At 48.9% G+C, this 71,531-nt stretch overlaps 1 protein-coding gene across 4 annotated transcripts; it reads left to right on the top strand.

Annotated features, from left to right (window-relative positions):
• Positions 1-33,006: 33,006 nt before the first annotated feature.
• Positions 33,007-55,598, top strand: LOC120913671 (cold-inducible RNA-binding protein B-like). Of its 4 annotated transcripts, none has more exons than XR_005743560.1 (8): positions 33,007-33,118; positions 33,475-33,582; positions 33,672-33,778; positions 33,883-34,006; positions 36,285-36,381; positions 36,489-36,559; positions 43,961-44,050; positions 55,528-55,598. XR_005743560.1 is itself a non-coding variant. In XM_040323816.1 (7 exons), the coding sequence occupies exons 2-7, from the start codon at positions 33,483-33,485 to the stop codon at positions 43,963-43,965; spliced, it is 504 nt and encodes a 167-aa protein (XP_040179750.1). In that variant the 5' UTR covers positions 33,007-33,118; positions 33,475-33,482; the 3' UTR covers positions 43,966-44,199. The 4 variants fall into 4 exon arrangements, 2 of the variants coding, with proteins under 2 accessions (XP_040179750.1, XP_040179741.1); XR_005743559.1 differs by having other exon boundaries at positions 55,525-55,598; XM_040323816.1 differs by lacking the exon at positions 55,528-55,598 and having other exon boundaries at positions 43,961-44,199.
• The last annotated feature ends 15,933 nt before the right edge of the window (positions 55,599-71,531 follow it).

The following is a 71,531-nucleotide window of genomic DNA, read 5'->3' as shown; positions in this document are numbered from 1 at the left end:
GCGGATAGATCCGGTCGTGTGTACGGGGCCTCAGTCTTTTGGTCTTCTGTAAAAGGTCTTCCCAGTTCGCGCTCCCACTTATTAAAGAAGGGTATCTGAGAATCCTCTATTGGAATATTCAATAACTCACTAATTCTTGATAGGGAGTGCCGTAGAATCCCTCCCCCACTACAATATCTCTCGAACATTGTCAGTCTTCGGCCATATCTTGCTGGTGGTTTTAGAGTGTCTAAGTAATGGTGCAGTTGTAAGGACCTCCAGAAATCCAGTTGATAGGGCAACTCTTCCATTTCCATCTCCTGCCTAGTAATCCATATACCCTCCCTCAAAAAATGCGATGCTTGGAAACGCCCTTGTTCTATTCATTTACTGAAAGGTCCCTTCGTCGAACCTGGTTCGAACTGCGGATTTCCCAAAATTGGGAAAAGCGGTGAGTCCTCCGTTGACAGTACTCCCCTCACAAATAGCTTATGTGCCACCCGCAGGGTGGGGCCTATCAACGGATGCTTCTTAATATCTGTTGGGAGCCCCCGGTAACACCATGCCGCCCGCTGTAACATACTGCCACATTGGTCTTGCTCTAGCCCTGGCCATAACTTTTCTCCAAAGTGTCTACTCCAATCAATAAGTCGGCACAATAAGGCCACTTGGTAATATCTATGGATATCTGGGGCCGCTATTCCTCCGTCCCGTTTAGCTAATGATATTATACGGGCCTTAATTCTTGGGCGTTTGTTTGCCCATATAAACCTATTAATAAGAGACTGTGCTTGCTTAAAGAAAGATTTGGGTATTGCAATCAGGAGGGTCTGGAAGAGGTACAGAAATTTAGGTAATATGCTCATTTTAATGATGCTGGATCTCCCGAGCCACGAATGGAACCCCCTCTGCCATCCATCCAGGAGGGCCCGTGTTTTCAATAACAAGGGTACAAAATTAAGTTTAAAAACTTGTGTTAGGTCCGCCGGGATGGAGGTTCCCAAGTATGTAAGGGCAGTGTCAGACCATTTAAATCTACATTTTGATTTCAATATCCTTAGTTCTCTCCCCAAGATGTCCACTCCCATCGCCTCTGATTTATCATAGTTATTCTTGAAATTTGACAACTCTCCGTACGCACTTAGGGCCTAATCCACAAAGCAGATGCGCCGACTTAACTCGAGATACGCTGCGTAATTGAAATTTACACCGCGCGTATCTTTGCGCCTGATCCTCAAAACGAGATACGCCTTAAAATCAGTTTTTTTCCTTCCTACCTAAAATAATTACACCAGCACTTCTTCGCACGTAAATTACGCTAGACACGCCGCTGTTTTGATAGGCAAAGATGCAAATGAGGGAGATAGGGCGATCCACAAAATTAAGTGTGTGCGCCGTAGTTTACGCCCTGTGCGCACCTGTTAGTTTCCCGGCGGAAAGTTACACTTTATAAAAGCAGCCCTAATTTTACACCTGCCGTGTAAAGGTCTGCTGAAGCAACAGCATTGAGGAAGAGCTGAGCACACATATTTAATGGACTACAATCTGTCTGCCAACATGCCAGGGCCATCCATGATCCTAACTGCACTCGTTACTTTAGAGGAGCAAAGAAGGAGGAGGGCACAGAGGAGGAGGGCACAGGAGAGGGTATACCGCCCACGCCGAGATCTCTTTGGCGTGACTGCTTCTGAGGTCTATGGCAACTTCCGTTTCAACCGTGAAGCCATCCTGGAATTAACCAGAATCCTGCAGGATGATCTCACCACCCCAACACAACGATCCCATGCCCTGCCGCCTCTGATCAAAGTAATGGCAACACTCCATTTCCTTGCCACTGGCTCTTTCCAACGCACATGTGGAGGTCTGGCTGGGATGGCACAGTCCTCCATGAGCAGGTGTGTGCACCAAGTAGTCTCTGCAATACTGAGACGCATGGCCAATCAATTCCAAAAACCCACCCAGGAGGTCCAGCGATTGAAAACCATGACGGACTTTTACCACATTGCCCGATTCCCACGGACCATCGGGGCCATTGATTGTACCCATGTGGCACTACAGCCCCTCCATGAGAGAGCACATGTTCCGTAATAGGAAGCACTGGCATTCCATAAATGTCCAGGTAATAGTGGATGCACAATCCCTCATCTGGCACGTCTGTGCAAAATTCCCTGGATCCTGCCATGACAGCTACATCTTCCGGCAGACCAACATCTCCAGAGATTTGGAGTTGAACGTGGATGGAGACAGCTGGCTGGTTGGTGAGTGACATGGGTGTCAGGTATGTCCCCCCCCATGATGCAGACATCACAAGGGGCACATGCATGACTAACATCCTCCTGTCTTTTCCCTTCCAGGTGACTCTGGATATGCACTGGGACCCCATATGATGACCCGATTCCGGAACCCCCAAACCCCAGGAGAGCAAAGATATAATGAGGCTCACATTCGTACCCGTGCAGTTGTGGAACGCACCTTTGGCCTCCTGAAGTCCCGCTTCAGATGCCTGGATAAGTCTGGGGGTACACTGTTGTATTCCCCAGACTTTGTGTGCCAGATCATCGGGGCATGTTGTATTCTGCACAACTTTGCAGTGAGAAGGGGCCTGGAGATTGACATATGTGCTGACCTGACCCCCGACCCAGACAATCCCCCCCTAACCAACTCTACCTGGTCTGCTGAGGGCACAGCAGCCAGGAGACGCCTCGCAGAAGGCATTTTTTCACAGTAAACGCACATTATGTCACAATGAGAATGTTTTTTTTTCACAGTAAACGCACATTAATTATGTCACAATGAGAATGCAGGAATGCACACCACTGTGGTCCCTAGCACAGACACATCACATGCACATCGAATTGGATTAGATCCAAGTACCCCCCCCTTTGGTATTGGGAGCAGTAACGCCACGCCACGGCTCCAATTATGTCACTGTGCATTCATACACCATTCAGGAACCTGGGATCACTTCTCCCTGGTCCTGGGGATCCCTTCTCCACCAAAACTGAGGGTGACACCCTTATTTTATCAGGAATGCCACCCCCCCACATTCACACATCATTCACACAAAACAAATCATAAAAATAAAAAATAAATCATAAAAATAAAAAAACAAAAGTATCCCTGCTAATTTAGTTGCGGCGGCGAGTGCTACGCCTGGGCTGGCCACGGGCAAGGGCATGGCCACGGGCACGGCCAACCGGAGGATCTTCATTGGGGGGGGTGTGAGCAGGGGAGGAAGTATCTTCATGGGGGGGAAGTGTGAGCAGGGGAAGGAGGATCCTCCTGGGGGGGTGAGCAGGGGAAGGAGGAGCCTCCCCTGGTGACTGTCCTCCTGCTGGCCTGCCCTCCAAGGCCACTGCTATCCTTGTAAGACAGAGAGTGAGGGCAGCCGCATTGGCCTGGCCAGACCTGGTATTGTCCTGCACAGCCTGGGTCAGGGCACTCACCTCCTGGGCCACGCCTGTTGTGGCGGTCTGCAGGTCATTCAAGCACGTGATGACCGCCACTGAGTTGGTGGCCACATCACCGAGTGCCTCCTTCATTACACCCAGGCTGTGCTCCATCTGGGTCATTTTTTGTTTTATTTCAGCCAGAGTGCGGGTCTGCCGGGCATTGTCCCTCAGCAGACTGACCGGCAGACGCTCGGCCACCCCCCTGGTCTCCTGGGTCGCCATCCTGCCTGCCATTGAGTCTTGCGGCCCTGGAGGAGGGGAGAGAGTGACCCTTGTGAGTTGAGGCCTGTTGGGGAGGAGTGGGAGGGGCTACCCCTGATGGTGGCCTGACTGGTGCCAGCCTCAGGGGTAGCCTCAGGGGTAGCCTCAAGGGTCATAAAATCCGAGGCCTAAAGGATTTCCCGGCCAAGCTGCAGATCTTCTTCCTCCACCCCCTCATCCTCCTCCCCCTCATCCTCCTCATGAGGGGATGTTTGGCCACTCCCCTCCCCTGGGGAATCCTGCCCTTCTTGGGACTCATCAGCAGCCTCTTGTCCAGGGGATGGTGCAGCAGCCTGGCCTGATGGGCCAGCAACCTCCTGGCCTGATGGGCCTGCAACCTCCTGGCCATCTGTGGAGGACACAAAACAATCACAGGTTTGAAAATCCACACACTTGGCACATCTTCCCTTCCCCCACCCACACATGCTAATCACCAGAAAGAAAAACCAATAACTTACCTGTCCTCACAGGAACATCTGATTGATAGCCAGGCAGGCCCAACACCTGCTGTGGGTGGAAACACTGGGCCACTGCCCATTCCTCCTCAGTCAGCCTGACGGGGCAGGGTCCCCCTCCTCCAGTGCCCGTGGTATGGGCATTGATCCTTGCCATCTTGTTCCGGACCACGCTCTTAAGATCAGTTATCTTCTTTTGTATGCCAGCGGGGGTCCTGGTCTCCCCCCCCCGCCGCATTGATCTGATCCGTGATCTTTTTAATTATCTCCTTCTTCCTGGCCGGGGGGGTGTTCCGGCTCTCAGGGCCATGCAGATAACGCCCATATCGGACGATGCCCCGAGCAAGAATTTGCTTCTCTCCCAGGGTAAAATTGAGCTTCCTGCGCTTGGGGGCCATCACAGACACCACCCAGCAACAAGAAAAAACTCAACGGACAAACAAACAAAAATACACACCCAACAAACAAACAAAAATACACACCCAACAAACAAACAAAAAAAAACACTGAAAAAACAAACAAAAATCGAAACACACAAGCAGACAGCTATTATAAAATCAAAAACAAACACGCAAAAAAAACAAGAAAATACAATCACAAAAAAACAATCAGAAACTACACTTAGCAAAAACAAACACCAACTATACTCTCCAACTCGCAAGGGAAGTGTGTTTGACTAGGGCTTTTTATACACAGGGTGATCCTCAAACTAAGTACGCTTGGCCCTTTACCTATCTCACTGATTGCGCCGAGCCAAGTTCTGCACATGCCCAGTGGGGTCCAGATTCAGGCCGGCGCCTCATTTGCATGGGGTCACGGCTCATTACAATAAAGCACGCCCACTTCCTTCCCACTTGCAATAAGCCCGCCTTACGCCTCGGAATTTAAGTTACGCTGGCGCAAATTTGGGCGCAAATGCGCTGTGGATACGGCACTTACGACACCAACTTAGGGCGCCGTAACTTAAATGACATAAGTTTTGAAGAACTAAATTTGCGCCGCTGTTTGTGGATCTGGCCCCATGTTTTTATTTTGTGGGAGGGAGATCAAACTCCAGGCAGATGGTGTCAAGGGCGGGATTCGAACCAGCGACCCTTTTGCTGCTAGGTCAAAGTGCTATACACTACACCACTGTGCTGAACGAACATGATTGCAGCTGAAAGCATGAGATCTTTTTTTTTTTTCCAATACCATGCTTTCCAGCCTTATTGACCCCGCCTCTCTCCATAAAGAGGACCTGTCACACACTAGTCCTATTACAAGGGATGTTTACATTCCTTGTAATAGGAAGAAAAGTGATCCAAAATAAAAAAAGTGACAAAAAAGTGCAAAAAGAAAAATATTAGGTAAAAAAAAAAAAAAAAAACGCCCCTGTCCCTAGTAGCTCGCACTCAGAAGCAAATATGCATGTAAGTCCCGCCCACATATGTAAACACCATTCAAACCACACATGTGAGGTATTGACGCGTGCGTTAGAGCGAGAGAACTAATTCTAGCCCTAGACCTCCTCTGTAACTCGCAACTGGTAACCTGTAAAAAAAAAATCAAGCATCGCCTATGGATATGTCCCGAAGTTTGGCGCCATTCCATGAGTGTGTGCAATATTAAAGCGTGACAAGTTAGGTATCTATTTACTCGGTGTAACATCATCTTTCACATTATCCCTAAAAATTGGGCTAACTTTACTGTTTTGTTATTTTTTAATTCATGAAACCGTTTTTTTTTTGGGCCAAAAAAATAAGGCGTTAGAAAAATTATTGCGCAAATATCGTTGGAAATCAAAAAAAATATATATATATAATGTTTGGGGGTCCTGAGTAATTTCCCAAGAAATAAATATAATTTTTACATGAAGGAGAGAAGTGCCAGAATAGGCGCGGTATGGAAGTGGTTAAAGTGAAATAATAAAAGTGAAATATTCCTTTAAATGTCATACAGGGGGGGAGGGGGGGTACACGCATGTTTCCCGTGCTTAGAACTGTCCCTGTACAAGATGTCATTTCTGAAGTGAAAAAAAAAGTAATTTAAAAGTACTCATGGCTATAAAGAATACAGTCATTGCTCATTAAAACTAAAAAAAAAATGTGTGGGGGTTCCCCCAAACTAAATTACCAGGCCCTTCAGGTCTGGAATGGATATTAAGGGGAACCCCGCCTTAAAAAAAATGGCGTGGGGTCCCCCCAAATATCCATACCAGGCCCTTCAGGTCTGGTGTGGATTTTAAGGGGAACTCCACCCCAAATAAAAAAAAAATGGCGTGGAGTCCCCCTAAAAATCCACACCAGACCCTTATCCGAGCACGTTAACCTGGCCGGCCGCAGAAAAGAGGGGGGACAGAGTGTGCCCCCCCCCCCCTCTCCTGAACCGTACCAGGCCACATGCCCTCAACATGGGGACAAGGGCCTCATCCCCACAACCCTTGCCCGGTGGTTGTGGGGGTCTGCGGGCGGGGAGCTTATCAGAATCTGGAAGACCCCTTTAACAAAGGGGACCCCCAGATCCCAGCCCCCCCTATGTGAAATGGTAATGGGGTACATTGTACCCCTACCATTTCACAAAAAAAAGTGTTAAAAATGACAGTAGCTGGTTTTTGACAAATCTTTTAATAAAATCTTCTTTCCGCGGTTCCTTCTTCTTCTTTCATTCGGGTTTCTTCCTCTGCTTCTTTCTTGGGTCTTCTCGTCCACATCTTGCCCGACGTCTTCTCCTATCTTCTTCTCCGTCCGTCGGCCTTCTCGTCCACATCTTCTTGATCTTCTGGGCGCTGCGCTTGAAATTGAAGACCCCGCCGTGTTCCGCTCCTGAGACACCGCCCCCTCTGACGCCACAGGTAAACTCATATGAAAGTCCGCGTGTGGTATATGTGCGTCAGAGGGGGGCGGGGTCACATGAGCGTCACACGGCGGGAACTTCAATTGGAAGCTCGTCTGCATAGTGCCGTGGCTTCTTCTTCTCCGGACGGCGTGCTTGAAATTGAATTCCCCGGCCGTGTGAGGCTCTGTGACCCCGCCCCCCTCTGACGCACATGACTTTCTAATAAGTTTAGTTGTGGCGTCAGAGGGGGGCGGGTCCCAGGAGCGGCACACGGCGGCTAATTCAATTTCAAGCGCTGCGTCCGGGGAAGAAAAAGATGTGGACGAGAAGGCTGACGGACGGAGAAGAAGATAGGAGAAGACGTCGGGCAACATGTGGACGAGAAGACCGAAGAAAGAAGCAGAGGAAGAAACCCGAATGAAAGAAGAAAAGAAGAACCGTGGAAAGAAGATTTTATTAAAAGATTTGTCAAAAACCGGCTACTGTCATTTTTAACACTTTTGACACTTTTCTTTTGGTGAAATGGTAGAGGTACAATGTACCCCATTACCATTTCACATAGGGGGGGCGGGATCTGGGGGTCCTCTTTGTTAAAGGGGTCTTCCAGATTCTGATAAGCCCCCCGCCCGCAGACCCCCACAACCACCGGGCAAGGGTTGTGGGGATGAGGCCCTTGTCCCCATCAACATGGGGACATCCTCCCCATGTTGAGGGCATGTGGCCTGGTACGGTTCAGGAGAGGGGGGGGGGGCACACTCTGTCCCCCCCTCTTTTCTGCGGCCGGACAGTTTAACTTGCTCGGATAAGGGTCTGGTGTGGATTTTTAGGGGGACTCCACGCCATTTTTTTTTTAATTTGGGGTGGAGTTCCCCTTAAAATCCACACCAGACCTGAAGGGCCTGGTATGGATATTTGCGGGGAACCCACGTCATTTTTTTTTTTTTTTTACGGCGGGGTTCCCCTTAATATGCATTTCAGACCTGAAGGGCCTGGTAATTTAATTTGGGGGAACCGCCACACATTTTTTTTTTCCCTTTATGAATGAATCCCTTTAGAATTGCCAGAGCCGACAATTCATTATTGCCGCATGTGAATTTTAAATGACTTTTTTCCTTCTGAATGTCATTTTGTGCAGGGACAGTTCTAAGTGCGGGAAAAATGCGCTATTTCACATGCTGACTTTACACCCCCCCAGGTACGAAATTTAAAGGAATATTTAACTTTTATTGTTTCACTTTAAGCATTATTAAATTCACTGCTCCCGAAAAACCGGCCGTTTTAAAAAATAAAAAAAGTGTTGATACATGTCCCCTGGGGCAGGACTGAGGTCCCCAAACGCTTTTTAGGACAAAACTTGCATATTAGCCTTTAATATGAACACTTTTGATTTCTCCCATAGACTTCTATAGGGAGATCGGCGGCGGCTTTACATATTACTTGCAATTCGTCGCTGCTACGCTGGTTCATGCGCCTAATTAAGGCTTCACCCGGCGCACTAATTAAGGCATGAACCAGCGCAGCGCACAGAAAATAGTAAATCAGCCCCTCAGTGTAGTTGTGCAGATCAAGCCTTATTAAAGGAAATTCTAGCCTCTCACCACAAATAAGGCTAAATAAAGCCTATAATGATGTCAGTGTAGCCCAGCAGGTTCAGCTGTGGATGTGTATCTCCAAGTCAGCTCAGCTCACTCCAGTCATCCGACCACAAATTTCCCAGAACGCTCTCAAACTGGCACTCAACAGAAGCACAATAGAATCCCCATAGTGTAGTAGGCAATATGCGTTTTAATAAAAAATAATATAGCACTCACATTTAAATTCGCTGTAATCAGCATGCAGATGATGACAGTAATAGTAGCAGCAGTTCTCCGCTCTAGGCCGCGAGCGGAGATGACGTCACCGACGGCACTCCTCCTCCTGACGCGTTGCGTGGCAGATCGACGCCACTTAATCATACCTTGCATGGGCTGCGCCACCTAGAGAGCAGCTTTATCTTTACGCCGGCGTATGTCTTACGTAAACGGCGTAACTAATTGCGACGGGCATACGTACGTTCGTGAATTGGCGTATCTTGCTCATTTACATATTCGACGTGGAAATCAACGGAAGCGCCGCCTAGCGACCAGCGTAAATATGCACCCAAGATACGACAGCGTAGGAGACTTACGCCGCTTGTATCTTGGCCGAATTAATGCGTAACTGATTCTATGAATCAGGCGCATAGATACGACGGCGGACATTCGGACTTACGACGGTGTATCTGGAGATACGCCGTTGTAAGTCTTTGAGAATCTGGGCCCAAGTACGTTTAGGTGCAAACTATACAGCACAAGTGCAGTAAACACCAAGGCCCAAATTCTCAAAGGGCTTACGACGGCGCAACGCCATTTGCGCCATCATAAGTCCTAATCTGGGCCGTCGTATCTATGCGACTGATTCTTAGAATCAGTTACACATAGATATCCCTTAGATCTGACAGGCGTAAGGCTCTTACGCTGTCAGATCTTAAATGCAATTTTTTTTTCCCGCCGCTAGGTGTCGCCTCGTCGTTTTCCCCGTCGTCTATGCAAATTAGCTATTTACGCGAGATTCCCGATATTCCCGAGCGGACGACGCAGCGAATTTACGACGTTTCCTTTAAGCGTAAACTTGCCCCTGCTATATGAGGGGCAAGTTTACGAAGGTCCGTCGTGTGCCATGTTAAGTATGGCGTCGGGTCAGCGTCGGCTATTTCTGTCGTTTACGTCGTTTTCCTAAGTCGTCCGCGAATACGACTTTACGTCAATGACGCTAACGTCGGCGTCATTGACGTTTTCCGTCGTGAGCTGGAGCATGCGCACTGGGCTATTTTTCCGCCCGGCGCATGCGCAGTTCGATCGGCGCGGGGGCGCGCTTAATTTAAATACAAGCCGCCCCCTTTGAATTACGCGGCCTTACGCCGGGCCATTTACACTACGCCGCCGCAAATTACGGAGCAAGTGCTTGGAGAATACGGCACTTGCTCCAGTAATTTGCGGCGGCGTAGTGTAAATGGCTTACGCTACGCCGCCATGGAATCTACAAGAATCTGGCCCAAGTGCGTTTAGGTGCAAACTATACAGCACAAGTGCAGTAAACACCGTTAGGTAGATTCAGGTACGGCCGTGCAATGTTAAGACGGCGTAGCCTAGCGTGTTTACACTACGCCGCCTTAAGTAAGAGAGGCAAGTACATGATTCTCAAAGCACTTACCTCCTTACTTAGGGCGGCGTAGTGTAATCGCGGCGGCCGTAAGGGCGCCTAATTCAAATTGGTTGGAGGGGGGCGTGTTGTATGGTAATGATTACATATATTAAGAGCCTTAAATCCTATGAACTATGAATTCAGTGTTTAGAATTTTCTTTAACCAATTACTCTTTAATCATATATCATTAAACATATATATATATATCCTGCTCACTGATTGGTTGCTAGAGGTTACTACACAATATTACCACTCAATGATTGGTTGCTAGAGGTTACTGCACATCATTACCGCTCACTCATTGGTTGCTAGAGGATACTGCAGATTATTACCGCTTACTGATTGGTTGCTAGAGGTTCGTGCACATTATTACTGCTCACTGAATGGTTGCTATAGGTTATTGCTTATCACTTACTGATTGGTTGCTAGAGGTCACTGCACATTATTACTGCTCACTGATTGTTTGATAGAGGTTACAGCACATCGATACCTCTCACTGGGTAGCAGGCAGAATTGTGGTGTGTAATGCAACTGTTAGAGTACAGTTGGTTGGATGACAGGATGCGGTTTGGGGTGATGGTGTAAGGGGCAGCGATCACTATAATAATTGGGAGTAAGGTGATAAGATGCCAGAGGTGGGGTACAGGAGGGGTGAGGCTGATAATGACAGGAGACAGGGTGGTAGGATGCCAGAGGTGGGGTAGGGAGGGGTGATAGGGATGTTGCTGACAATGAGTAAGGTGGTAGGATGTCAGCAGAGGGGGTGATGGATGGGTGGGGTTGTAGAAAGCTGGCAGTGGGGTACAGAGGGGACGAAGATAAGTATGACGATGGGGGTAGGGTGGTTGGATGCTAGAGGTGGGGTACAGGAGGAACATGGGAATATTGATGACAGGGGGTGGGGTGGTAGAATGCCAGGCACACAGGGATAATGAGGATGGAGATGATGGTGACAGGGGGTGGGATGCCAGGCACAGGGGGATGATGAGGATGGAGGTGATGGTGACAGGTGATGGGGGTGGTGGGATGGCAGGCACAGGGGGATGATGAGGATGGAGGTGATGGTGACAGGTGGTGGGATGACAGGCACAGGGGGGTGATGAGGATGGAGGTGATGGTGACAGGCGGTGGGATGCCAGGCTCAGGGGGAGGATGAGGATGGAGGTGATGGTAACAGGTGGTGGGATGCCAGTCACAGGGGGATGATGAGGATGGAGGTGATGGTGACAGGTGATGGGGTGGTGGGGTGGCAGGCACAGGGGGATGATGAGGATGGAGGTGATGGTGACAGGTGATGGGGTGGTGGGATGCCAGGCACATGGGGAGGATGAGGATGGAGGTGATGGTGACAGGTGGTGGGATGCCAGGCACAGGGGGAGGAAGAGGATGGAGGTGATGGTGACAGGTGGTGGGGTGGTGGGATGCCAGGCTCAGGGGGAGGATGAGGATGGAGGTGATGGTGACAGGTGGTGGGATGTCAGGCTCAGGGGAAGGATGAGGATGGAGGTGATGGTGACAGGTGGTGGGGTGGTGGGATGCCAGGCACAGGGGGATGATGAGGATGGAGGTGATGGTGACAGGTGGGGGGATGCCAGGCACAGGGGGAGGATGGAGGTGATGGTGACAGGTAATGGGGGTGGTGGGATGGCAGGCACAGGGGGATGATGAGGATGGAGGTGATGGTGACAGGCGGTGGGATGCCAGGCTCAGGGGGAGGATGAGGATGGAGGTGATGGTGACAGGTGGTGGGATGCCAGGCTCAGGGGGAGGATGAGGATGGAGGTGATGGTGACAGGTGATGGGGTGGTGGGATGCCAGGCACATGGGGAGGATGAGGATGGAGGTGATGGTGACAGGTGGTGGGATGCCAGGCACAGGGGGATTATGAGGATGGAGGTGATGGTGACAGGTGGTGGGTTGGAGGGATGCCAGGCACAGGGGAATGATGAGGATGGAGGTGATGGTGACAGGTGGTGGGATGCCAGGCACAGGGGGATGATGAGGATGGAGGTGATGGTGACAGGTGATGGTGACAGGTGGTGGGATGCCAGGCACAGGGGGATGATGAGGATGGAGGTGATGGTGACAGGTGGTGGGATGCCAGGCACAGGGGGATGATGAGGATGGAGGTGATGGTGACAGGTGGTGGGATGCCAGGCACAGGGGGATTATGAGGATGGAGGTGATGGTGACAGGTGGTGGGATGCCAGGCACAGGGGGATGATGAGGATGGAGGTGATGGTGACCGGTGGTGGGATGCCAGGCACAGGGGGATGATGAGGATGGAGTTGATGGTGACAGGCGGTGGGATGCCAGGCACAGGGGGATGATGAGGATGGAGGTGATGGTGACAGCTGGTGGGATGCCAGGCACAGGGGGAGGATGAGGATGGAGGTGATGGTGACAGGTGGTGGGATGCCAGGCACAGGGGGATGATGAGGATGGAGGTGATGGTGACAGGTGGTGGGATGCCAGGCACAGGGGGAGGATGAGGATGGAGGTGATGGTGACAGGTGGTGGGATGCCAGGCACAGGGGGAGGATGAGGATGGAGGTGATGGTGACAGGTGGTGGGATGCCAGGCACAGGGGGAGGATTCACATAGATTAGCGGATCTTTAGATCCGCGTAATCTATGTGATTTACGATCCGCCGGTGCACTTTTGCGAGGCTAGTGCAGTATTCACAAAGCACTTACCTCCAAACGAATTCCGCGGCTAGGGGGAGTGTACAATTTAAATCAGGCGCATTCCCGTGCCGATTTAACTGCGCATGCACCGCCGGCGATATTTTCCCAGTGCGCATGCTCCAAATGACGTCGCTAGGACGTCATTGTTTTCGGCGGCAACGTAAATTCCGGCCATCCGTATTCCCGACCGACTTACGCAAACGACGTAAAAATTTGAAACTCTGCGCGGGCAAGACGGCCATACTTAACATTAGCTACCCCTCATATAGCAGGGGTAACTATTCGCCGGAAAAAGCCGAACGCAAACGACGTAAAAAAAAAGCGACGGACGGGTGTTCGTCTCCTCATTTGCATATTCGTCGCAAGTAAAACACGAAACATCACCTAGCGGACAGCGGAAGATTGCAGCCTAAGATCCGACGGTGTAAGTCACTTACACCAGTCGGATCTAAGGGAGATCTATGCGTAACGGATTCTTATGAATCAGTTGCATAGATCCGACCGTCTTTGTGAATCTGGCCCACTGTAAATTTAACTAAACTGACTAGCCTGCCTGCTCTATCTATCTATCTAGAAAAAAAGACACTTTCTCTCTCTCTCTCTCTAGGACTGATCTTTTCACTAACACCGCCACAACACACTACACAAGGCCGCCCTGCAGGCAGCCTTTTATAGTGTGGGGTGTGTACTAAAGCCCTGAGCCATAATTGGCCAAAGCCACCCTGGCTTTGGCCAATTACGACTCTCTGTACTGACGGCCCTGTGATTGGCCAAGCATGCGGGTCATAGTGCATGCTTGGCCAATCATCATCGCGAAATGCCGCAGTGAATTATGGGCCGTGACGCGTCACTCGAATTTGGCGCGAACGACCCGTTTTGTTCGAATTTCGACGAACAATCGAACAGGCAATGTTCGAGTCGAACATGGGTTCGAGTCGAACGCAAAGCTCATCCCTACAAGCCTCATGGGCTGCAACCGGAACATCATCAATGGCCTCATCAGGCACAAGTGTCATATAGTTTGAAGAATGTCTCTTTAGATAATTGTGCAATATGCAGCAGCAAAGAATGACATGGTTCCATTTATATTCTGCCAGGTTAATTGCAGTAAGAAATAAACGGAATCGTCTGGCCATGATGCCAAAGGCGTTCTCGACCACCCCTCTGGCTCTGGCCAGCCGATAATTAAAAACCATCCTCTCAGGGGTGAGGGTACGTTGGGGAAAAGGCCTCATGGGGTGGGGACCCAAGGCAAACGCCTCATCAGCGACGAAGACGAATGGCAGCCCATCTTCGTTCTCCTCCGCAGGTGGCAATCCTAGGTCCTCTGACTGAAGCCGTTGGGCAAACTCGGTCTGAGCAAACACCCCGCCATCCGACATCCGCCCATTTTTCCCAACATCAAGAAAGAGAAATTCATACTTGGCCGACACCACCGCCATCAGCACTACACTGTGGAACCCCTTATAATTAAAAAAATGGGATCCCGAAAGGGGTGGTGGCACGATGCGAACGTGCTTGCCATCAATGGCTCCTCCACAGTTTGGAAAGTTCCAACGCTGCGCGAAGTCCGCTGCCACAGTCTGCCATTCCTGTGGCGTGGTGGGGAACTGTAGAGAAAATAAAACAAAAAATATTCAAACAAACATTGCAATCAGAATAGCTAAAAACATTCTGGAGAAAAAAAACAGGAGATCATTAATTTTAAGTATTATTTTAAGAGCCAGAAATAATAATGGATCACTAATCAGATTCATCACCACCTCTGATGGCCCAAAAAATGAATGCTTATGGGGAGGGGGGGGGGGGGTCAAGATGAGTTGGGGACCTAAAAAAAAAAACCAAAAAATGCACTCTATCTGAATTCAAAAACATTTTTAAAATGCACACATTTAGGGGGGGGGGGGGGTGTGCAAAGAATTCAATGGAGCCAAAAAAAACTTGGGGATATAGGGAGACACCAAATGGAGCACTACATTGGAGCCAAAAAAAGACTTGGGGAAGTGAATAGGCTAGGTGTGTTTGGGCCCAGAATAGAATGCTGGAGAGGTTGGCTATTGGAAATATGCATGTAGGCCAAAAAAAAAGCATAACAAGCTTACAGCATGCATGGGGGAAAAGGGAACATTCACAGCATATTACAAACAGGTTAATTAGGGACTGATTGAAAAAAAATAAAAAAATAAAGCAAGAAATACATAGTTTGTGAGGTTAAAGGACACAACTTACCTTAATATAGTCCTCCTGCAGAACCTGGATTATGGCAGAACAGGTATCCGGGATTATGACGCCCAGAGCCTGGGGGGGAGATGCCCGCCGAGAACTTCAAGTCCTGCAGACTTCTCCCTGTTGCAAGGTAGCGCAACGTAGCAACTAGCTGCTGCTCAGCAGTGATGGCTTCCCGCATAACGGTGTCCTGCCTGGTGATATATGGCGACACCAAAGCCAAAAGCTGCTGGAATACGGGGTCAGACATCCTCAGAAAACTCCTGAAATCATCAGGGTTATTTTATTGGATCTCCCGCAGCAAAGGCATATGAGAGAACTGGTTCCTGCGGAGAAACCAATTCTTGGCCCACAAACTCCTCCTCACCATGTTCATGGACCGGAGCCAGGATAAATAGGCTGTTGTGGCCAGTTTACTCCAAAGCAAAGGTGTGGTCTCTTTACCGGGAGAGCAACCCATCTAGTAGAGGTGGGGAGGGGAGTGCAGGTAGGCCTAGACAGTTGGTGGTAATAGGGGATTCTATAATCAGAAGGACTGATAGAATAATTTGTCGCCAGGATCGCTTCAACCGAATGGTTTGCTGTCTCCCTGGTGCCAGGGTTCGGCATGTGGTGGACCGGGTGGATAAATTACTGGGAGGGGCTGGGCATGACCCAGCTGTCTTGGTCCACGTTGGAACCAATGACAGTATACATGGAAGGTGGAGGCTCCTTAAGAATCAATTTAAAGAACTAGGCTGCAAGATGAAGGGAAGGACCTCCAAGGTGATATTCTCTGAAATATTGCCTGTGCCATGCGCAACACAGGAAAGGCAGGGGGAGATTAGAGAGCTGAATGCATGGCTAAAGACCTGGTGTAGGAAGGAGGGATTTGGGTTTCTAGAGCACTGGGCTGACTTTTCATTGGGGTGCAGCCTATATGCTAAAGACGGTTTGCACTTGAATGGAAGGGGGTCTGCTGTGCTGGGGGAGAGGTTTATGGGAATGCTGGAGGAGTATTTAAACTAGGATTGAGGGGGGAGGGTGAATTAGAATTACATCGAGCAGACAGGTCAGTTAGTGGTCAGACATTAATGGAGAGTGGAATGGGGATAGATGGGGGGAGGGTTATGGCAGGTGACAAGAAAGTTCCCATGTTGCAAACAGCCATTGGAAATAATAGTGCCATTTGTACTACTATAAATTATATGAAAAACACCAGAGAAAAATGTAACAATACATTTAAGTGTTTGTTCACCAATGCCAGAAGTCTGCCAAGCAAAACAGGTGAGCTGGAAGCTCTGATGCATGAGGAGAGCTATGATGTAATCGGTATTGCTGAAACTTGGCTTCAATCCTCACATGACTGGGCTATTAATATTCCTGGCTATGCTCTCTTTCGGAAAGACAGGGTAAAAAGGAAAGGTGGAGGGGTCTGTCTCTATGTGAGAAGTGACCTCAAAGCAAGCGTGAAAGAGAACCTGGTTGATGGAGCGTGTGATGAGGCTGAAGCATTATGGGTGGAACTGCATACAGATGTGCGTAGTTCAAAATTAATCATTGGAGTTTGTTATAAACCACCCAATGTTAATGAGGAGGTGGAGACTCAGCTCCTTGCACAGATGGAAAGGGCTGCAAGGTCTGGGACGGTGATAATAATGGGGGATTTTAACTACCCAGAAATTGACTGGATTAATGGCACTTCTGGGACAGTTAAAGGACAAAAATTTAAAAACCTATTGCAGGACAATTTTATGGTGCAGTTTATTGAGGCCCCAACTAGGAATGATGCCCTGTTGGACCTGATAATTTCAAACCATGCAGAGCTTATTACTAATGTTCAGATAAAGGAACACCTGGGTAGCTGTGATCATAACATGATTTCATTTAATGTTAACTATAAGCAAGAAATACATACAGGAAATATTAAAACACTAAATTTTAAGAGAGCAAATTTTCCAAGGATGAGGGCTGCTCTCCAGGACTTGGACTGGGAGGGACTATTGGCACATATGAACACAGAACAGAAATGGGAATTCTTCAAAAAGACTGTGTGGAACCTCACTGCAAAGTATGTTCCCATGGGCAATAAGTTTAAAAGGCTAAAAATAAAACCTATGTGGCTCACGGTCAAAGTTAAAAAAGCTATAAACAATAAGAAAGTAGCTTTTAAAAAATATAAAAATGAAGGAACACTAGTGTTGTTTAAATGTTACAAAGAATATAACAGGATATGCAAAAAGGAAATCAAGGATGCAAAAATTCAAAACGAACGACAGATTGCAAAAGATAGTAGGACAAACCCCAAAAAATTATTTAAATATATTAATAGTAAAAAGGTGAAGTCTGAGCATGTAGGCCCCTTACAAAATAATCTAGAGTGGGTGACTGGGGACAAAGAGAAGGCAAATTTATTAAATGTTTTCTTCAGCTCTGTGTATACAATAGAGCATGGGGGAGCTCATGTCCAAAATGGGGGTGGGAGTGACACAGCCCCAAATCCACAATGGCTCAAAAGTGATATGGTCCAGAAATATTTAGACAGAATAAAGGTGGATAAAGCACCTGGACCTGATGGCATCCACCCACGGATCCTAGGTGAGTTGAGCTCTGTCATTTCAAAGCCACTGTATCTAATATTTAGGGACTCATTAAAGACAGGAATAGTACCACTGGATTGGCGCAGGGCCAATGTGGTGCCCATATTTAAAAAGGGAACAAAGTCTTTACCAAGTAACTATAGACCTGTTAGTTTAACTTCTATAGTTGGGAAGATACTGGAACGTTTAATAAAAGACCACATGGATGAGTTCTTGCTGGAAAAAAACTATTTAAGCAGCAGTCAACATGGATTCAGGAAAGACAGAAGTTGTCAGACAAACCTGATTTCCTTTTATGAAGAGGTAAGTAAAACCCTGGACAGAGGCGTGGCTGTGGACGTGATATATTTGGATTTTGCAAAAGCGTTCGATACAGTTCCGCACACACAGCTCATGTGTAAGGTAAGGTCTACAGGATTGGATATATCAGTTTGTAAATGGATAGAAAACTGTCTGAAAGCCAGAATTCAGAGAGTCGTGGTTAATGATTCTTACTCTGAATGGTCCAATGTTATCAGTGGTGTACCCCAAGGTTCAGTGCTGGGACCCTTACTTTTCAATATATTTATAAATGATATTGGGTCTGAGATCAAAAGTAACATTTCTGTCTTTGCAGATGACACCAAGCTATGCAGTGGAATAACGTCCTTACAGGATGTCTCCAATTTACAAGCCGACCTCAATGCTCTGTCTGATTGGGCGACTAAGTGGCAGATGAGGTTTAATGTAGATAAATGTAAAGTTATGCACTTGGGGGCTAAGAATATGCATGCATCATACATACTAGGGGGAGTACAACTGGGGGGGTCTGTAGTGGAGAAAGATCTGGGGGTTTTAGTTGATCATAAGCTCAATAATGGCATGCAATGCCAAGCTGCGGTTTCCAAAGCGAGCAAAGTCCTTTCTTGTATTAAGAGAGGTATGGACTCCAGAGACAGAGATATAATTTTGCCCCTGTACAAATCATTAGTAAGACCTCATCTGGAATATGCAGTTCAGTTTTGGGCACCAGTTCTCAAAAAGGATATAGGAGAACTGGAGAAAGTGCAGAGAAGAGCAACCAAATTGATAAGAGGCATGGAGGAGCTCAGCTATGAGGAAAGATTAGAGGAACTAGATTTATTCACTCTTGAGAAGAGGAGAATAAGGGGGGATATGATCAACATGTACAAATATATAAGAGGTCCATACAGTGAACTTGGTGTTGAGTTATTCACTTTACGGTCATCACTGAGGACAAGGGGGCACTCTTTACGTCTAGAGGAAAAGAGATTTCACCTCCAAATACGGAAAGGTTTTTTCACAGTAAGAGCTGTGAAAATGTGGAACAGACTCCCTCCAGAGGTGGTTCTGGCCAGATCAGTAGATTGCTTTAAGAAAGGTCTGGATTCTTTCCTAAATGTACAGAATATAACTGAGTACTAAGATTTGTAGGTAAAGTTGATCCAGGGTAAATCCGATTGCCTCTCGGGGGATCAGGAAGGAATTTTTTCCCCTGCTGTAGCAAATTGGATCATGCTCCGCTGGGGTTTTTTGCCTTCCTCTGGATCAACTGTGGGTATGAAGTTGGGTGTATAGGATTTTACTGTGTTTTTTTATTTTGTTTTTTGTGGTTGAACTGGATGGACTTGTGTCTTTTTTCAACCTGACTAACTATGTAACTATGTAACTATGTTTACTATATAGTTAAGTGGGGGGACAATTAAGGGGTGGAGTATCTGGGGTCTCAACGGTCTAGGTTATTGGGTCACATCTGGGCTACACTAGTCATGTGTAGATTCTTCCCTCACTAGGTCCGCAATGCAGGATCTGCACAGTTGTTTTGGCCAAGAATCCCTTAAAGGGTTTTTGCATGAGGGGCATTTTCTTTCTGTTGCTCCCTCCGATTTAGTTGTGGCTTTCTGAAACAACAATAAACAAAAAAAAAACCCAGGCCCTTTTTTAGGGTTAAATTAATCACCAATTTAGAGAACACACAGCACCCTTTAGCCGACACCCTATGTGCCACAAAGTCTTACTCCTTGCTGAACTGCTATTAGAGCATTAATACTAAAGCAGACAGCTGCAGGTTTTAATTAGTAACACCAACAAAAAAACACCCAGTGTCATAAAAAAAGGAAAGAGGCACCACTGTACCTTTCCTACCTGGGCCTGGCCGGGAACCTGGGCGCCTGCATCCGCCACTGCTGCTGAGGGTTCAGCTTCCTCCATTATGAACCACCGCAGCTGCCGCCACTGAGTTTTAAATAGCTTATATTCCTTTGCTTAGCTCCTCCTATGATAGGGTGACCAGATTTTTAAAATGAAATCCGGGGACATATTTTTTTTTTTACTAGTAATGGCAACAATCAGCGACTCTCCGCCCGCCTCACAGCCTCTCAAGTCTTACTCTTCAGGCCCCGGCTACTACTGGGTGGGGAGCGGAGGAAGACCACTCCGCCAGGGAAGGCAAGGAGATAGGCAGGTGGCTGGCCAGGATTTGAGCCAAGGCAGAATAACATGCGAGCGAAGCTGAATGGGCATGTGCCCGAAACTGAAGAAATATTCCCTCCACTCTGACCAGCACATGATCATCAGAAAGGGGCACAGATAATGGGAAAATACAACCCCCCTCATGCTAGTAGGCACGGCGGAGCGGGGGGGTGTAATTCAAATTTTGTTATTTTAATTCTGCACTGACTGTCTTTGAAATTGCCCCTGCCCCCTATTAAATCCAATCTGGGGACAAAACCAGGGACAGACTTGGTCCGGGGACAGTGTCCTCAATCAGGGGACTGTCCCCTGAAACTGGGGATGTCTGGTCACCCTATCCTATGAGCGAAAGGAAGTCCCAGCCAGATGACCCGCCTCTTCCTCCTGTGTTCCAGCAGCTGGAACCAATTGCTGCTACGCCCTGCTGGAAGTCTCCACCCACCGGAATTGACGTCACCCACCGTCCGGTATTCGGCGCCGCCATGCAGAGACCTGGCATGGACGCTCAGTGTGAGCACAACCGCGGCCCCCCCGAACACCCCGACCGACCATTACTCCTGTGAGCCGGCGAAGGAAGAGACACCGGAGCGCCCCCCTCACGTACGGGAAGGAGCTGGGTTGGTCTGAGAGACAAACAAACGGATGAAGGTACTGCCAAAACCCTCCTGGAGAGAGCGCAGCCCCTCTGGTTCCCCAGCAGTGCTTCCATGGCCGAGGAAACACTAAAACTGAAGGCATGGTGGAAGCAGCTGCTTTTTAAAGGGGCGTTGTCACGCAGTGTTTCCTGTACATCAAAGGCAGACTGGTGGTGGACGGTAATGATGTGACCGCAGGTACACAGACAGGTCACACTCACTGCCAGTGGCACTGTGATGATAAGGGGCACGCAGGGGATGTTTTCGTTCCTTCCTCCACCGCTGCTGTGCCAGCGCCTCTAACACTGTACGGAGGGACTCTATAGTGGAGCGGCTGCCTGTTGAGTTAGTTGCTGAGAGGGAGTAGGATCACTGGTGGCCAGGCGCCCTGGGTGGTAGTGCCACCGCCTCTCTTCAGTGCGCTCTAGGCGGCTGCCTAGTGGTAGCACCGGCCCTAACTCCAAGGCAAATTTTAACCACTTCCGTACCGTAGGATGTCATATGACGTCCTGGACTTCAGTGGGGAATATTTGAATGATGGGTGCAGCTACAGGCATCATTCAGATATCCTTTTTTACAGGCGGCGATTGTTCGCACCATAAGAACGATCATAGCGGCAGTTCCGCCACTTGATCGTTCTTACAGGTGGCGGGAGGGGACATCCCCCCTCCCACCGCCATTCGGTGCTTCTCCGGGCTCTCCTGTGCCATCGGAGGCCCGGAGAACGAATCGTCCGTCGCCAAATGAGGAGCATAGAGATTTAAAAACATAAGCAGAGCTGCAATCGTGGCTGAAAGCATGAGATCAGTGTTTTTTCCCCCCCGATCTCATGCTTTCCAGCCTGGAGGACAGATGTGGGGTCTTATTGACCCTGCCTCTTACCATAAAGAGGACCTGTCACACACTATTCCTATTACAAGGGATGTTCAGGTTCCTTGTAATAGAAATAAAAGTGATAAAAAAAAAAAAAAGTGCAAAAAGAAAAACAAAATACGTAAAAAAAAAAAAAAAAATATTAAAAAGCCCCTGTCCATAGTAGCTCGCACTCAGAAGCGAACACGCGTGTAAGTCCTGCCCACATATGTAAACACTGTTCAAACCACATAGGTGAGGTATTGACCCGCGCGTTAGAGCGAGAGCAATCATTTTAGCACTAGACCTCCTCTGTAACTCTAAACTGGTAACCTGTAAAAAATAAATTAAGCGTCGCCTATGGAGATTTTTAAGTCCCGAAGTTTGGCGCCATTCCATGAGTGTGTGCAATATTAAAGCGTGACAAGTTAGGTATCTATTTACTCGGTGTAACATCATCTTTCACATTATCCCAAAAAATTGGGCTAACTTTACTGTTTTGTTATTTTTTAATTCATGAAACAGTTTTTTTTTGTCAAAAAAAAAAAGGATCTTTGTACTCACCGTAAAATCCATTTCTCTGAGTTCATAGACGGACACAGCCTTCATTGACCTTAGGGTTATGCTTCTTCCTACCAGGAGATTTAGGCAGAATTCTACAGCACTTAAGGTGTTAAAAACCTTTCCTTCATGCCGCTCCTCCCAGGGGAAGTGGCTCCCCCAGGCATAACCCACACCCTGCTCTAGCAGCCTCAGTTCGTAACAAGCAGTACAAACAAAGGAGGGGTGGGTGCTGTGTCCGTCTATGAACTCAGAGAAATGTATTTTACGGTGAGTACAAAAATCCTTTTTTCTCTTTCGTTCATAGACGGACACAGCCTTCATTGACCTTAGGGACGTCCCCAAGCAGTGTCAAAAAATTTGAGGGGTGGGAAAAATAACACAGCAAAAACAGGTTACACCCCAAACAAAAACCGGAGTTACTCAACGGAGGAACTCCAACCTTAAACTGCCGCCTGTAACACCCTGCGGCCGAAAGAAGGCATCAGAAGATGCACTCACATCCACCTTATAAAACTTTGAAAAAGTGTGGACCGACGACCAGGTCGCAGCCTTACACACCTGTAACACAGAGGCTTGGTGTCGGAAAGCCCAAGAGGCCCCGATCGCCCTGGTCGAATGCGCCGTGACCCGAAAGGGGGGCGCCCGCCCCTTCAGGGCATAGGCCTGAAGCACAATCCGTCGGAACCACCTAGGAACGGTGGCCGACGAGACTGCCAGGCCCTCTTGTAGGGCCAGCCACCGACACGAACAGTGAGCCCGACTTCCGGAACGGAACCGTAACATATAAGTACACTCGTAGGGCCCGAACCACATCCAGAGGATGCAAAGTGGCCTCCTCTTGGCATTTCGGCCGAGGACATAAGGATGGAAGAACAATGTCCACATCCAAGTGAAAAGCCGAAACGACCTTAGGGAGAAAAAACGGCTGCGGCCGCAGCACCACCTCATCCTTACGGATGACCAAGCAGGGAGCCTTGCAAGACAAGGCCGCCAGAACAGACAGACACCCGTCTGATCGAGGTAATTGCTACCAGAAATAAAATCACTTTTTGTGACAATAAACAAAAAACCTCCCGAATGTCCTCAAAGGGAGCATCCCGAAGCACTGAAAGGACTAAATTCAAGTCCCATGGGGGTAATGGAGGGCGCACCGGAGGGGCCACCTGCCAGACCCCCTGACCCAACGTACGCACCCAGGAGTGCGATGCCAAGGGTCGCTGCAAGTAAAAACAGCCAGAGCAGAAATCTGGCTCCTAACCGTACGTAAGGCGAGAGCCTGAACCACTCCCTGCTGCAAAGACAGCAGAATCCTGTACACAACGCATGTACGAGGGTGCCAGTTCATCTCCCCACACACAGAGAAGTAGGCCTTCCATGTATGAGGAAAAAACCTACGTGAGGTAGACTTCCGTGCAGGCAGCACGGTAGAGACCACCGAGCCCAATAGGCCTCGGTCCTTAAGCCCCTGGCTCTCAACAGCCACGCCGCTAAGGCCGGTGGCTGTGAAAACAGGGTGGAAGATCGGACCCTGTAACAGAAAATCAATTCCCAGGGGAAGACGCTAGGGGGCGTCTGCCACCAGACACACCTGGTCCGCGTACCAGAAGCGATGCGGCCAATCTGGGGCAATCAGGACCGATAGAATCCCTACAGCTTCCACTCTGCGCAGCAGGCGAGGAAGAAGCTTCCGAGGAGGGAAGGTGTAAAGTAGGCGACAGTGAACCCAAGGAGCCACCTGACGCGTCCGCCCACGGGTCCTTAAACCTGGCCACGAACCGTGGCACCTACCGATAGAGATGGTACGCTAGAAGGTCCACGTCCGGAGTGCCCCACTTTCGGCACAAACCCCAAAACACCTGCGGGTGGAGAGACCACTCTCCTTGGCCCAGTGCAGTGCGACTTAGGTAGTCGGCTAGCCAATTCCGTATTCCCGGAATGTACCCGGCTGATAGAGCCGGAACGGACCCTTCGGCCCACCGAAAGGATGTGCGCGACCCCCGTCGCTGCAACAGAACTCCGTGTGCCTCCCTGATGATCAACCTACGCAACGGACGTGGTGTTATCGGACAGGATCCTGACCGGTCGGCCCTGTAGATCCAGGGACCACCTGGCAAGGCAAAGCTTGATTGCTCGGAGCTCCAGAACGTTGATCAGTAGGCAGGACTCCACCTGAGTCCAGTGTCCCTGGGCTGACTGGGTGCCCCAAGCGCCCCTCCCCAACCGGAGAGGCTGGCATCCGTCGTGACCACTGTCCAGTGGCCTGCAGAAAAATTACTTTCTGGCCCGAAGCACCGGAAACTCCAGCCACCACACCAGGGGAGACATGATCAGATGACTCAATTGAATCTGGTAATCCAGAGATGACGGAAGCTAGTCCCATCATGACAGCAGTTCCCTCCGTAGTACCCTGGCGTGGAATTGGGCATACGGAACCGCCTCGAAAGAGGCTACCAACTGACCCAGAACCTTCCTGCAGAATCGCAGAGATGACCGCTTCTGGGTCGGCAACTGCTGCACAGCAGATAGCAGAGTCTGAAGTTTTTCCGTTAGGACTAGTCCCAGGTATTGCAGTCCCTGAGACGGATCAACCCTGATTTCAGGACAATCCAGAAACCAGCCGAACACTCGGAGAGCCTGACACGTGATAGACACGGCTCCACCAATGCAGAGCTCGAAGAAGCTCGTAGGAGAATGTCGTCCAGACATCCCATGATAACAAACCCCCGCAGTCACAGCCGGGCCATTATCGGGACGAGCACCTTGGCGAAAACCCGCCGAATGGGAAGGACACCAATTGAAAATGGTCCCCCCCGACCGCAAAGCACAGAATCTCCGGTGGTTTGAGGATATGCAGGTACACGTTCATGACATCCAAGGATGCCAGAAAATCCCCCTGATGGAGTGCCGCTATTACCAAGCGAATCGACACCACCTAAAAGTTTGCACCTTGACAAAACAAACGAGGGACTTGAGGCCCAGGATTGACCGGGCCCCATCCTCCGTGGGGACACAAACAGAATGGAGTAAAAACCCTGTGACCGTTCCAACAAGGGAACTGGCACAATCACTCCCCTGACCAGAAGATCCTGGACAGCCCCTGACAGAGTCAACCGGCGAACCGGAGGAGGCCAGAAGCCGGAGGGAAAAAACCTGTTTGGCAGACAAGAGAGAAACTCAATCTTGTACCCCAAGGAAAACACTTTGCAAAGCGAAGCCAGTCTCCCACCCGAGACACAGGCGGGAGCAGACCTTCAGGCGGAAGCAGGTATGTCCGCAGACTTGTTAGGCATGTGGTATCAGGTGCGCTGCTACCCCGCAGCGGGGATTCAAGCAGAGCCGGCCTCACCGCCGAACCCACCACCGTGAATAGGGAGCGGGCCATGGCCTCCACTCTCCTATCAGCGGGATCCTGAAATGCAGGAGCCCCTTCCACAGGCAACGCGGTGGCCTTACGCAGTCTGGACACAGGGGGGTCCACTGGCGGAGGAGAGACCTACTTTTTTTTTTTTTAAAGCCCCCCTCAAGGGGGTAACGGGTTGCAAAGTTTTTTGACAAACTTTTTGCGTTGCATCCCATTCCTTGTATAACATATTGTCCAAATAAGGAACACAAGGAAACACTTCAGCGATGCATGGTAGTCTGCTGGTACTGACACGGAGGTGTCTCCGCCACATCCTCAATTTTTAGAGTCTTACGCACCGCAGAAACAAGAGCTCCAACAAATTCTTGCCAGCAACTGACTGCAGCAGAGTCATCCTCACTATCCATAAGGGTTAAACCTGCAGCCTCTGACATTACAGAACCAGAAAAAAAACAGCGATTCTGTGTCATCCCCAGAAGCAGGCTCAGGGAGGGGGCGCTTTTTACCCCCCATCCGGGCACTAGCTGCTTCAAACCTGGCAAGAAACCCAGGACAGCCAACATAACAGATGTGGCAGGGGAAGGGGCGTTGAGGGTTAACTCAGGCATAGCTTGAGAGGGAGACCTGGATCAGGTTCCATAGTGTCAGCGCTGAGTCACCCACCCTGCAAGGCAGGACAAAAAAAAAAAAAAACCCCACTGGTCACCTCCTTGCTGCTATTGCAGAGCATGGGGGCCCCTGGTATTCACCACCCCACCCAGCTACAGAGGGAGCTGAAAAAACCTGAGGTGTGCTCTGATGTGCTGGCTGTGATGAGTCTGTCACCTCAAGGAAGATTCACAGCGTTTCACAGCACTAAAACTGTTACAGCACTAAAACTGGTAGAAGAGACCAGAGGCTGTGCTGTGTCTGTCACCTCATGGAAGAATCACAGCGTTACCAAGGAGATTTCCAAGATGGCCGCCGTCTGAGGTAAAAATTACCTCATAGAACACAGCAGCACACAGCAGCACCCCCCAGATTAACAACACAGTCCCCCAACAACACACGGGCCCCGATGGTAATAAAGAAAACCCAGGAGGCCCTCCTTCACAGCCACTACCCAGTCAGGGGAAGGAGGGAGAGGAAGGGGAGAGAGGAAAGCAGGGCGGACCCTCAGTCGACCTCCCCAGGGAAAACACCAGCCAGACCACTTACCTGAGTAAGGGGTCACTACTTACCCGTCCTGCGACTACCCGGCTGGAGGTATCCCAGACAGAACCAACGTCCGTAAACGGCATGGCTGTCGGCCAGACACACTGTGACAAAGCCATAGAGACCGGTCATATGTGTGCCCTAGAACCGAAGTTCCCCGGCCGCCCCTGGAGCAACGGGGCCTGTCGTGGACGTCCCAAAGCTGAGCAGAGGACCGGCACACGCTCGAAGGCCGAACATGGGGGGACTACAAGGGTCGAGGACCCAGCCTGTCACCCAGTCGGCTGTTGATAGAAGAATCGCAGGATTAAAAAATGCAGGAACAATAATAAAAAAGCGAGAAAAATCGCAAGAAAAAACTCCAGAGTCCAGGAACTCCAGAGAGAGCCTGACCTCCTGTCGTTAGGCAGAAAACAAACTGAGGCTGCTAGGGCAGGGTGTGGGTTATGCCTGGGGGAGCCACGCCCCCTGGGAGGAGCGGCATGAAGGAAAGGTTTTTAACACCTTAAGTGCTGTAGAATTCTGCATAAATCTCCTGGTAGGAAGAAGCATAACCCTAAGGTCAATGAAGGCTGTGTCTGTCTATGAACGAAAGAGAAAAATGTGTTTTAAGAATTATTGCGCAAATACCTTTGGAGATAAAACGTTGCAATGACCGCCACTTTATTCCCTAGGGTGTCTTCTAAAAAAAATATATATATATATATATATATATATAATGTTTGGGGTTCTGAGTAATTTTCTAGTAAAAAAATATGATGATTTTTACATGGAGAGAAGTTCCAGAATAGGCGTGGTATGGAAGTGGTTAAATATAACACCGGCATGGGTTTTTGTTACGCTGATCATGAAAGGGAACTCCGCACCAAATAAAGAAAACAAAAAACGGCGTGGGCATATCAAGCCTTTAAGTTTGGTATGGATTGTAAGGGGGAACACCTACGCCAAAAAAAACGGCGTGGGGGTTCCCTCCAAGATCCATACCAAACCCTTATCCGAGCACGCCGCCTGGCCGGACAGGAATGGGGGTGGGGACGAGCGTGCGCCCCCTTCCCTCCTGAGCCGTACCAGACCGCATGCCCTCAACATGGGGGGGGTGGGTGCTTGTCCCCATGTTGATGAGGACAAAGCCCTCTTCCTGTCAACCCTGGCCTGTTGGTTGTCGGGGTCTGCGGGCGGGGGGCTTATCGGAATCTGGGAGCCCCCTTTAATAAGGTGGCCCCCAGATACCGGCCCCCCACCCTATGTGAATGAGTATGGGGTACATCGTACCCCTACCCTTTCACCTGGGGGAAAAATGTTAAGTTAACCACTTAAGACCAGGACCTTTAGGCAGCTAAAGGACCTGCCCAGTTTTTGTGATTCGGCACTGCGTCGCTTTAACTGACAATTGCGCGGTTGTGCGACGTGGCTCCCAAACAAAATTGGCGTCCTTTTTTTCCCACAAATATAGCTTTCTTCTGGTGGTATTTGATCACCTCTGCGGTTTTTATTTTTTGCGCTATAAACAAAAATAGAGGGACAATTTTGAAAAAAAAATCTATATTTTTTACTTTTTGCTATAATAAATATCGGACAATTTTGACACATTTTTGGGACCATTGTCATTTTCACAGCAAAAAATGCATTAAAAATGCATTGTTTACTGTGAAAATGACAATTGCAGTTTGGGAGTTAACCACAAGGGGGCGCTGAAGGGGTTAAGTGTGACCTCATTTGTGTTTCTAACTGTTGGGGGTGTGGCTGTAGGTGTGACGTCATTGTGTGTTCCCTTTTATAGGGAAACACAATCAATCAATGACGGCACCACAGTGAAGAACGGAGAAGCTGTGTTTACACACAACTCTCCCCGTTCTTCAGCCCCGGGGGACCAATCGCGGGACTCCGGCGGACTTCGGACCGGGTCGCGGGCGCACGCCCGCGACCCACGGCTGGGCACTTAAAGAGGACGTACCTGTACGTGCTTGTGCCCAGCCATGCCATTCTGCCGACGTATATGTGCAGGAGGCGGGCCTTAAGTGGTTAAAAAAACACACAGATTTTTGAAGTAATTTATTAGTCAGCTGGGGGGTCTTCTGCCGGGCCCCCTTTCCCTTTAAGCTGTTTTACATGGGGGGGGGGGGTGCGCCTGGTCTTCTTCGCTGTCTTCTGCCGGGGGGGGGGGAACCGGACTTCATCGCCGCGTTCTGCCGGGGCCCCCTCCCCCTTTAGGCTCTTTTACATGGGGGGGGGGGTGCACCCGGTCTTCTCCGCTGTCTTCTGCCGGGGGGAAATCGGACTTCATCGCCGCGTTCTGCCGGGGCCCCCTCCCCCTTTAAGCTCTTTTACATGGGGGTGCGCCCGGTCTTCTCCACTGTCTTCTGCGGGGGGGGGGGGCGGGCTTCTCTGTTCTCTCTTCTGCCGGGCTCTACCGCAGGGGCCCGGTCTTCTTTGTTCCCTCTTCTGCTGGGCTCCACCGCGGGGCCCCGTCTTCTTCGCTGGCTGTCTTCTTTGTTCCCTCTTCTGCCGGGCTCCACCGCGGGGGCCCGGTCTTCTCCGCTGTCTTGTTCTGTCTTCTCTTCTAGCGATGTTCACACAACGAGCTCTCCCGCTGTAATGCCGTGTGAGCGTTGCGCAATGACTTATAAAGGCATGGGGCGTGGTCACCGGGTGACGCAACCCGGCGACCCCACCCTTTGTTACATCACATTCCCATCATGCCCCGGGAATGTGATGTAACAAAGGGTGGGGTCGTCCGGTGGCATAACCCGTTGACCACGCCCCATGCACATATAAGTAGTTGAGCAACGCTCACACGGCATTACAGCGGGAGAGCTCGTCGAGTCAACATCGCTAGAAGAGAAGACAGAACAAGACAGCGGAGAAGACCGGGCCCCCGCAGTGGAGCCAGGCAGGAGAGGGAACATAGAAGACAGCCAGCGGAAAAGACCGGGCCCCCGTGGTGGAGCCCGGCAGAAGAGGGAACAGAGAAGACAGCCAGCGGAGAAGACCGGGCTCCCCCGGTGGAGCACGGCAGAAGAGAGAACAGAGAAGACCGGGCCCCCGCGGTGGAGCCCGGCAGAAGAGAGAACAGAGAAGACCAACCCCCCCCTGCAGAAGACAGCGGAGAAGACCGGGCCTACCCCCCACGTAAAAGAGCTTAAAGAAGAAAGGGGGGGGTCTGGCAGAAGACCCCCCAGCTGACTAATAAATGACTTAAAAAATCTGTGTAGTGTGTTTTTTTAACTTAACATTTTTTCCCCCAGGTGAATGGGTACCCCATACTCATTCACATAGGGTGGGGGGCCGGCATCTGGGGGCCACCTTATTAAAGCGGGCTCCCAGATTCCGATAAGCCCCCGCCCACAGACCCCGACAACCAACGGCCAGGGTTGTCGGGAAGAGGCTCTTGTCCCCATCTACATGGGGACAAGAGTGCTTTGGGGGGGGACGGGTTCCCCTGCCCCAATGCACCCACCCCCCCATGTTGAGGGCATGCGGTCTGGTACGGCTCAGGAGGGGGGGGATCGTTCGTCCCCACCCCCATTCCTGTCCAGCCAGGCGGCATGCTCGGAAAAGGGTTTGGTATGGATCTTGGGGGGAAGCCCCATGCTGTGTTTTTCGGCGTAGGTGTTCCCCCTTACAATCCATACCAAACCTAAGGGCTTGGTATGCTCCTGAAGGGGAACCCACGCTGTTTTTTTTTTATTTGGCACAGTTTCCCTTCATGATCAGCGTAAGCTAAAAAAACATTCGGGCATTAACGTGCGCCGCTTCAAGCCGCGCAAAGACAGCTACGCCGCTTGATATTTACCAATATTTTGCCAGCGTGCGTGATTGTCCGAATTTTCAGCTCGCGCATGCGGAGTTCACAAATAAACCTCCCGCAGGTTCAAATGTACTAGCGGGCGCAGCCGCTCGTTTTCACAAAAGTCACTTTCACTTTGGCTCGTAAATTAGGGTGACCAGACATCCCAAGTTTCAGGGGACAGTCCCCTGATTGAGGACACTGTCCCCGGACCAAGTCTGTCCCTGGTTTTGTCCCCAGATTGCATTTAATGGGGGGCAGGGGCAATTTCAAAGACAATCAGTGCAGAATTAAAATAAAAAAATTTGAATTACACCCCCCCCCCCCCACTCTGCCGTGCCTACTAGCATAGGGGGTTTGTATTTTCCCATTATCTGTGCCCCTTTCTGATGATCATATGCTGGTCAGAGTGGAGGGAATATTTCTTAAGTTTCGGGCGCATGCCCATTCAGCTTCGCTTGCATGTTCTTCTGCCTTGGCTCAAATCCTGGCCAGCCACCTGCCTATCTCCTTGCCTTCCCAGGAGGAGTGATCTTCCTCCGCACCCCATCCAGTAGTAGCCGGGGTCCGAAGAGTAAGGCCCCGTACTCACGACCAAACATGTCTGCTGAAACTGGTCCGCAGACCAGTTTCAGCAGACATGTTTGGCCGTGTGTAGGCCCGAGCGGACCATTTTCGGGCGGATCGGACAGGTTTCCAGCGGACAACTGTTTCCTGGACTTGCTTTAAAACAGTCCGCTGGAAACCTGTCCCCCCGACATGTACGGTCGTCTGTACAGACCTACCGTACATGTCCGGCCGCCCGCCATCCCTCGCATGCGTCGAATGACTTCGACGCATGCGTGGAAGCATTTTAAAGGCAGGCCGCCCACGTCGCCGCGTCATTGTCGCGGCGACACCACGTCATCGACGCGGCGACACGCCCCGCGTATTGTTAACGCGCGGACCTCTGTTCGATGGTGTGTACAGCCATCGAACAGAAGTCCCCGGGCAGACATGTCCGATGAAAACGGTCCGCGGACCGGTTTCATCGGACATGTCTGCTCGTGAGTACTCGGCCTAAGACTTGAGAGGCTGTGAGGCGGGCAGCGACGGGCAGAGAGTCACTGATTGTTGCAATTACTAGTAAAGAAAAAATATGTCCCCGGGTTTCATTTTAAAACTCTGGTCACCTTATCGTAAATGTTAAACAAACACATGTCACTACACTTCCCCACATCCCCCCCCTAATAAACTCACTCCCAAACACTTTCATTTTACATTTCTAAATGCATGCGCCCCCTCCTGGGCACACTCTGCATTATAGTAAATAAGGAATTGTGCTGCTTTGGCAGCGCATTCCTTTAGTAAATGCCAAAACGGCTGTTGCTCCATGAATCATGGAGCAAAGGCTTGGTAAATCAGCCCCACTGTGACAGAGCCAGCCACCCTGATAGAGTGCCTGCTGCCTGTGAGTTATGATACCATCCATTATGCCAGAGATAGTCACAGTGCAATGTAGTCTATTCACAGACATCCCCAAAGCACACCTGTGTTGAAGCCTTGTAAAACACTGGCAGCCCCTCGATCGGATCCACTTCCCCTCTGTTCCTGCTGCTGGACACCATCGGCTGAGCTCACCTGCCGCTCTCTGCCCATTGCCCGCCTCACAGCCTCTCACTCTTTGGGCCCTGGCTACATCCCCTAAACTGAGCGGGGCCTATGTTCAAATCCAATCCAGGGACAGACTTGATCCAAGGACAGTGTCCTCATTCCGGGGACTGTCCCTGGAAACTGGGGATGTCTGGTCAACCATATACACACAGCGCTTTACATATATTTATTATATGTGATGAATGTTATCAGCTCACTGTTTTTCTTTCATGAACCAACAAAACCTCCAGCTTGTTATAGAAATGCTGAGGATGATGTTTGTACTTCAAATCAGGAAGTCTATCACAAGGTGACAATAAAGGAAAACATATTAATGATGGAAATTCATTTAAGACATCTCTTGAACATATCAGCGCAAAAAAAAAAAAGTCTTTCAAACGTCAATAACAAAGCACGTGCAGCTAACTTCTCCATGAGAGTCCGCCATTTAACCAGTCTTTCACACTCACACACACACACGGTACAATAAGTTCTCCCGCCCTTACCACTAATGTACAGCCAATGGCAGTACAGTACCTAATTCCCGCCCTCACCACCTCCGTACAGCCAATGATAGAACTCCTCCTACCCGCGCTGCAAAGGCGCCTAGGTACTAGAAGAGACCACTTATTTTCAAGGGGTGGCATGTACCACTTAAACTACAGTGTAGCGGATAATGGTATTTATTCGGTAATCTATATAAAATATATATATATATATATATAAGAAGGTAATTGCTTTCGCCACCAGGATTTCTGACGTTATAATATGTAGAGAACAATGAGGCGAGAGTGGAGACGGAAGTAGATGGTACAGTCCGCCGTGGTGATGAATTAATCATAGAGTGGGCGAGGCTACACTGCGCTATATAAGGTGGAGCGCAGCACCCATTGCGCACTCTGCATAGCTGTTTTCTTTGTGATCGTTAAGCTGCACTTGAATAAGGTAATGTGAAATGGCGGTTGGGTGGATGGGATACAGTATAGTTATTCGGCGGTTTCGGCCTGTGAGTGCGTTTTATACAGTAACCAGTCATGCGGTTTCCTCCTAATGTACCGTGTGCTCTATGGCGGTAGTATGAGGCGTCGCCTCTTTGTGTAGCTGGGGAGTGGGGCGCCCGGAGGTAATGACTGGACTTCGGTACCACGCTGTCCCTTCCTACCGCCTTCCCGGGTTCCTCTTCCCGCCAGTTGTGACTGGAATGGGGAGGGGTCGTGCAGTCGAATGGCGCAAGCTGTTCGGCGGCCATTTTGTGAACGAACACGCTGTAGTGACCGCCCGGCGCCATTTTGTTTCCGCAGATCTCATCATGTCTGACGATGGAAAGCTTTTTGTTGGAGGTTTGAGCTTTGATACCAATGAGCAGAGTCTGGAAGATGTATTCTGTAAATACGGGAACATTGCTGAAGGTGAGTTTGTATGAAGGTGACGTTTGAGTCTTTGTTCCTCCTTTCCTATTCACTGGCCGGGCTTTAGAACTATTTGTTTTTGTTTTCAGTGGTTGTGGTGAAGGATCGGGAGACCAAGAGATCGCGTGGCTTTGGTTTTGTCACATTCGAAAATGCTGATGATGCGAAAGATGCCATGCAAGCGATGAATGGGAAGGTGAGCTGCTGAATTAAGTACCTGCAGTCCTAAATGCTCAAGTGGAAGCTTAATTATGTTTAATTGTTTGCTATTTACTAATGCAAAGTTTCATTTGGATTTAGTCTGTGGATGGTCGTCAGATTCGGGTTGATCAGGCTGGAAAGTCCTCTGGTGACAGGAGAGGAGGCTACAGAGGTGGCTCATCTGGAGGAGGAAGAGGGTTCTTCCGTGGAAGTAGAGGCCGTGGTATGTTTTAGTAGTGTTTTGAAGTAAAAATGTAATCGTGTATGAAATGTTTGCTCATGGTAAAAGGTGGTGTATAGATTTGCCTTTTTGAATTCTATGCATTGAAGCGAAGGTCCACACAAAGTGTACCTCTGCTTTTCGGAAACCCCCTCCGGTGTCACATTTGGCACCTTTCGGGGGGGGGGGGTTTCAGATACCTGTATAATACAGGTATTTGCACCCACTTTTAAGAATAGACTTCCTTGAGGGGGGGCGGGGACCAGTGAGGACGTGCCGTTCAGTAGGGAACTGGGCAGTGAATCTGCTACTCTTCACTTCCTGATTCCCTCGCTGAGGCTGGCTTATGAATTGTTTCTTGGTTTTCCTTAGACCCCCTTTCACACAGGAGTGGTTTGCAGGTGCTATTGCAGTGGGACACACGGCAATGCACCTTTGTAGATGTGCTTTGCATTGGTCTTTAAGCCTTTCTTGGTTGCTAGCGGGGGTGAAACTGGCAGTAAAGCACCGCTAAAAATGGTGGCCTAGTTGCTGTGATTCTGTAGCCAGAATATCTTGCAATGTGCCAGAGGAACATTCAACAAAATAGACTTGCAGTTTAGGTACAAGGTCTCCCAGAAAGCAGTGGGTGAGGCTGCCCTCCCAGGAATTATCTGTGCCATGTAACCACTGAGTAAATTATCCATTTGGCTGCAAAAGTAGAAATGGATTTTAAAGAAAATGCAACATTTTCCACTTAAAAGCTAACTTTGTCTGAAAGATGTCTGTAAAATTGTAAATACCTTTTGATGAAAATGGTGCTCAATGCATTAAGATAAAAAAAAAACTCTTTCCTTTACAGCCCTTTAATTGCATACTAGTAAATGTTTAAACTTCACCTTATTTTCCAAGGTTGGCCATATGTTAAACAACTTTTTTTTTTTTTTGGAAAATTTTTCCTTTACCAAAAACGGAGGTTAAATCTACATGGAATTGTATGCGATGGCTTTAGCTAACACCCCCCCCCCCCTTCCCCAGAAGTAAACCTACTCAATGTGTCCTATTGAGGCCAACACTATGAATTTCCTGCTTTTAGTGGTAATTAAAGGGGGGTTGTAAAGATTTGGATTTTCACCTTAATGCATTAAGGTGGAAGAACAATTTGTCCTGGAATCCAGGGATGTTGGCACCACAGTTGAATTTTAAAATCGACTGATCGAATGCTGCTGCCATTGCAGGTTAGGGAACCCGGCAGTGTAGTCTTTCAGCTATGTGGCTGGATCCCTACTTGACATGCATGATCACTGAGCTGCTGATGTAATTTTTGCCATGGCCTGGTCACCCAGAAGTGGCAACAGGCTACCTTAAAACAGTGGCACCTGAGGGGGGGGGTGTTTTACTTTTGGGTGGAACTTCACTTTTAAGAACTTTAGTCAGAAAACAAGTCCTGCTAGAGAAGGTATAAATAGCCATGTAAAACATTACTTTTCTATACTGTTTAAAATCCAGTAATACTTGCTCTGCACATGCTCAAATGCTTTTTTCCTGCACTGCTGACAATCGGCCACTAGAGGCTGATCTGCAGACAACATAAATATACTGCTTCTTAGGGCTTCAGCAAAATGGCAGCCTCTGGCAAGAATAACTATGCTGGGGGGCATTTTGCAGCACACTTATATTGGTAGTGAAATGTAAAGAATTTTATCACGTTATGGTTAAAGTTCTGCTTTAAAGTAAACCCCAATGGGTGTTCCTGTTTCCTGCAAAGGTAAAGCATAATGGGCTACTATGCATTGCATAGTAACCCATTATGTGACACTTGCCTGCAGGAGAAGCCTGCAATGTACCCCTCTTCCTTGCGAGTGGCCATTCTTCACCCCTCTTCCTTCTGGGGCTGAACTCACATGGGAGCCTCCACTCACGGCATGACCTGAGTTAGCATGCCAGCTTGGGTGCTCTTGATCAAGATCTGATCTGAGAACTGTAGTGGGGACTTTAAATGGCAACTCTAACAGGTAGTGTTACTCAATGTGTCTGTGGTGTCTCGCAGCAGTGACACCTATGCCGAAATCATTCCTCCCCAGTCAGCTGACCTCTAGTTTCTGCACCACAATCATGCTGTGAACTAAATGGGCAGGCAAGGGCTCAAGGAGCAGCCCAGCTGTGAGTGCTGCAGGCTCCAGGCTGAGAACCACTGGCCTAGGTTAAGGGTTTACAACCACTTTAAGCTGAAGTTGATGGATAAACATAAGTGTGTTTAACTGTTACACAAATGTTAATGTACTTAATTTGTTTTGTTAAGGTGGTGGTGGAGGATATGGAAGCAGCGGTGGCCGGTTTGATCGAAGTGGAGGAAGCAGCAGCTATGGCGGTGGATCCCGGGATTATTATGGTAGCAGGTAAGGCCCAAAGCTTGGAAGAATAAAAAAGCACTTTTAATTATATTTTGACTTGTATAATTCTGATTGTGGTTTATATATGTTTTTTTTTCTTTTTTTTTTTATAGTGGGAGAAGTCAAGGAGGTTATGGTGATCGCTCAGGAGGAAGCTCCTACAGAGACAGTTATGACAGCTACAGTAAGTCATGATCGGGGTGTGATGTGAGGATTTGTGGGGGGGGGGGCTTAATTGTACTCTAGTGATATCTGTGGTAGGGCTTGCTTTATCAGACTTGCAGCCCTATAAACTTTTTTGTCGAGGCTTAAAAGCTCTACAATCAATACTGGCAGTGGGGCTATGTGGGTTGGGATTTAGCATAGGGGTAAAATGCTGGGATCTGAAAACTGCTTCAAGTGTCTTTACAACTGTGCCTGCTTCTTGTCCTCAGCCTCGCACGATTAAAATACCTTCCTGACTCAAGATCGTCCTTCCAATGGCTGTATTTATAAAGATTTTTGGAGCTTCGCTGAATCAATAATGTGTAGTATGTCAACTTGTGTTCACTTTTTTTATATAAATTTGGTTAATCTCGACAGCCTCACTGGTAGAATGTGTGAACAGCTGTTCAGAGGGTGTTATCCTTCGGGTACGTTTTACTTTTTGTTTCCTACTGCTGTTCTGAGGCTGAAGATACAGGAAGCTCTTATTTGTGAATGAGCAGATTTATGTTGCAGGAAATGGCTTTGCTCAGCAAATGGAGTGATGCATTTGCATCCCTGTAAATGGGTATGTCTCCTACTACAGCGTGGTCTTGCTAGATCTCTAGCTGTTATGTAAATAGTCATGGGATTGAAACTAAGCTTAATTTGAGCTCTTGTTTTGAAAATACTATTTCAATGTGACAAGAGTGCAGAGCCTAGGTGCGCTGCAAAAGATGGCTGTACCACCTTGATATAACTAAAGTGAACAAATGGATCTGTCACAAGATGTTCTTAAAATGTTTGTTTGTATTGTCTTTTTTATAAAAATAGTTCATTTGAATACTGTACTGAAGTGGTTACAGAATTGTATTTACTTTCTTTTTGGCTTCACGAAGCCTATTAAAAGACAGTCTGAAAGAAACATGCTCTTGAAATTACCTTCTGCACAACACTTAAGTGGGACTTCACATAGCTGGGGGGGGCTTTAGTTGACTGACCTTAAAAGTGTTTGTAGGGACTGCATGGCAAATGCCCAATTGTCTCAACTAACAAGCTGTGTGGGAAAGGCAAATGACACCCTTAAAGTGTTAGCCCAGCATTGCTGCTTGGTTGGCCAGAATAAGATTGTGATGGAGATTTGCAAGTTGGGCTTCGTGTACATGATACATTTAACCTCTCCTGAATGCTTTAACTAGACAGCTATAAACTGGCATCTAAAAATGTCAGTTTAGCTGCATTTACATGTCGTGTTTAGTTGAATTTACATCTAGAAGCTTTTTTTTTTGGGGGGGGGGGGTGTAAACAAGTTTGGCACTTGAAATGCCTTTAAACAGCTTCTGAATGGTTTTTGTGTTCCAGAAAGCCTCAACTGCCTAGAAACTATAAAAAAAACCTTCACACTGGGGTGCTTTGGAGGTGTTAAAAAAAAAAAATAACGCCTGCAATGTGCCCTGAAACAGCCGCTGCTGTCTCGCGGGGCTTTCACACTGGAGCAGTGCGCTAGCAAAATGGTAAGTTGCTAGCAGCATCTTTAAAGCAGTGATTGTACCATTCCTTTCCATTGAAATCAATGGGCACTGTGGCTATACTGCCGGCAAATCACTGTTGCAGAGGTGGTTTTAACGCTTTCTCAGCTGCTAGTGGGGGGGGGGGTAAAAGCACCCTGCTAGCAGTCAAATGGCGCAGCAAAATTGACAGCAAAGCGCTTTTAAATAGCGGCACTTTACTGCTACCGCCCCAGTGTGAAAGCCTAAACGATCCTGTTTACATGTAATGAGATCACTGAGCGTTCAGGAGCATTGAATAATGCCCAACTGCTCCTAAAATGTATCAGCAGCAGTGTATATGAGGCCCTATTTACAGACTTGCAAGTGCAATCTCAACAAACATTTTTTTGCATCTTCACTTTTTGTGCAGATGTAGTTCTACAGTAATTCATCTATCTGAGATTACTTTTTTTTTTTTTTTTTTTTGCCATGCACTAAACTTTAATATTTGGTCAATCACTTATGGGTAAGTGTCCCTAAATCTTCCGTGGAAAGCTTTAAGCAGTATTAAACCCAAAAGCAGCAATTTATATTGCAGCTTAAAGTGGAGCTCAACCCTGAAGTTGAACTCCTGTCGCATTTGGCACCTTTCAGGGTGCACCATAGGGAACCAGGCAGTGAAGCCACAATGCTCCACTTCCTGATTCCCTCACCGAGGGTGGGGGCAGCAGAGTGACAAGCTTGTCTTCTGCCGACGTCACTGGACTCCAGGACGGGCAGGTGTCCTAATATTAAAAGTCGGCAGCTGCAGTATTTGTAGCTGCCGGCTTATTTTTTTCTGGCGGAGATCTGCTTTAACCAACTTGAATGTGTTGACGGCTGGGGGGTGTTTCTCCTCCTTTTAAAAACTTTACGGTTGATGTCAAAGTAGCAGCTGGGATTTGCCTTCAATGTACTAGCAGGATTTAAATGCAACACATCTACACCCCCCCCCCCCCCAACTGACTGACCAAAGGTGCTCCTTCATCCAGTGGGGGAAGTAATACAGAAGAGGTTACTGGCCAGATCAAAATGAGGGGAAGAGGAGTGGGAGTCTAAAGAAATGAATGCAGCCATCCAATTTGTATTCTGTTCTATATTTTGATTTTAATACCACTTTGTTACAGGCTTTAGCACTGCAGAAGTATTGGTTTCATTAAACAGACTTCTAAAATGCAAACCCTAATTTATGTTCCTTTCACACAGAATACCTAAACTTCTTGCCTTTCTAGTTGTTAAATTGTGGCAGCCTGCCCAAGGCCCTGCTTCAAAGTAGACAAGTGGGGCAAGACTTGAGTTTCCTCTCCACATGCAATGAATTCAAATGAGATTTCGAAATTTCTCCATTTCCCAAAGCAGGGGTAAACATTTAAATTCTGGTTTCCAAAAAAGAATAAAGGTAAACGACAATTGCAGGGGTTGTTAAAGTGTGTGTGTGTGTGTGTGTGCTCTCCTAAATAGCTTCCTTTACTGCAGTCCTTCACTTCATCCTTCGCTTTTAAATGTCCTTATTTCTTATGAGAAATCCTCACTTCCTGTTCTGTCTGTAATTCCACACAGTAATGTGAGTGTTGTGCTCTCCCCCTCCCTTGGACACCAGGAGAGTCAGGATGCTCTGTTCCAGACAGAACGGTTTCATGAATTAAAATAACAGTAAAGTTAGCCCAGGTTTTTTTTTTCGGTATAATTTGAAAGATGCTGTTATGCTGAGTAGACTTAACGTGTCACGCTTTAAAATTGCACACATGGAATGGCGCCAAACTTCGTGTTTTTTTTTTTTTTTACGTGTTACTATTTTCGAGTTGGGAGGAGGTCTAGTGCTAGAATTGTTGCACGCGGCGATACCTCATGTCTGGTGTTTGCATGGCGTTTACATATGTGGGCAGGACTTGCATGCGTCTTCGCTTCTGATCGAGAGCTACTGGGGACAGGGGCGTTTTAAACGCTTATTCCTATTACAAGGAATGTAAACGTCCCTTGTAATAGTAATGATACAAGAAAAAAATTCCCACTACTAGCGCTACACCATAAGGACAATAAAACAGTGTTCTGTGTAGTAAAAAAGATACAAAAACCTTCCCGTGCAGCTGTCAATCACCTGAGAACATGGGCAACAAACTGAAACAAAAAATACAGCGCTCAAGGATGGAGTACGAATCACTTTATAGTCTTGAAGTAATGCAAAATATACATGAACTGAAAAAATAAAAACTGTACAATGGGCAGAAAGTTAAACAAGCGAATCTAGTTGTAAAATCCCCAGACACTTGAACAGAAGCCGTATGGTGATAGTGGAATAGCAACCTGAAATCACTGCTGGGAGAATGTAGTGAAAAGCTTCCAACCAAAGTACACTCTGTAGTATGTGAAGGTGGTACAGCCGTTTGTATGCCTCTAAGCAGGGAGATGAAAAGCACACAGCGGGGAAACAGCATCCACGCTGGGAGTAAACATAAATGTTATTCACCTGCCGAGGGAGATAAGACTGTAGATCTGATCCAACAGGGAGGCCGATGGGAGCGAGATCACTCCTCGCAACGAAGGATGTAGGGCAATGGGGAAGATCCTGGATGGGAACCACCGTGCCAGCGCCGTGGCGGCGTCCTCGCGCTGGCACGGTGGTTCCCATCCAGGATCTTCCCCATTGCCCTACATCCTTCGTTGCGAGGAGTGATCTCGCTCCCATCGGCCTCCCTGTTGGATCAGATCTACAGTCTTATCTCCCTCGGCAGGTGAATAACATTTATGTTTACTCCCAGCGTGGATGCTGTTTCCCCGCTGTGTGCTTTTCATCTCCCTGCTTAGAGGCATACAAACGGCTGTACCACCTTCACATACTACAGAGTGTACTTTGGTTGGAAGCTTTTCACTACATTCTCCCAGCAGTGATTTCAGGTTGCTATTCCACTATCACCATACGGCTTCTGTTCAAGTGTCTGGGGATTTTACAACTAGATTCGCTTGTTTAACTTTCTGCCCATTGTACATTTTTTATTTTTTTATTTTTTCAGTTCATGTATATTCATTACTTCAAGACTATAAAGTGATTTGTACTCCATCCTTGAGCGCTGTATTTTGTTTCAACTTGTAATAGTAATCACTGTGACAGGTCCTGTTTATGGAGACATATGGGGTCAATAAGACCCCACGTCTCTCCTCCAGGCTTGCAAGCATGAGATTGTGAAGAAAAAAATCACTGATCTCATGCTGACAGCCGCGATTGCAGCTTTGATTACTTCTGGGTACCCAGGTGTGACGTCACGTCGTGCCTGGGCCTCTGATGGCACAGGAGAGCCTGGAGAAGCACCGGATGGTGGAGGGACGTCCCCTCCTGCTGCCTATAAGAACGATCAAGTGGCGGAACTGCTACTTTGGTCCTTATCATGCACAGAATTGCCGGCAGAAAACGGGTGATATCTGATGCCTGTAGCTGCAGGCATCGTTCAGATATCACTGCATAAAGTTGAGGACATCATATGACGTCAGTTGTCAAGTGGGCAAAATCAAAGAAATGCGTTAAGTGAAGGACTGCACCAAGGTAAAGGAAGCCATTTTGGGGGGAAAAAATTGTACCTTTACAACCCCTTTAACCACTTCCCGACCGCCGCATGTAAATGTACGTCCACAGTATGGCACATGGGCGTTCATGTACGTCCTTGCCTTCTAGCGGGTGGGGGGTCCGATCGGGACCCCCCCCCCGCTACATGCGGCGCTCGGGGAGCGATCCGGGATGACGGCGCGGCTATTTGTTTATAGTCACGATCACTCCCCGGAGCTGAAGAACGGGAGAGCCGTATGTAAACACGGCTTCACTGGCGGAGCATCGATCGTGTCATCCCCTTTATAGGGGAGACACAATCGATGACGTCGGTCCTACAGCCACACCCCCCTACAGTTGTAAACACACTAGGTGCGCCCCCTGTGGTAAACTCCCAAGCTGCAACTGTCATTTTCACAATAAAGAATGCAATTTTTGCTGTGAAAATGGTCCCAAAAATGTGTCAAAAGTGCCATAATGTCGCAGTCACGAAAAAAATCGCTGATCGCGGCCATTAGTAGTAAAAAAATAATTACAAAATAAGGGATAGTTTTATTGCATTTTTATTAAACGCTATAAATTTTGCGCAAACCAATCGATAAACGCTTATTGCGTTTTTTTTTTTTTTTTTTTTTTTTTACTAAAAATAGGTCGAATACGTATCGGCCTAAACTGAGGGAAAAAATGTTTTTATATATTTTTGGGGGATATTTATTATAACAAAGTGAAAAATATTGAATTTTTTTCAAAATTGTCGCTTTATTTTAGTTTATAGCGCAAAAAATAAACCGCAGAGGTGATCATATACCACCAAAAGAAAGCTCTATTTGTGGGGGAAAAAAAGACGCCAATTTTGTTTGGGGACCACGTCGCATGACCGCGCAATTGTCTGTTAAAGCGACGCAGTCATGAACTGTAAAAACACCTTGGGTCTTTAGGCAGCATTTTGGTCCGGGGCTTAAGTGGTTAAGTTGTATGGGGAATACTACACATGTATAGTAGGTCTTATTGCAGTTGGCTGCAAAAGTAAAAATGCACATAAGGCTTAGAAATACTTTTGCAGTCTGATAAAAACAAAGCACTAGTTTGATCATTATTGCACTGCAATTTCCTACCTTGAGCCCACTTGTACTTTGTTTTTAGAACAGCAAGGCTAAACCTTTTGACTGCCCAGGAGTTTTTAATACTTTGCACACAAGCTGGTTTTACGCCTGTGGTGAGCAGTCTCACGCAGGTGTTGCTTTGTTGTGGGGGGTTGCTGACCAACTTAAAATTCTGTGTGAGCAAATACTGAAATTGCCCATTCAGTATGTGTTTGCTCATGATTTCCTACAGCTGTCTTAAGCTTTAAAATTCATAATTTTGACTTTGGTAAAGTCGTGCCCTTTTCGGGCTTATTGCTGTATCCCTGTTGTAGATGAGTTGGTGAGAGCTAAGAGTGGAGCAAAAATCAGACACCGATAGACAAATCTTAGAATTGCTGCTCCATCCAAAATGCGTTTTGTAGCTTGTTGGGACACTAAACATGTTTGCCACTTAAGTGTGTGTGTGTATGTGTGTGTGTGTATGTGTATATATATATATATATATATATATATATATATATATATATATATATATATATATATATATATATATATATATATATATATATATAATGTATATACACATCCCCCCCCCCCCCCCCAGGGTCTGACAAACTCGAGTCTCTGAACTTTTATGTCCAATCTGCTGAGCTACACTGTAGCATCTGTTGTAACAGTCTGCATTATAGTATAGCTGTGCCTTCAAAAAGTGTAGATTTTTAATATATAGCTAGTCAAAGTATGTTAGGACAAGACTGTTGCCTTCTGAGAATCATGTACTAAAAGTGTGAAGTTGCAGTTTCCTTGGAGAAGTCAAGTGTTGTGCATCCTGTGGAGCCTGACGAAAGCTACTCATGGCTAGTTCATTTGCGGAATTAGTGCGGTAATACGAGGTAATTCTTTTGCTCATGTCCACATCCCTCTTCCTCAAGCTCATGTTGTGCCTGTGAAACACATAAAATCAGATTTGTTCACTGAACTTGGTATTGTTGTGCTTTCACAACATCATTGACAGACATCCTTTTGGATATTTGGTCCTGGTTCCATCTAGAACATTCCCAGAATTTTTCTACATGTTGGGTATGGTTTCAGGCTCTACCAGTACTCATGTGTTTGCAATTCCTCTTAAAACAAAGTACCCAACATTAATGAACCAGACTGCCCCACCCTTAGCTTTTTTTTATATATATATTTCATTTTGGGAGGGGAAAAAGTGGTTTCATTTTAAACCTTTGTATTTCTTGTTGCAGGGTGAGAATGAGGACTAAACTTTCTGGTGTTTGGATCCCTGTTGCCTGCCGATCATCTGCATCTCGCACCAAAAATCTCTGTATTTAGAGGTAAGTGGGTGCAAACAGCATTGCTTTTTGAGGTTCAATTTTAGACTTGGCAGCTTAAAATAAGTTGGTATTCTGTTTCCTATTACAGGCGGTCCCTGGGATACAAACAATATGGGGTCTGTAGGTTTTTTAAAAAAAAAATGTACCTGTTGGACAAACGGCTTAAAGTTGACTAACTCCAGCCAAAGCTACCGTATTTATCGGTGTATAACACGCACCCTAACTTTAAGATTTAAGTTTCAGGGGGAAAACTCCACAGCCCCTGCATAGAACATGCAGGCACAGTTTACCCTCTATTTTGAGGGGGGGGGAGTGAGTTTATACGCTAATACGTGTTTTTTTTTTTTTTTTTATATATAGCATAGGGAAGGGTTTAAACTTTTTTTTTTTTTTTTTTTTTTTTTTTGTATTTTGCTGTATGCCCCTGCTCAGATTTCACCTCACTTTTTGTCCCAATGACAACTGGATTTAAAAAATGTTGAGTAGTTGAAAGAAGCCTTGTGATTAAGCATCAGTGTAGACGCGTCGTTCCCCCCCCCCCCCCCCCTTAACTTACAGGAGTTATTTCCCTTCCTAGAGGTAAAGTTCCTCACTTCCTGTTTCCCATTTGTAAGTTGGGTGTTTAACTCGAACCGCCTGTAAAGCCTTTTACTTTATGACGTTACAGAAATGTTTAAGCAGTATAATCTGCATCACCATTTACTGCTTTAAAGTACTAGGACTTTAAAGCAGTAGACAGCTTGCATCCTATAGTCACATCTGGTTGGAAACTGCTGTGTTCCTATATGGGGGAAACTTTTTTTTGTGTTCATGGATGGACACGGCTTCCATAAATCTTGACATGTGGGTTATGTTCTCTTAGAGGACTAGGCAGGCAAGTTAGATTGTTAAAGTTACATTAATTTAAATGAGTTGAACAGCCCCACCAAGGGGGCAGTCCCTCCAGTCATAACCCTGCAGCCAGCAGCTCAGTTTTTTTTCTGTTCCGTTCATAGACTGGCACAGCATCCTTTGACAGTAGGGAAGCGGATATAACCCTACTGTCAAAGGATGCTGTGTCCGTCTATGAACTCAGGGAAATGGATTTTACGGTGAGTACAAAAATCCTTTTTTTTTTTTTTCAGCTCACCACCATATATAGCCCCCACTAATGTCCACGTTATCTCCCCCACTGTAATGTCCATCTCGCCTAGGCCACAGCCTTGCCTATGGCCGCAATCCGCGGATCATGGGTCAATGATCGTTGCACCCCCTAGTGTTTACCACCTCGCTGCCAGTGACTTTTACAGTAAAATGAATGCCATAATTCTATCCCTTAATTCTATCCCCTATTTTGTAGACCTACTCTAACTTTTGCACATAGCAATCAATATAAGCTTATTGCAATTTTTCTACAAAAATACGTAGAATACATATCGTCCGAAATTGAGTTTTTTTTCAAACAAATGAAGGTATAGCAGTTTTTTTTTAGTTTTTTTTTTTTTTTGTGCCGATGTCAGATACTGAAACGGCACCAATACCAAAAGTTGACTGGTTTTAAAAAAAATTTCTCTTTCGTTCATAGACGGACACAGCCTTCATTGACCTTAGGGTTATGCTTCTTCCTACCAGGAGATTTAGGCAGAATTCTACAGCACTTAAGGTGTTAAAAACTTTCCTTCATGCTGCTCCTCCCAGGGGGCGTGGCTCCCCCAGGCATAACCCACACCCTGCTCTAGGAGCCTCAGTTTGTTTTCTGCCTAACGACAGGAGGTCAAGGCTATCTCTGGAGTTCCTGGACTCTGGAGTTTTTTTCTGGCGATTTTTCTCGCTTTTTTTATTATTTTGTTCCTGCATTTTTGAATCCTGCGATTCTTCTATCAACAGCCGACTGGGTGACAGGCTGGGTCCTCGACTCTTGTAGTCCCCCCATGTTCGGCCTTCGAGCGTGTGCCGGCCCTCAGCTCAGCTTTGGGACGTCCACGACAGGCCCTGTTGCTCCAGGGGCGGCCGGGGAACTTCGGTTCTAGGGCACACATATGACCGGTCTCTATGGCTTTGTCACAGTGTGTCTGGCCGACAGCCATGCCGTTTACGGACGTTGGTTCTGTCTGGGATACCTCCAGCCGGGTAGTCGCAGGACAGGTAAGTAGTGGCCCCTTACTCAGGTAAGTGGTCTGGCTGGTGGTTTCCCTGGGGAGGTCGACTGAGGGTCCGCCCTGCTTTCCTCTCTCCCCTTCCTCTCCCTCCTTCCCCTGACTGGGTAGTGGCTGTGAAGGGGGGCCTCCTGGGTTTTCTTTGTTACCACCGGGGCCCGTGTGTTGTTAGGGGGACTGTGTTGTTACTCTGGGGGGTGCTGCTGTGTGCTGCTGTGTTCTATGAGGTAATTTTTACCTCAGACTGCGGCCGTCTTGGAAATCTCCTTGGTAACGCTGTGATTCTTTTCTGAGGTAACAGACAAAGCAGTCAGGGCTGCTGTGTTCTATGAGGTAATTTTTACCTCAGACAGCGGCCGTCTTGGAAATCTCCTTGGTAACGCTGTGATTCTTTTCTGAGGTAACAAAGCAGTCAGTGCTGCTGTGTTCTATGAGGTAATTTTTACCTCAGATGGTGGCCATCTTGGAAATCTCCTTGGTAACGATGTGATTCTTCCCTGAGATGACTCGGCACAGCCTCTGGTCAGTTTTAGTGCTGTTACAGTTTTAGTGCTGTGAATCTTCCATGAGGTGAATACACATCACAGTCAGCACATCAGAGCACACCTGAGGTTTTTCAGCTCCCTCTGCAGCTGGGTGGGGTGGTGAATACCGGGGGCCCCCATGCTCTGCAATAGCAGCAAGGAGGTGACCAGTGGGGTTTTTTTGTCCTGCCTTGCAGGGTGGGTGACTCAGCGCTGACACTATGGAACTCAAGCTATGCCTGAGTTAACCCTTAATGCCCCTCCCCCTGCCACATCTGTTACGTTGGCTGTCCTGGGTTTCTTGCCAGGTTTGAAGCAGCTAGTGCCCGGATGGGGGGTAAAAAAGCGCCCCCTCCCTGAAGCCTGCTTCTGGGGATGACACAGAATCGCTGTTTTTTTTTTTTCTGGTTCTGTTATGTCAGAGGCTGCGGGTTTTAACCCTTATGGATAGTGAGGATGACTCTGCTGCAGTCAGTTGCTGGCAAGAATTTGTTGGAGCTCTTGTTTCTGCGGTGCGTGAGGCTCTAAAAATTGAGGATGTGGCGGAGACACCTCCGTGTCAGTACCAGCAGACTACCACGCATCGCTGAAGTGTTTCCTTGTGTTCCTTATTTGGACTATATGTTATACAAGGAATGGGATGCACCGCAAAAAGTTTGTCAAAAAACTTTGCAACCCGTTACCCCCTTGAGGGGGGCTTTAAAAAAAAAAAAAAAAAAAAAAGTAGGTCTCTCCTCCGCCAGTGGACCCCCCTGTGTCCAGACTGCGCAAGGCCACCACATTGCCTGTGGAAGGGGCTCCTGCATTTCAGGATCCCGCTGATAGGAGAGTGGAGGCCGTGGCCCGCTCCCTATTCACGGTGGTGGGTTCGGCGGTGAGGCCGGCTCTGGCCAGGGCCCTGGCAGGCCCCGACTAAAAGGGCGAAGCTCCTGCTGCAGGAGCTGGAAGAAGGACCTCTAAGGTGGCCTTGGTGATCACCGTTAAGGGTGAACGGTCCTTTTGGGTCTTCCCTGACTGGCATCATTGAGGATGCCACAGGTGGTAAGCGCATGCTGTTCCCACGGTTTGGGAAGGGCTAGGGACCTCGCCCTGTGCAAGGACCCTCCTTGCCTACCTCCGAGCGTTTTTTTCGCTCGCCCTGTGCGGTGGGGGTAGGTCTACATGGTGCTTGAATCCCCGCTGCGGGGTAGCAGCGCACCGGATACCGCATGCCTAACAAGTCTGCGGACATACCTGCTTCCGCCTGAAGGTCTGCTCCCGCCCGTGTCTCGGGTGGGAGACTGGCTTCGCATTGCGAAGTGTTTTCCTTGGGGTACAAGATTGAGTTTCTCTCTTGTCTGCCAAACAGGTTTTTTCCCTCCGGCTTCTGGCCTCCTCCGGTTCGCCGGTTGACTCCGTCAGGGGCTGTCCAGGATCTTCTGGTCAGGGGAGTGATTGTGCCAGTTCCCTCGTTGGAACGGTCTCGGGGTTTTACTCCATTCTGTTTGTGTCCCCATGGAGGATGGGGCCCGGTCGATCCTGGGCCTCAAGTCCATCGTTTTGTTTTGTCAGGTTTTTCTGGCATCCTTGGATGTCATGAACGTGTACCTGCATATCCTCAAACCACCAGAGATTCTGTGCTTTGCGGTCGGGGGGGACCATTTTCAATGGTGTCCTTCCCATTCGGCGGGTTTTCGCCAAGGTGCTCGTACCGATACTGGCCCGGCTGTGACAGCGGGGGTTTGTTATGATGGGATGTCTGGACGACATTCTCCTACGAGCTTCTTCGAGCTCTGCATTGGTGGAGCCGTGTCTATCACGTGTCAGGCTCTCCGAGTGTTCGGCTGGTTTCTGGATTGTCCTGAAATCAGGGTTGATTCCGTCTCAGGGATACCTGAGACTGGTCCTGGATTCCTCCGGGGCGGGAGTGTTTTTCTCCTAGCGGAAAAACTTCAGACTCTGCTATCTGCTGTGCAGCAGTTGCCGACCCAGAAGCAGTCATCTCTGCGATTCTGCAGGAAGGTTCTGGGTCAGTTGGTAGCCTCTTTCGAGGCGGTTCCGTATGCCCAATTCCACGCCAGGGTACTACGGAGGGAACTGCTGTCACGATGGGACTAGCTTCCGTCATCTCTGGATTACCAGATTCAGTTGAGTCATCTGATCATGTCTCCCCTGGTATGGTGGCTGGCGTTTCCGGTGCTTCGGGCCGGAAAGTCATTTTTCTGCAGGCCACTGGACAGTGGTCACGACGGATGCCAGCCTCTCCGGTTGGGGAGGGGCGCTTGGGGCACCCAGTCAGCCCAGGGGCACTGGATTTAGGTGGAGTCCTGCCTACTGATCAACGTTCTGGAGCTCCGAGCAATCAAGCTTTGCCTTACCAGGTGGTCCCTGGATCTACAGGGCCGACCGGTCAGGATCCTGTCCGATAACACCACGTCCGTGGCGTAGGTTGATCATCAGGGAGGCACACGGAGTTCTGTTGCAGCGACGGGGGTCGCGCGCATCCTTTCGGTGGGCCGAAGGGTCCGTTCCGGCTCTATCGGCCGGGTACATTCCGGGAATACGGAATTGGCTAGCCGACTACCTAAGTCGCACTGCACTGGGCCAAGGAGAGTGGTCTCTCCACCCGCAGGTGTTTCGGGGTCTGTGCCGAAAGTGGGGCACTCCGGACGTGGACCTTCTAGCGTCCCGTCTCTATCGGTAGGTGCCACGGTTCGTGGCCAGGTTTAAGGACCCGTGGGCGGACGCGTCAGGCGCGTTGGTGGCTCCTTGGGGCCGCTGTCGCCTACTTTACACCTTCCCTCCTCGGAAGCTTCTTCCTCGCCTGCTGCGCAGAGTAGAAGCTGTAGGGATTCTATAGGTCCTGATTGCCCCAGATTGGCCGCGTCGCTTCTGGTACGCGGACCAGGTGCGTCTGCTGGCAGACGCCCCCTAGCGTCTTCCCCTGGGAATTGATTTTCTGTTACAGGGTCCAATCTTCCACCCTGTTTCACAGCCACCGGCCTTAGCGGCGTGGCTGTTGAGAGCCAGGGGCTTAAGGACCGAGGCCTATTGGGCTTGGTGGTCTCTACCGTGCTGCCTGCACGGAGGTCTACCTCACGTAGGTTTTTTCCTCATACATGGAAGGCCTACTTCTCTGTGTGTGGGGAGATGAACTGGCACTCTCGTACATGCGTTGTGTACAGGATTCTGCTGTCTTTGCAGCAGGGAGTGGTTCAGGCTCTCGCCTTACGTACGGTTAGGAGCCAGATTTCTGCTCTGGCTGTTTTTTACTTGCAGCGACCCTTGGCATAGCACTCCTGGGTGCGTGCGTTGGGTCAGGGGGTCTGGCAGGTGGCCCCTCCGGTGCGCCCTCCATTACCCCCATGGGACTTGAATTTAGTCCTTTCAGTGCTTCGGGATGCTCCCTTTGAGGACATTCGGGAGGTTTTTTGTTTTATTGTCACAAAAGGTGATTTTATTTCTGGTAGCAATTACCTCGATCAGACGGGTGTCTGTCTGTTCTGGTGGCCTTGTCTTGCAAGGCTCCCTGCTTGGTCATCCGTAAGGATGAGGTGGTGCTGCGGCCGCAGCCGTTTTTCTCCCTAAGGTCGTTTCGGCTTTTCACTTGGATGTGGACATTGTTCTTCCATCCTTGTGTCCTCAGCCGAAGAACCCGAAGGAGGCCACTTTACATTCTTTGGATGTGGTTCGGGCCCTTCGAGTTTACTTGTCGGCGACAGCTCCGTTCCGGATGTCGGACTCGCTGTTCGTGTCTGTGTCCGGTCCCAGTAAGGGCCTGGCAGTTTCGTCGGCCACCATTTCCAGGTGGATCCGACGGATTGTGCTTCAGGCCTATGCCCTGAAGGGCGGGCGCCCCCCTTTCGGGTCATGGCGCATTCGACCAGGGCGATCGGGGCCTCTTGGGCTTTCCGACACCAAGCCTCTGTGTTACTGGTGTGTAAGGCTGTGACCTGGTCGTCGGTCCACGCTTTTTCAAAGTTTTATATGGTGGATGTGAGTGCATCTTCGGATGCCTCCATTGGCCGCAGGGTGTTACAGGCGGCAGTTTAAGGTTGGAGTTCCTCCGTTGAGTAACTCCGGTTTTTGTTTGGGGTGTAACCTGTTTTTGCTGTGTTATTTTTCCCACCCCTCGAATTTTTTTGACACTGCTTGGGGACGTCCCTAAGGTCAATGAAGGCTGTGTCCGTCTATGAACGAAAGAGAAAAAAGGATTTTTGTACTCGCCGTAAAATCCATTTCTCTGAGTTCATAGACGGACACAGCACCCACCCCTCCTTTGTTTGTACTGCTTGTTACGAACTGAGGCTCCTAGAGCAGGGTGTGGGTTATGCCTGGGGGAGCCACGCCCCCTGGGAGGAGCAGCATGAAGGAAAGTTTTTAACACCTTAAGTGCTGTAGAATTCTGCCTAAATCTCCTGGTAGGAAGAAGCATAACCCTAAGGTCAATGAAGGCTGTGTCCGTCTATGAACTCAGAGAAATGGATTTTACGGCGAGTACAAAAATCCTTTTTTTTCTCTTATCGTCCATGGACGGACACAGCTCCTTAAATCTTGACAAGTGGGTTATGTTCCCTGTTTACAGGAGAGGACTAGGCAGAAACATGTTAAATAGTTAAATACATGTTACATTAACAGAGTTGAACAGCCCCGCCCAGGGGGCGGTCCCTCCAGACATAACCCTCCTCACTGCAGCTTGCAGCCTCAGTTTCGTTCTGCCTAGCAAAGGAGAAGGACGTATGGCTCCCTTTGGGCCCAGCGCCCTGAGGAGAAATTTTATTTTATTCTATCTTCTTTTATTTTATTTTCACTTTTTCTTGAAGAATCTTCTTTCAACTGTCGGCTGAGAGACAGGCTGGATAATATAGATCCTTGTAGTCTACTCAGTCCGACCAGCAAGCGTGGGCACACCTTTGCAAAGAGGCTTGGTCTGCCACGCCATACCCCATGACTCCTGGGGTGGCCGGTGAGCTTTGCTCCGAGGTCCACATATGACTGGGCTGTGGTGTTGTCTCACTCACAGTGGACCGGGCCGACAGCTACCTCCATTTCGGTTGTAGTTCTGTCAGGAATGCGTCAGCGAGTCCTCGCTTGGACGGGTAAGTACAGTCCCTCCTGCTTCGGTGGGTTGGTACAGCTGGGCATTCCTGGGGTTTGGGGGTCCCTTCTCCCTTCCCTGCTCCTTTCCCTTGCTGCATTGCTAACATTGCCGCTGTCAGGGGGGAGGGGGCCTTCCTGAGGGGACTGTGTTATCTGGCCTGTGTTTTTTCTTGGCGTCGGCACCATGGGTTTTCAGCTAGGAGCTCGCACTTATTTGAATTTTGTTGGGACAGCGAGGCTTTGCCTCATTGGCTACTTGGACGACTTTCTTCTGAGAGCAGCTTCTGTCTCCGACCTAGTGGATGGGTTATTCCCATTCAGACCCTCCGAAGATTCGGGTGGATGTTAAACGTTTAGGCCAGAAAGTGTAGCTCGGGTGGTAGCTGCGCTTCATCCGGGGGATGTCCTGACGTCCTCGGACATCAGGGATGCATACATTCATGTCCCGTTTTGCACATGTCAGTGTTTTTTTCTGTGCTTCGTGATGAGAGAAGGGTCTCTGTCAGCCTGTGGCCCTCCCTTTTGATCCAGTCGCGGTAAAATCGCGCATTTTGCCGCGATTTTGAATTCGTAGCAGTGTGAGCCTAGGCTCTGGGTGGGAGGGGCGGCTTGCAGGTTCACAATTCAGTGAAACCTCCCTGCTCTCCGACTAGTGGGTCTGCGAGGTGGTCTCTTCGGAGTACTAGATAGGGTTTCCTCCTATCCACAGAACAAAGTTCTGTCCTTGTGTCTTCCTCTCTCGGCCTGTCGGTCTGCCTTGGGCAGTGTGGGATTTGCTAAGCTGCGAGGTAATTTTACCTTTCCTGCAGGACGAGAGTTTTGGGGTTTTCTATGGGCCTCAGGCCCTAAATACCTTTGAACGTCGCCTTCCTTCCAGTGGTCGGTGTTTACGACGGATGCCAGCTCACGGTTTGTGAACCTGGAGGTTCACAAAACTGGGGGGTCCAGTCGGCCCTGACTCGCTGGACTTGCGTGGACCTATGACCACACCTCCTTGAATGTGTCTGGTCTCGGTAGCTACCCAGGGTCGGGCCTGGCTAGTGCCTGGTGAGAGACCGCCTGGGAATACCAGGTGCTGTCTACTGTTCATTGTCCTACTATTTTAGGCGATCAGGCTATGCTTCTCCTTGTGGTCGACCGATCTGGTTTCAGCCAGACAAGGCCACGGCCTTGGCTTCAGTCTACCATCAGGTATGCCGGCAGGCGGACTACTGGAGTCGCCAGATGCTGGACCAGGGCGATTGGTCTCTGTGCTTGGGTTGTTTCGGCTCCCTTGCAGGAGGTGAGCCTCACATGGCATGGATCTCCTGGCAGCTTGTCTTCGCCGCAAGGGTGTCAAAGTTAGTGGCCAGGTCTAGTGATCTTGTACAGACGCGTCAGTCGCGCTGGTGGCCCTGTGTTGTCTGTATCAGTGATTTTTTTTGCCATTCCTCCATGGTAGTTGCTTCCTCGGCCGCTCCACAGAGTGGATGCTGAGGAGATCCCGATGATTCTAATCGCTCCAGATTGACCTCGGTGTCCTTGGTTCGCTGATATCAGGCGCCTGGTAGCGGAGGCACCCTGGCGATTGCCAGGGCAGGAGGTTCCTGTCTCAAGGTCCCATACTTCCTCCTGTTGTACAGTCACTGACTTGCTCAACATGGTTATTGGAAGCCAGACTTTAGATGACCAGGGTCTGTCTGACTCGGTCATCTCAACAGGGCACCGTAGTCTTCTTCCGGAGGATCTACCGTCGCACCTCTCTTGGTGCGAAAGGATGGAGTGACGTCCACGGGCGTACTCTCGGTGTCAAGGGTCCTGCTGTTTTTAAAGCTTGGATTGGATCTAAAAATTGCTTAAAGCACCGTTTGGGGGCAGATTTCAGCCTTGGCTGTGTTCGTTTAGTGGCCTTTTTGCGGCCCATTCCCTGGTTGGTCCCCTTTTTTTGTGTGCAAGGGGTTTGTCATATACTTTCCCCTCTTGGCCCATCTCTTCCCCCATGAGTTTTGACTCTGGTGCTCTCGGTTCTTCAGGAACCTTCCTTTTGGAAACATCAGAGAGATTTTCTCTTGACACTATATCAGAAGGTGGCCCCTTTAGTGGCCTTTACCCTCTGTTAGAGGGGTTTCTGAGTTGGCGGTCTTGTCTTGCAAGCCGCCATGCTTGATCCCCCATAAGGATTAGATGATGGTGCGCCCGCGACCTTCCCTTCTTCCGAAGGAGGTTTCGGCCTTTCATACTTTAGGCGTGGTACGCGCTTTGCGGGTATACCAGCCTACTACGGCTCCATTTCGGAGCTTCTGACTCTCTTTTGTGTCGGTGTCTGGTCCACAAAAGGGCCTGGCGGTCTCGTCGACCACCATTTCTCGGTGGATCAGGCAGGCCGTCATACAGGCCTATGCTTCTAAGGGGCGGGCCCCCCTTTCCGGTCACGGCACTTTCGACCAGGGCAATTGGTGCTTCCTGGGTTTTTTTTTCGACATCATGCGTCGGTCTCACAGGTGTGCGAGGCGGCGATTTGCTCGTCCTTTCACGCTTTTTCCAGAATTTACATGGTTGCTGTGAGTGCATCTTATGATGTTTTTTTCAGCCGCTAGTTTTTGCCGGCGGCTGTTTAAAGTTGCACCTCCTCCGTTGAGGAGCTCTGCTTGTTTTGGGGTGAAGTTAAAATTGTTTTTACTGATATATTTCCCACCCCTCGTTTTTTGACACTGCTTGGGGACGTCCCACTTGTCAAGATTTAAGGAGCTGTGTCCGTCCATGGACGATAAGAGAAAATAGGATTTTTTGTACTCACCGTAAAATCCTTTTCTCTGGAGTCCATGGACGGACACAGCTCCCACCCCTCCTTTTTAGGTTTGTACTGCTTGTTACGAACTGAGGCTGCAAGCTGCAGTGAGGAGGGTTATGTCTGGAGGGACCGCCCCCTGGGCGGGGCTGTTCAACTCTGTTAATGTAACATGTATTTAACATGTTTCTGCCTAGTCCTCTCCTGTAAACAGGGAACATAACCCACTTGTCAAGATTTAAGGAGCTGTGTCCGTCCATGGACTCCAGAGAAAAGGATTTTACGGTGAGTACAAAAAATCCTATTTTTATACAGTAGATGGTCAGACTGGGGACATGGTACAGGAGATAAATGTAGCCTGCCTGTGCCTCACCAGTGCATTTTAAAAATTGTCAGCTGCAGCACTGTAAGGGGAGGCAGACAGCACACACTGAAAGCAAGGAGGTGTCTAGCAAAGAAAACACGGTGTGACTGAGCTCCTGCACTGACAATTTACACTTCGGCTGAGGATCTGGCAGCATGGGCGAGGAGTAGAAGAGTAAGGGGCTCTTCAGAAAGACACCCCTGTGATGGGCAGCAGTAGGGGCAGGCCCCATCCCATTTTTAACACCATCGGCGCGAGTTCATTTTGCAAATTACCGAAAAGTAAATTTTTGGCCAAAATGTCTGTGCATTCCTAGAATAAATGCCACAAAAAGCTTTGGGGGAGGATGCAAATTTAGTTTGGGTACAGCATCGCACAGTTGTCAGTTAAAGCGATGCAGTGCCAAATTCTAAAGTTCTCTTGGGGGGGGGGGGGGAAATCATCCAGGGCTGAATCGGTTAAGTAGACAATGCCAGGAATTGCAGTTGACTACTGCTGGAGTCCCAGAGACCTTAGACTTGTATTTAAAGAAATGTTTTATTTGTAAGAGCTGTTGCTTAAACACTTCTATTGATTTTTTTTTTTTTTTTTTTTTTTTTTTCCAGTAGGTGATGAAGAGGAAATTTGCAGATTTGATGTAAAGGATTTAATATAAAATAAATGTTTCTTATTAAACTTGCACATTGTGTGGTTCTGTTTCCATTTTAAGAGGTAATGTTTTGATTGTAAACCAAATGTATATTTAACCACTTCCCGCCCGGTCAATGGACAATTGACGTCCGGGAAGTGGTTGTGAAATCCTGACTGGACGTCTATTGACGAACTGCAGGATTTAATGCTGGCGCTCGCCCGTGGGGGCGATTGGTGATGCGGGGTGTCGGTCAGACACCCTGCATCTCGGTAAAGAGCCTCCGGCAAAGGCTCTTTACCATGGGATCAGCCGTGTCCAATCACTGCTGATCACGATGTAAACCGGAAGAGCCGTTGATGGCTCTTCCTCACTCGCGTCTGACAGACGCTAGTAGAGGTGAGCCGATTGGCGGCTCTCCTGACAGGGGGTTTGCACTGATTGTTTATCAGCACAGCCCCCCCCTCGGATGCCCATACTGGACCACCAGGGAAGTGCAGTAAAAAAAGAGAATAGATGTCAATTGGGGCACTGGGATAAACAAGTGATCCCATGAGTGCCCATAATCGAAGTAGAAAACTTACTTATTTACCCAAAAAATTAACAGAAAAATATAAACAATTTTTTTTCAAATTTATTTTTTTGTTGTGTAAAAATCAGAGGTGATCAAATACCACCAAAAGAAAGCTCTATTGGAAAAAATTGGGTACAGTGTAGCATGACTGCGCAATTGTCATTCAAAGTGCGACAGCGCTGAAAATTGGCTTGGGCAGGAAGGTGCATGGTATGGAAGTGGGTTAAAGGAAAAAAATCGCCTTAATGCAATCTATGCATTAAGGTAAAAAAAACATCTGATGCCGGCTGCCCCAGTTTTACTTGCCTGATCCCCTCAGGTACCGAGCTTGGTCCCGAGATCCTCTTCGCCGCTGATTGGCTAGAACCTATAAATTGAAAGCAGCGCAGCCATTGGCTGGCGCTGCTGTCAATCACATCCAGTGATGCGGCACGCCAAGGGGCGGGGCCGAGTGATGCACTGAGCGGCTATAGGTCACGGGTACGCGCCTGCAAGGACTCGCCACATTCTTGCGAGAGAGCTCGCATGGTGAGTTCTTGCGGGGAGGACCAGAGACAGCTGCTGATGGACCCCAGAAGACGTGGATCGGTGCCACTTTGTGCAAAACGAACTGCACAGTGGAGGCAAGTAGAAGATTGTTATTTTAAAGAAAGAGAAATATTTCTCTTCCGTTCATGGATGGACACAGCATCCTTTGACTGTAGGGTTATACCCATGTGGAAGAAAAATATATTTTAAAAAAACATTCTTAATATATTTTCCCCAAATATATTGCCATATATTTGAAATGCTAAAATTTTGGCCATATTCAATATATTTGGGAAATATATTTTGGAATGCATTGTGAATTATGTTGCAAATATATTATTAAATGTACTTCTGAATGCATTTAGCAATATATTTATGCAGCCATAAATATATTGCAATGTGCATTTTGGAATGCATTGTGAATATATTCATATATATATTGCTAAATGCATTTAACATATATTTCTGAATGCATTCCAAAATGCACTTTGCAATATATTTATGGCTGCAAAAATATATTGCTAAATGCATTTAGATATACATTTAACATGTTGCAAATATATTCATAAATATATATTGAATATGGCAAATTGTAGCATTTCAAATATATGGCAATATATTTGGGGAGAATATATTAATTTTTTTTTAAATATATTTGTAATATAAATTACTTCTGAATGCAAAATTAAAAAAAATACATTCCTATTGCATTCTGAAATGCTGTGCATTTATATTTCTCTTTCGTTCATAGACGGACACAGCATCCTTTGACCTTAGGGTTATGTCCTCCCTACCAGGAGATTTTAGGCAGAGTTCTTACAGCACTTAAGGTGTTAAAACTTTCCTTCATGCCGCTCCTCCCAGGGGGCGTGGCTCCCCCAGGCATAACCCACACCCTGCTCCAGCAGCTTCAGTTTGTTTCTGCCTAACCGTCAGAGTCAGGCTCTCTCTGGAGTCCTGGACTTTTTTCTTGCAAATTTTTTTGCATTTTGCGAGTTTTTTCCTCGCTTTTTTATTTTATTTTTATTTTTGAATCCTGCGATTCTTCTATCAACAGCCGACTGGGTGACAGGCTGGGTCCTCGACCCTTGTAGTCCCCCCAGGTTCGGCCTTCGAGCGTGTGCCGGCCCTCAGCTCCGCTTTGGGACGTCCACGACAGGCCCCATTGCTCCAGGGGCGGCCGGGGAACTTCGGTTCTAGGGCACACATATGACCGGTCTCTGGCCTTGTCGCAGTGTGTCTGGCTGACAACCATGCCGTTCGCGGACGTTGGTTCTGTCTGGGATACCTCCAGCCGGGTAGTCGCAGGACAGGTAAGTAGTGGCCCCTTACTCAGGTAAGTGGTCTGGCTGGAATGTTTTCCCTTGGGAGGTCGACTGAGGGTTTTCCCTGCTTTCCTCTCTCCCTTATTCCTCTCCCTCCTTCCCCCTTTGGGTGACGGCTGTGCAGGGTTTTTTTTTCTCTGGGGCTCATTTTTTCACTCGTGGTATGGCTGGGGCTGTTCTGTGTCACTGCAGGGGACTGTGGAGGACATTCTGGGCATTTTTGTGTGTGCTGTTTTGGTGTACTGTCATTTTTGGGTACACTTGTCTTTTTAAAACTGCGCAACGGCGGCCATTTTGCCGGAGCCGCGCTTGTAGTATTCGGCGGCCATTTTCTTGTGGCCGGCGCCGTTTTCAGCACTAGTTCGGCCTCTAGTGGCCGTTTCGGCGGGGAAAAAAGACCGCGAATCATCTGAGGGGACAGACGCAGTGCTGCAGCTTCTCCTCAGCACACACTTGTCCTTCACAGACCGCGCTGTACCAGGGGGGTGGTGAGTCTCAGGGGGCCCCAGACTGTGCTCTAGCGGCCGGGAGGTGACCTGTGGGGGACTTTTTTCCTGCCATTGGCAGTGGGGGTGACACGGCAGCTGCAATATGGAGCCTGAATCGGGCCCCTCATTCCTCACAATGCCGGAATTAACCCTAAGCGCCCCTCCCCCTGCCACATCTGTTGAATCGGTGTCGGCTGTCCTGGAGTCTTTTCTCACCAGGTTTGAAGCTGCCAGTGCTCGGTTGGGGGGTAAAAAGCGCCCCCCCCCCCGGAGGCTGTTTCTGGGGATATCTCTGACGCAGAATCTGATAACGCTGTTGCTGCTTCTGGTTCTGTCATGTCAGAGGATGCGGGCTTAACCCACATGGACAGCGAGGATGACTCTGCTGCGGAGTCTGCTGACAAGGAATTTGTTGGAGCTCTTATTACTGCGGTACGTGAGACTTCATTTAGAGGATGTGGCGGAGACACCAGCGGTGTCAGTCCCTTTTGGATTCCGCAAACCACCGCGTACCGCTAAGGTATTCCCTTGTGTTCCTTATTTGGACAATTTGTTGTATAAGGAATGGGATACACCGCAAAAGGCTTTTACTGTTCCTAAAAGCTTTGCTACCCGTTACCCCCTGGAGGAGGACTTTTTAAAAAAGTGGGTCACTCCTCCGTCGGTGGACCCTCCTGTGTCCAGACTGAGTAAGGCTACTACGCTGCCTGTGGAGGGGGCTCCTGCTTTCAAGGACCCCGCCGATAGGAGAGTGGAGGCCGTGGCCCGCTCCCTGTTCTCGGTGGTGGGTTCGGCGGTAAGGCCGGCTCTGGCCGGCGCCCTGGTTGCTCAGACGCTAACTGAAAGGGCGAAGCTCCTGCTGCAGGATCTGGAGGTCCAGGGTGCTTCCGAGTCCTCTAGGGACCTGGCTGAGCAGTTGATTCAGGGTCAGAAGTTTCTCTGTGAGGCGGCTATGGATTCGATTCCTTTGCTTTCCAGGGCTTCTGTCTACGCAGTGGTTCTGCGCTGCCTTATATGGCTGAAGTGCTGGTCGGCTGACCAGTCCTCGAAAAAGGCCTTGGTGGATTTGCCCTTTAAGGGCGGACGGCTCTTTGGGGCATCCCTGGATGACATCATTAAGGATGCCACTGGAGGCAAGAGCACCTTGCTCCCTCAGTCGGGGAAGGGTAAGGAACCTCGCCGCAAGCAAGGTCCTACTTTTACTACCCCTAAGCGGTTTTTTCGTGCGCCCAGCGCGGTTGGAAAAGGTCCGCAGGGGGCAAAAGCCCCTGCTGCCGGGCGTAAGCGCCCCTGGTTTAACAAACCAAACAAGCCTGCTTCCGCATGAAGGTCTGCCCCCGCCCGGGTCTCGGGTGGGGGGGACGGCTTCACGACTTCGCGGATCGGTGGAACTCTCTTCTGACCGACCGTTGGGTTTGCGAGGTGGTCGCCTCGGGGTACAAGATAGAGTTCCTCTCTTGTCCCCCAAACAGATTTTTTCCATCCAACCTCCAGCTTCCTCCGGATCGTCGGCTAGCCCTGTCCGGGATCTTCTGGACAGAGGGGTGGTTGTGCCGGTTCCCTCGCTGGAACGGTTTCGGGGTTTCTACTCCAATCTGTTCATGGTTCCCAAGAAGGGAGGGGTTCGCCCTGTCCTGGACCTAAAGGCCCTCAACTCCTTTGTCAAGGTGCAGCGATTCAGGATGGAGTCGGTCCGTTCTATCATAGCGGCCCTCCACCAGGGGGACTTCATGGCGTCCTTGGACATCATGGACGCATACCTGCATGTCCCCGTTTGCACAAGCCACCAAAGGTATCTGCGTTTTGCGATCGGGGAGGACCACTATCAATTCGTGGCCCTCCCGTTCGGGCTGGCGTCGGCACCACGGGTCTTCACCAAGGTGCTCGCCCCGATCCTGGCCTTGCTAAGGCAGCGAGGGATCGCTATCGTGGGATACCTGGACGACCTTCTCCTGAGAGCTTCTTCAAGCTCAGAGTTAGAGGAGGACGTGTCCATCACGTGTCGGACTCTGCAGGAGTTCGGCTGGCTTCTGAATCTCAAAAAATCAGTGTTGGTTCCGTCCCAGAGGCTGGAACACCTGGGGCTGGTTTTGGATTCGGGGGAGGCAAAAGTGTTCCTCCCATCGGAAAAACTGCGGACCCTGCAATCTGCAGTGAGACAGTTGTCGACCCAGAAGTGGTCGTCTCTTCGCTTCTGCATGCGGGTTCTGGGTCTGATGGTGGCCTCCTTCGAGGCGGTTCCGTATGCCCAATTCCACACCAGGGTACTACAGAAGGAGATTCTGTCACGATGGGACAGGGTCCCATCTTCTCTGGATCGCCAGATTCGGTTGAGCCATCTGGCCAAGTCTTCCCTGGCATGGTGGCTGACGTCTCCGGTTCTTCGGTCCGGGAAGTCTTTTCTTCCGTGCCGCTGGACAGTGGTCACGACGGATGCCAGCCTCTTCGGCTGGGGGGGCGTCTGGGGCACCCAGTCAGCCCAGGGGCGTTGGACTCAGGAGGAGTCCCGCCTGCCGATCAATATCCTGGAGCTCCGAGCGATCAAGCTGTGCCTTGTCAGGTGGTCCCTGGAGCTGCAGGGCCGTCCTGTCAGGATCCAGTCCGACAACGCCACGGCCGTGGCGTACGTCAATCATCAGGGCGGCACAAGGAGCTCGGCCGCAGCGACGGAGGTCGCTCACATACTTCGGTGGGCCGAAAGGTCCGTTCCGGCCCTGTCAGCGGTATACATTCCGGGAGTTCTGAATTGGCAAGCCGACTTCCTAAGTCGCACGACTCTGGATCAAGGGGAGTGGTCTCTCCACCCGGAGGTTTTTCAGATCCTGTGTCAAAAATGGGGCACTCCAGACGTGGACCTTCTGGCGTCCCGTCTCAATCGGAAGGTACCACGGTTTGTGGCCAGGTCAAGGGACCCGTGGGCAGACGCGTCGGACGCGTTAGTGGCTCCCTGGGGTCAATATCACCTGATTTACGCCTTCCCTCCTCTAAGGCTCCTACCCCGCCTGCTGCGCAGGGTGGAAGCCGAAGGGATTCCAACGATCCTGATCGCCCCAGATTGGCCGCGTCGCTCTTGGTACGCGGACCTGGTACGTCTGGTGGCAGACGCCCCCTGGCGCCTGCCTCTGAGGGAAGATCTCCTGTCTCAGGGCCCGATCTTCCATCCTGCTTTACGGTCACTGGCTTTAACGGCGTGGCTGTTGAGAACCAGGTACTGAAGGACCGGGGCCTGTCGGGCCCGGTAATCTCTACCATGATACGTGCACGGAAGTCCACTTCTCGAAAAATGTATCATCGTACATGGAAAGCATGAGGAGATGAAGTGGCACCCCCGTACTTACGTGGTGTCCCGGATCCTGCTGTTCCTACAGCGGGGAGTGGACCAGGCTCTTGCCTTGAGCACGATCAAGAGTCAGATTTCTGCTCTGGCTGTTTATTTTCAGCGTCCCGTGGCAGCGCACTCTTTGGTTCGCACGTTTGTGCAGGGGGTCCGGCATGTGGCCCCCCCGGTGCGCCCTCCGCTACCTTCTTGGGACTTGAACTTGGTCCTCTCGGCGCTTCAGCATGCCCCCTTTGAGGACATTCGGGAGATCCCCTTGCTGACTTTGTCGCAGAAGGTGGTCTTTCTGGTAGCTATTACCTCTATCAGACGAGTGTCTGAACTGGCGGCCTTGTCTTGCAAGGCCCCCTACTTGGTCATCCATCAGGATAAGGCGGTGCTGCGCCCGCGACCTTCTTTTCTTCCGAAGGTCGTTTCGGCCTTTCACATTAACGAGGACATTGTTGTTCCATCATTATGTCCTCAGCCGAAGAACCCGAAGGAAGCCGTTTTACATTCTCTGGATGTGGTTCGGGCCCTTCGAGTTTACTTGTCGGCGACAGCTCCGTTCCGGAAGTCGGACTCGCTGTTCGTGTCTGTGTCCGGTCCCAGTAAGGGCCTGGCAGTCTCGTCGGCCACCATTTCCAGGTGGATCCGACAGGTTGTGCTTCAGGCCTACGCCCTGAAGGGGCGGGCGCCTCCCTTTCGGGTCACGGCGCATTCGACCAGGGCGATTGGAGCCTCCTGGGCTTTCCGACACCAAGCCTCTGTGTTACAGGTGTGTAAGGCTGCGACCTGGTCGTCGGTCCACACCTTTTCAAAGTTTTATAAGGTGGATGTGAGTGCATCTTCTGATGCCTCATTCGGCCGCAGGGTGTTACAGGCGGCAGTTTAAGGTTGGAGTTCCTCCGTTGAGTAACTCCGGTTTTGTTTGGGGTGTAACCTGTTGTTTGCTGTGTTATTTTTCCCACCCCTCGTTTTTTTGACACTGCTTGGGGACGTCCCTAAGGTCAAAGGATGCTGTGTCCGTCTATGAACGAAAGAGAAACACACAGGATGAACTGCCACCTTCAGTGCTATTGGCTGTGCTCTTGTGGTTTCTCTTCTGTTCATGGATGGACACAGCAGCAATTGACCTTAGGGTTATATCCGCTTCCTTCAGGAGAGTTTAGGCAGAAACAAAGCACTTTAAGTGTTAACACTTCCTCAGTGCAGCTCCTCCCAGGGGGTGTGGTTCCCCAGGTGTTCTGCCAATGACAGGAGAGGCAGGAGATTTTTTTTCTTGCGATTTTTCTCGCTTTTTATTTTGTTCCTGCATTTTTGAATCCTGTGAGTCTTCTATCAGCTGCCGACTGGGTGACAGGCTGGGTCCTCGACTCTTGTAGTCCCCCCATGTTCAGCCATCGAGTGTGTGCCGGCCCTCAGCTTTGGGACATCCACGACAGGCCCCGTTGCTCCAGGGGCGGTCGGGGAACATCTTGTTCTAGGGCACACATATGACCGGTCTTTTATGGCTTTGTCAGTGTCTGGCCGACAGCTATGCCGTTTAGCGGATGTTGGATCTGTCTGGGATACCTCCAGCCGGTGGTCGAATGAGGGTCCACCCTGCTTTCCTCTCCCTCCTTCCCCATGCTGGGTGGCAGCTGTATGGGTCTATGTCTTGCAGTACTAGGGCGGCATAGCGGTGGGTCAACATGGAATCTGAACAGAGGCTTCTACCCCAACCATGCCTGAGTCTTAGTGCCCCTGCGATCTCTGTAGAGCCCTACGGCAGTCCCTTAGGTGTTTATTGCCAGGATTGAAGTGACAAGTGGCCAGAACACCCCCGCGCCTGCTTTTGGGGAAGGCTCTGACACGGAACCAGATCCTGCTGCTGGCTCTGGTTCTGTCATGTCAGATGTTGCAGGCATAGCCCACACGGTCAGTGAGGATGACTCTGCTTCAGGATCAGCGCTTGATAAGGCGTTTTGTTGGAGCTCTTATCACTGCGGTGCGGGATACTCAAACTTGAGGACGGCAGAGACGCCGGTCCCTTTTGGGTTCCGCACGCTGCCCCCCCACTGCCAAAGTGTTTCCTTGTGTTCCTTACCTGGATAAAATATACAAGGAATGGGATCGGCCGCAGAAAGTTTTTGATGTACCAAAATACTTTGCGGTCCGTTATCCTCTTGAGGAAGACTTAAAAAAAAAAAAACCTCCGTCAGTGGACCCCCCATGTGTCCAGACTGAACAAGTCTACCATGTTACCTGTGGAAGGGGCTCCTGCCTTTATGGACCCCGCAGATAGGAGGGCTGTGGCCCGTTCCATGTTCACAGTAGTGGGGTCGGCAGTGAGACCGGTTTTGGCCGGAGCGCTAGTGTTGCAGGCAAAGTCCCAGCTGGAGGCGCATAATGCTCCTGAGCTCTGTGGGCCTGGCTGACCAGTTAGTGCAGGGCCTGCAGTTTGTCTGTGAATTGGCTCTGGATACGCTCCTCTTGCTCTCCAGGGCCTCTGCGGTGGTACTATGCCACCTTGGGTGGCTAAAGTGTTGGTCTGCGGACCAAACCTCTAAAAGGTCTTTAGGGGACTTAACCTTGAAGGGTGCACGGCTTTTTGGGGCGTCCCTGGATGACATCATTGTAGATGCTACAAGGGGTAAGAGCACTCTGCTCCTGCAATCTGGGAAGGGTAAGGAGCCTTGTCATAGCAGGGTCCCTTTTTTACCTCCCCCCAAGCGATTTTTTTTTTTTTTTCGCCCCCAGGTGCGGCAGGAAAACTTTTTCCAGGGTGCTTAGGCACACGCTGTAGATCAAAAGCGCACCTGGTACCGCAAGCCTGCTTCTGCATGTAGGTCTGCCCCCGCCAGATACTCGGGTGGGGGGCCGACTTTGTGGATGCGCGTCTCGGTGGAGATGCCTCTTTCTGACCGCTGGGTTTGAGGTAATTTCCGCGGGGTACAAGATAGTTTCTTTCTTGTCCACCAAACAGATTTTTCCATCCAGCTTCCTCCGGTACGCCGAGTGGCCCTGTCAGGGGCTGGTCAGGATCTGCTGGACAGGGGAGTGATTTATACAGGTTCCTTCAAGGGAACGGTTTCAGGGGTTTTTTACTCCAATCTGTTTGTAGTCCCCAAAAAAGGAAGGGGTCCGTCCAATCCTGGACCTTAACTCCTTTGTCAAAGTGCAAAGATTCAGGATGGAATTGTTCGCTCTGTAGTGTGTATATGTAAATAATTGCGCTAATTACTAACTTAAATAATGATGCCAACCGTGCTAAACAGTGATTAAAGCTCTGAGTATAATAAAACAATATAGGAACAAATCCACAAAATATGTCCAATTGTGCTTGAGATGTGCACCGGTGGTTCAAATGAAAAAACAACACCCAGTTCAGTGCAGTGATAAGAAAATCCGATGTAATCACAGACCCACTCCTGCTTCACAGATGAGGGATCTCCTCCACACAGACACCGCTCATGAAAAAAGAAAGGAGAGGAGACAACTCATTGCACAGATGGTAAGGCACCAAAGAAACAAAAGATATTCCTCTAGAAATAGCACACTCACGATACCGCCGTTCAAACAAAGCATAGATATCCAGTGCACCAATCCTCCATAGAGCCGCTCAGCTGATGTTGTATCTACTCATTCGGATCCACTGTCCGTCCCGCTCGTAGCTCCTCCCCCACGCGTTACATCAATGGTCACTTGACTTAATCATGGGTCACTCCCCGTCCGCTCTCAGCTGCTGATATTTATAGTCAGTGAGGCTAACAGGCAGAGACGGGAGCGAGGGAGTGATTACACATCTCCATCATTGCTGGCGTACAAAGGATTAAACATGCACTGTACAAAATATCTAGTGCATGTTGGCAATTTTAATACATAAGAACAATTTAAAAACTTGTTTATTTAAAACCTTGTTTTAAAACTTTGTCTTAAAAAACTTTACCGGTTTAGCCTTTATTTAGACAAACACTAGGGATATGCATCAAAGGCATAGCAGCCTCTAGTGGCTAAAGAGGATATTACAGCTTATATTGCAAAAAACTTATCAAGCAATATCAATTAGACACAGACATAATCGCATCATTCATATACAATTATAAATATGCAATTAAAAATATACAATTAAAAATCCCAAATATATTGCAACTTAAAAAACCAATAGATATTCTAAAATTGATTTAAAATTTTATAATGCAGAGAGGAAAAATATGTAAGTGTAAAACCAGATTAATTTAAGGCATTATCACAAAGATATTCAAATACTTAATTAGTTATCAGAGATGAAACAATTGAGGTCGAATTCTATATTTAACCCATTGGGCGATAAAGACCTCATTTCGTGTATCCATCTTGATTCTGATTGACTTAGGGTCCGTACCATATGGCTACCTCTCCAGTGGGGGTTGTATTTAGCAATTGTCCAAAATTTGAGATCTTTGGGATTCATATTATGGCACGAAGCAAAATGGCGCGACACATTATGATTCGGAAAGCCCTTTTCAATATTTTGAACGTGTTCCCTGAGCCTCTTCCATAGAGGTCTTTTTGTGCGGCCAATGTACTGCAGAGAACACGAACATTGTAGAGCATAGACAACTCCCTCCGTCCTACGTGTTATTAAATCTTTTATTTGATATTCCTTTTGTGTAACATTGGACGTGAAACTGGAACATTTTTGACCATTAAAATTGATACTGCTCTCTCCTTCCTGGGGGGGGGTTGCCGCGATTAAGGAGCATTGCGCTCCAAGCCTCTCTGAGAGGAACAGGAATCGTGTCACCGGAGCGTGGGCGTTTCCTTACACCGGAAGTGACGCAACGGCGTGGAGAGCAGCGTGGAAGTGGTCGGCGGCGGATAAACCCTAACACAGTTACCGACAAGCCGAGGACCCGGTCAACCTCCTCATGGAAGAGGACGGGAAGACGAGCGCGGCTGCAGGCAGATCGGGGGTCGGTGAGTGCAAACCCCCCTGGAAAGGGAGGGGAGTGAGAGTTACTGTATTTCAGGATACAGCCGGTTCGGCTGCCTTCCTCGTTCTCTCTCTTTTCTCCCCAGTACAGTCCAGCAGTCCCAGAGTGGGAAGGTGTAATGTTGCATTCCTTTATGTTTTCTGTCTTACAGAATCCCCAGGCGCAACCCAGGAGGCCTCTGCTCAGTCTCCTGCCGCAACTGGGCATAGTTCCTCAAAAAAGTGTGGGAACTGTAAAGATAAACTCCCTAAAACCCACTCTAAGCCTTTCTGCTATAAATGCATAAATCAATTAGCCGGGAAGGAGGCAGCTGCAATGATAAGTTTTCTCATATCCATGCAGACTGAAATGTTAGCAACCGTAAAAGCTTTTAGGGATACAGCTGGTCAGGCAGTACTTACTCCCAACACAGAGGAACCTGTCCCTAGGGAGGGAACGTCATCCTAAGAAAGTTTATTTGCGGGACCCAGTGCTTTTTTTTCCACCCTCCCAGGCACTTCCCCTAGGTCAGATAGAGGAAGAGGAGAGTGACATAGTGAGCCAAGTCACTAGACACAGCTCAGAGGGTGAGGAGGATAGAGACTCCCTTAGCCAGTTTCAGGAGGATGTGAGACTAAAGAGATACCTCTTTTCAGAGGAGATCCCAGAAACCCTTTAAGGCAACCTCAGCACAGGATAAAGTCTATAGGGGACTGAGTGATACTCAAGACAGGGTGTTTCCTCTCCACCAATCCCTTAAAGAATTAGTCTTACAGGAATGGAAGGAACCTGAAAGGAGATTGATCACACAAAAGACTTGGAAAGGGAAATATCCCTTCCCCCAGTCTGTTGGGGAGGTTTTCTTTAAACTCCCTAAACTGGATGCGGCTTTGTCGCAAGTCACCAAACTGTCTGATCGCTCCTTTGAGGACGCAGGTAGTATCAAGGACCTGATGGACCGCAGAGCAGAATCCCTCCTAAGAAAAGCTTGGGAAGCTAATACAGCAGCCATGACTCCAGCCCTAGCAGCAACATGTGTACCTAGAAATACGGACCTTTGGGTAGAAAAACTCACAGACCATATGGTCCAGTATACGGATTCAGAAGAAGTCTTGGGTTCCCTATCACTGATAGGGAAGGCTGTTGCTTACTTGGCAGATGCGGCAATGGAGTCTGCGAAGGCCTCAGCTAAAACAGCAGCTTTAATCAACTCAGCAAGAAGAGCTATGAGCTAAGAGGGGAATAGAAAGAACAATCTTCTCTTCCCCTCCCCAAAAACTGGCGATAAACAACCCAAGTGACACCAAGGTCAGAGTGGGGGGGGGCGGCTGCCCCAGTTTGTACCACAATGGGAAAAGATTTCGGACAGCACCTACATCTGCAAGATCATAAGGGAAGATTATCGTCTAGAATTTCTGACAATCCTCCCCCCCCCATGATCACCCTCACACATCCCCCCCCAGGGATGCCCTAAAAAGGGCTGCCCTCCTGGAGGGTATTCAGGAGTTGGCAGAACAACTAGTAACAGTACCGGGGATTCTATTCCCATGTATTTGCAGTCCGCAAACCGTCAGGGAAATACCGCCTGATAGTAAATCTGAGAAACCTGAACAAATTTCTGGAACACAAACGATTTGCTATGGAAAGTATTTACTCGGTAAGGAAGAACCTCATGAAGGAAGCCTTCATGGCGACACTAGACCTCAAAGATGCCTACTTGCACGTGCCAATTCACGTGGACAATCAGGCATATCTGAGGTTTGCGGTCGTAGTTGGAGGAGAAATCCTCCACTGGCAGTTCAGAGCACTACCGTTTGGCCTAACATCCAGTCCAAGGGTCTTCACGAAGATCCTAGCAGAAGCAGTAGCCTTTTTACATCTTCAGGGGGTATCCCTAATACTGTACTTGGACGATCTACTGATCTCCGGACAGTCTGCTTCCCAAGTTCTGTCAAATACCGACAAAGTAGTAGCGGTATTAAAAAGTAGGGCCCAGTATTCATATCGTGGACTCATCACTTTTTTCCAACTCACACCCTATTAATGTGTTGTTTTTAAACTTTTGTATTATACATGTTTATCATATATTGTTTGATACTTCTTGTTATTATTAAACTATTATTTACCTTTGTACCTACTATGACTACTTGTACTACTGTTGCCTAAAAAGCCCCACCCTGGGGGATCCTCCATTTTTTCTGTTCATCAGGGGTGTTGGCAACTTTTTGAGACCAGACTACCAAAGATGTTCTATTCGTATTAAAAAGTCTGGGTTGGATTATCAACCTAGAGAAATCCTCCCTCGAACCAGAACAGGTAAAGACCTTTTTGGGTTACATAGTAGACACCAAGCAGCAGATGCTTTTCTTGCCAGAAGACAAAGTGGCAAAATTAGCATCAGCAGCAGAGAATCTGTGAAGAACTCCCAGGCTCCCCAGAAGGACTATAATGAGAACCCTGGGCTTGATGTCGGCAAGTATACCAGCAGTAGTATGGTCACAACTACACGCCAGGATACTTCATTTCTTTTTCCTGTCCTCTTGAGACAAAAAGAGGGAATCCCTGGATCAAGAGGTGCTTCTCACCCCTCAGGTCCCATCATCCCTAGAGTGGTGGACTATTCACCAAAACCTAAGGAGGGGTCGCCTATGGGCTCAGTGGAATCTGTTAAAGGTGACTACGGATGCCAGTTCATTGGGTTGGGGTGCCCACCTAGAAAAGAAAAAAGCCCAAGGAAAATGGAACAGCTCACTAGCTTGCAGGTCATCCAACTACAGGGAGCTCAGAGCGGTGGGGGAGGCCCTGAAGGCCTTTCAGTAGGGCATCAAGGGCAGAGAAGTTCAGGTGAGCTCCGACAATGCCACAGTCGTAGCCTACCTGAATCATCAAGGCGGTACCAGGTCCAGTTCCCTACTAGAATTGTCCAAGGAAATCCTGGACTGGGCAGAAAGAAAAATTATCTCTATTTCGGCTATATATATATATATATATATATATATATATATATATATAATGGGACAAACAATATAGAAGCAGACTTCCTCAGTCGTCAGCGGATAAAACGGGGAATGGGAACTGAATCCCGAAGTATTTTATGCCCTGGTTCTACATTTCGGAAATCCGGAAATAGATCTATTTGCCAACCGGCAAAACAGAAAGGTAAACAGATATTTCTCGACCTCCCTGGAACTAGAGTCCGAGGGTCTGGATGCGCTGACCCAGTCTTGGCAATTCAGACTGGCATACGCCTTCCCACCCTTGGCACTGATTCCGCGGGTTCTCCAGAAAATCAACAGGTCCCCTGGTCAGATCCTTCTGATAGCCCCGTGGTGGCCAAGGAGAGCGTGGTTTGTGAATTAAGATCCATGTCAGTAACGGAAACTCTGAGACTCCCGAACAGGGTAGATCTCCTCAGACAGGGGCCAGTGTTTCACCCAAGGCTGGAATTTTTTCAGTTAACAGCCTGGTTAGTGAGCGCCAGATCCTAAAACGGAAAGGCTGCTCAGAGAAGGTGATAAATACCCTTCTTTTGAGTAGAAAACCAGTGACTAGGAAGATCTATTCAAAAGTCTGGAAGACCTTCCACTCCTGGAGAAAAGAGAGACAGGTGACCTCTGCGTCTGTCCCGGTTGTCCTGGACTTCCTCCAGGATGGGGCAGACGCGGGGTTAAAAGTCAGTACCCTTCGGGTTCAGGTAGCAGCCCTCTCAGTCTATCTTGATAGAAGACTAGCTAAAGAGGACCTTATTAAGCGTTTCCTGCTAGCTAGGGAAAGAGTTTCCCCAATCCTTAAATATAGTTGCCCACCTTGGGATCTGACTAGGGTGTTAGAGTCATTATCTATTCCCCCGTTTGAACCTATAGTTTCCTTTAGATTACTAATTTTAAAGTTAGCCTTTTTGTTAGCTATTACTACAGCTAGGAGGGTAGGGGATTTGCAGGCTCTGTCCATGAAAGAGCCCTTCCTGAGGGTGCAGCCAGATAGGATCACTCTCAGGGCAGATCCCTTATACCTACCAAAAGTAGCATCCTCATTTAACAGGATGCAAGACATAATATTGCCGTCCTTTTGTTCTGAACCAAAGAACGAGAAAGAAAATAAATTTCATTGTTTAGATGTAAGAAGATGTCTTCTTAATTATCTGGAGAGAACAAAGAGCTTTAGGAGATCCAATCACCTAGTTCTATAGGCCGGGCCCAGGAAAGGACTGCAGGCATCAAAATCCTCAGTCTCAAGATGGATAAGACAAGCTATCTCAGAGGCTTATCTGTGTCCCGGGGTCCCAGCTCCAGATAATATCAAGGCTCATTCAACCAGATCCTTAGCAACTTCCTGGGCTGAGAAAACAGGTGCCTCATGGGAACAAATCCGCAGCGCGGCTACCTGGTCCAGTCATCATACATTCCTGAAGCACTATCGTGTGGAGATGTTGTCACAGCAAGACCTGGCTTTTGGTCGGAAGGTCCTGCAAGCTGTGGTCCCACCCTGAAGGTAGGCCTGTGGTTACTTTATTATCCTCTCTGGTGTGCCATCCTGGAAGGTGATAGGAGAAAACACGTTAGATCTACTGGTAACGGTATTTCTATGAACCTTCCAGGATGGCAGGCCTACTACCCACCCTATGTGGAAAGGCAAAATAAGCTATACGCTAGGTGGTAAGTACCTATACGCAGGGCCAGATTAAGAACATCATGGGCCTGGTGCTGAGGATTTTGGTGGGGCCTTTTAGGCTGCATTCACACCTCCGCGACAAGTAACGCCGCGTACGTGGCGTATTTTGCCGCGAATAGTGTAACTTTTTTTTTACAAATCCTTC

The sequence above is a fragment of the Rana temporaria genome, chromosome 1, assembly GCF_905171775.1.
Source record: "Rana temporaria chromosome 1, aRanTem1.1, whole genome shotgun sequence".
Classification (NCBI taxonomy): Eukaryota; Metazoa; Chordata; class Amphibia; order Anura; family Ranidae; genus Rana; species Rana temporaria.
Note: the sequence above shows the minus strand (reverse complement) of the source record. Positions and strands in the feature narration are given on the sequence as shown.

Coding starts and splice junctions, on each gene's coding strand:
- LOC120913671 (XM_040323807.1), top strand. CDS start 33,483: ATGTCTGACGATGGAAAGCTTTTTGTTGGAGGTTTGAGCTTTGATACC. Junction 33,583..33,671: donor ATACGGGAACATTGCTGAAG/GTGAGTTTGTAT, acceptor TTTTGTTTTCAG/TGGTTGTGGTGAAGGATCGG. Junction 36,382..36,488: donor CGGGATTATTATGGTAGCAG/GTAAGGCCCAAA, acceptor TTTTTTTTATAG/TGGGAGAAGTCAAGGAGGTT.